Source organism: Ambystoma mexicanum, chromosome 8 (assembly GCF_040938575.1).
Source record: "Ambystoma mexicanum isolate Mex_15411 chromosome 8, UKY_AmexF1_1, whole genome shotgun sequence".
Lineage (NCBI taxonomy): Eukaryota > Metazoa > Chordata > Amphibia > Caudata > Ambystomatidae > Ambystoma > Ambystoma mexicanum.
Genome location: NC_090929.1, coordinates 156,859,333 through 156,931,421, shown reverse-complemented (window position 1 = coordinate 156,931,421; position 72,089 = coordinate 156,859,333). Strand labels below are relative to the sequence as shown.

The following is a 72,089-nucleotide window of genomic DNA, read 5'->3' as shown; positions in this document are numbered from 1 at the left end:
AGTGAAAGCACGTGGTAGGATTCAAGAACAGGGCAAAGTAGTCAGCACTTCTATATATTGAAAAAGTCACAGACGCAGCAAACTTTAAAAGGTTAGTACATTTTAAGCCTGTACTCTGTTCTGAAATGTTCATGAATGACCACGCTCAAAATGATTCGTGGGGTATTTAGCTCATGGAGTATTTAGAAAATAACTCAAATGCAATACATACCGTAGTATTAGGAGTATGACGACGGGGAGAGCGAATCCCCATAATAAGGGGAGCAAAAGTGTGCGTCTTTGATTTCATCGCCTTTGTGCATTGAGAAGCGCAATGTGCTTCTCAATGTGCAACTACTGACCCTTCTGTGCATTTTTTCTCTGCTTAGTTTAGTTTAGTTTATTTATTTGTATAGGGCAGCCTGGCCTTGTGGCATCTGGGCGCTTGTCGTGGTTACAAGGTTGCAGGCAGTACATTAACATTTACATGGTTATTAGAGGCATTGTGTGGCATTTACAGGGTTAATGTAATACACAGAATATACAGGCAATATATGAACATTTACATGGTTATTGTAGTATATACCCTGTGTGGCATTTACAGGGTTAATGTAGTATATACAATTACTTATATAAAATGAGGAATATGCAATCAGTTATATAGCTAGTTAGTTCAGATATCTTAGATATATGCAGAATAATTGAGCTGTAATGTTTTGCATGTAGTGGTGGCTAGATAGATATAAATATAAATATATGTACATGTGTCAGATGATAGCGAAGGTTGTGGGTTTAGGCTTATTTGGCAAGTAGCCATGTTTTGGCATTTTGTCTGAATTGGTGAAAGGATGGTTCGGTTCTGAGAGTAGTTGGTAGGGAATTCCAGAGTTTCGTGGCGAGCACTGGGAAGCTTGTGCCACCCGCTCTTTGGAGCTTGAATCTGGGGACATTTAAGCATTGGGTTTGAGCTGATCTGGTTAGACGAGATGGGATATTGTATGTGAAGTTGTCTGAGAGGTATCTGGGTGCTTGGTTGGACAAGCATTTGTGGGTGAGAGAGATTATTTTGTACTCAATTCTTTGAGGTACATATAGCCACTGGGTAGATCGTCTTGCGTCTGATATGTGCTCAGATTTAGGTATGTTCAATGCTGCTCTTAGAGCATTGTTTTGGACTTCTTGTAGCTTGTTGATGTTCTTTTGGCTAGTGCCCAAATAGAGTGCATTGCAGTAGTCGACATTTGAGAGTACTATTGCTCTGGCTAGTGTTGTACAGTCAGTGGTAGATAGGTAAGGTCTACAGGCGTTGACGAGCTTGCATGTGTAAGTGGTAGAGGAATAAATGGTATTGATTTGTCTAGTCAAGGTAAGGGAGGAGTCGAGGTATATCCCTAGAGTCTTGACGTGGTTAGAAACGGAGATGTTGTTGCCGTCAATGGTGAATGTTTGGTAGAGTTTGTCGAGGTTGTTGAGTCTGGATTGGGAGCCTAGGAGAAGGAGCTCTGTCTTGTCGTTGAGGCAAAGTCCGTGTTTGGCCATCCATTCTTGAATGATGGAGCAAATGTTGTTGAGGACTTTGTTGTCAGTGGAATAGTCGCCTGTTAGTGGAATGAGTATTTGAGTGTCATCTGCATAATTCATGAAGATGACACCCAAATGATCCAGAATGTCGAATAGGGGTTTAGTAAACACATTTTATAGTGTGGGCAAGTGTTAGATAAGTCAACTTCAATCTCTGATTCAATTGTCTCACTCTCTTCCTCACCTGAGGATATCGTTGAGGATGACTTCTTCTTTTTCCTTTCTCTTACCGCTGATTTCTTTTTATGCAGGTATGGCCGACCGCGGAACGATGCCAGAATGGTTACCGGAAAAGATCCGGAAACCAGAGGCCCCGGATCCGCAGCCGCCAGAAGGGGAAAAGCCACATAGGCAAAAAAACCCATACACACTTCAGGAATCAATGCAGTGATCTTCCGGACATACAGGAAAGCTGTCGATCCATGAAACAGGACTGCTCCACTCCGTATAGGTCGAGGAAGGAGTGGAAAAGAAGAGAAAAGGCAGTTAGCCCAGGTAAGTAAAGAGAGGCATGGGAATCGAGTCAGAACGGGAATCCAGGGAGAGTGGGCAATGTGAAAGTCAGCCAAGAGATAACGACAGACCCAGAGAAAGGGTGTAGCAAAAAGGAGAAACAGGGAAGGAAAGAGGGAAGTGGCGAAAACCGCTAGAAAGAAGGGCTCAGTAGAGCCAAGGGAAAAAATCACGGGAGCGCTGGCAACAAAGTAGAAAGAAACACAGTTGCAACGCGTCCGCTGCCGGCTGAGAGCTGCTGAAAAGCCGGCGGCGGCCATGACAGAAAGAAAAGACTAGACCGCTGCAAGCGCTGCAGTCCAACGTAGTGGAGCAATTCTATGGCGGCTGCGTCGCCATCGGTCCCATACCCTCACATAGAAGGGCGCATGACAGCAAGACACAGGAACCCTGTGGGATGCTGCAAGTGACAGGGGCTGGTACGGCGGCAGCGGTAGGTGCAGAGACCCTCATGGATCTATTGTTCAGGAAGGACTGAATGCAGGCATTAGCCTTGTCAGAAAAATTGGCTGCAGATGCAAGGTGTTTGCAGAGAATCTTGTGGTTTACCAAGTCGAAAGTGGCCGAGAGGTCAAGGAGGAGTAGAAGGGGCAGTTGACCATTTGCGTCTTGAGATCGATCAAGGCGGTCTCTGTGCCATGTTTGGGGCAGAAGCCCGATTGTCTTAGTCCTAGCAGGTTGTTCTCTAAGTTGCTCTGTATCTGCAGGTAGGCTGCTCTATCAAGGAATTTTAAAAGGAAGGGCACTGTTGTGATGGGTCTGAAATTAGTGGGGACGTTCGAGTCCAGAGTAGGTTTCTTGAGCAGGGGTAAGACCCAGGAATCCTTAAGGTTGTTGGGTACTATGCTAGATGTGAACGAAGAGTTTATGAGAGAGGTGATAAATGGGGCAAGATGTTTGGCCGCGTCTTTGATAACTGGGGCCGGGCAGGTGTGGCCTGGGCATTTAGATGGTTTCAGGGTGGTTATTATGTCTTCAACCTCTTTGTTGTTGATGGTTGAAAATTCGAATAAAGTATTGTTGTTCATTTGTTTGGTGTGAGGGGGTGAGGTAGGGTTGTCATCGATGGTGAGGCTTACTTTCTTGGACTTGATTTTGATTGAAGCATAGCAATTTTGCCAAGGAGGGCTTCTTGGATGTCTGTACACCAGGATGTATGTTTGGTACACGTGTCCGGTATGGGGGATTGGGATTGAAGGTCTCTCAGGATGTTAAATAGCTCTTTCGTGTTGGACTTAGCCTTGCTGATTCTCTCATTATACATGTTTTTTTTGGCTTGGATGATTGCTGACTTGTAGTTGTTGGAGGCTGAGGTGTAGGACATCTTGTTGATGATAGATGGTGAGTGTTTCCATACTGATTTGGCTTGTCTCTTATTTTTGCAAAGAGTTTTTAGTTCTGGTGTGAACCAATAGTTGAGGTGGTTTGGCTTTGGGTAGTTTAAGCGGCGCTACAGTATTGATGGCTTTGAGAATGGTGTGTTATAAAGGTCTACTAATTCTGTGGGGTTAGCAATGGTGGGTGTAAAGTCGATGATGGGTTGGAGTAGTGGGAGAAGTTTCTCAACTGTGATATTTTTGCTATTTCTTGTGAACGTGGGTGGAGAATTGGATGGTGGTGTTGATGCTTGTATATCTTTGTTGATGGTGAAGGTAATGAGGTGATGGTCAGTCCAGGGTAGGGTGTGTTGGATAGAATTGCAGTGTTGCAATTTAGGTCCGCTAACCAGACATGGGTTCTGCCTTTGTTGTGTGTTGGTTGTGATACTTGGTGGGTGACTCCTAGCTCTGAGATGGTATTTGCGACCGTGTTCGCTTTGTCGTCTTTAGTGTCATTGTAGCCGAGATTAAAGTCGCCTAGAATGAGTATCTGTGAGTTAGGTTTGGTGTTGTTGGAGAGCAGGAGAGTGATATCGTCGTTAAAGGAGGAGATGGGGCCAGGCGGTCTGTATATAAAATGGATGGTGATTGTGCTTGCGTTGGTTGTGGATAGTTTGATGGTGAGCAGTTCTGCAGATGGGAATGTTTGGTTCAGTATGTGTTTTATGTTAAGGGAGCTCTTCGCTATGAAGGCGACAACTCCGCCTTTAGCTGTTTGTCTGTCCAGGCGGTATATGCAATAACCGTTTGGGATGGCTAATGCTAGGGTGGGACCTGATGCTGCATGGAGCCAGATCTCAGTGATGGCCAGGAAGTCGAGATCGTTGAAGGTGATGATGTTGGCTATGTCAAGGGCATGTGCGACTAAGGATCTTGTGTTGATGAGCGCACCTTTGATCGTTTTGGTGGTGGACTGTGACTTTGTGTTGAATGTGGGAGGGGTGGAGGCATTGAGGGGGAGTGTACAGGTTATCAGGAGGTGCTGTGATGTGTATGATAGGAATAGCAGGTTTGGGTTGCGTTTTGAAGGTGGTGTGTGTAGGCAGTGTTCTGGAACCTAGTCTGAGGTTTCTGGTCGTGGTTGTGCAGGGTAGGAAAATGGGATGTTTGAAAGCGTATGGCTTGGGTGATGAGAGTGGGTGCAATGTTGTATGTGAGTTTAGGGAGGTGTGTTTGTTAGCCACATTGTAGTGAGCTGGAAGGCAAGGCGGTAGGAACCACGTAGGGGCTGTATTGTTAGAAAGTGTAGGGCTAGGCATCATGGTGCTAGTGGCGCGTTGGTCTGTACTGAGAGGTGTGTGAGTGGGTAGGGACCATGTTGGGGCTATGTTATCTGAGAGTGTAGTATTTGGGATCATGGTACTTGTGATGGTGGGTGGTCCATTACTGTGGTTGTGGGTGGGGATCATGTTGTGCATTGTGTGGTAACGTGTGAGTGGGTGAAGTGTGCTCAAGAGTGATGTGGAATGCCACAGGGCATTAAGTGTCATTCTTGTGCCTGTCTAGTTATGAGAGATTGTGGATGCGGTGGAGTATAGTCCGTAATGAGTCTCTATGGGGAGATCAATAGGAGAGGCATGGTAGTGTATGGCGGTGAGCCGGCTAGCTCTGTTGGTAAAGACTTAGGGGTGCACCGGTAATAATGCAGATGACAAAAAGAGGCATCAAATAATGAACAGCACTATAGTTTAGGCAATACAGGTAAAGAACAGCACTATAGTTTAGGCAATACAGGCAATCTAATGTAGCGTTCAACTGTCACGCTGCATGATATGTTTTGTAGGTAGGCATTTAGGCCAGGCAGCACTGTGAGATTAACATTGTATGCATGGTATAAGACCTAACAGATAGATAGGTAAACAAAGCAAATAGGCACAGTAGTAGATAATCAGCAGTAAGTACATAAACATGATACACAGACACAATGATAGAGGTGCAGCCGCGAATGTGCATGCACGTTACGAGTTATTAGGAGTGCAGAAGCAGGAATCCACGGTGCAATCAATAGTGTGCACGTGGCTGAACTGCGGCATTTACTCGTGCGGCGGACCACATTATGATAGGGCTAGGGTGAAATAATGTGCAATGAGTTTGATGATAGTAACGGTGTGAATCTAATACATGTAGGGGATACAGTACGTAGCTGAAGTACACGTTATGTTACATTCTAATCATTAAAGTAAGCGACGCAGAAGGCATGAAGGCGATGGCAGGATAGGGAATGGCAAAGGATACAAACGAGCAGCAAGCACTAGCGCTGTGATAACGAACAGTGAGTGGATTAGTATCAGCTCTAGCACGCATGGTCGACAAATCTGGCAGTAACAGGCATGGTAAATACGATGCAGATATAAATGATCAACATGGCGCTCAACCCACGGTGATGGGAACCAAGAGAGATGGAATGTTGAGAGAGAGTTGCAGGAGATAATGTCAAGATGCAGGTGATAGCATAGCCGCAGCGGCGTCTTACCTCCAGATGCCCCCTAGCAAGGGCAGTAGAGGAGCACAGCACTTGTGTGCCTGCGCGTGAACAGGGTGCAAACAGGGCCTTACTCCTGGCCTTCCTCCGCATTCGGCTTCCGCCTGCCGGAGATGCTGATTGGTTTATGGAGCGTGGTGGTTGCCTAGCAATCTGGGGCAGCCTCGCTTTGGGCCCGCACAGCGCCGGCCATTTTGGTCATTACCTGCTGCAACCCAGGTAAGGCTGCCCACAGCTCCCAGGCCCCCGGCACCCCAACAACAAAAAAAAAACACTTGCGACCAGGCCCGCTTCCCTCCGCAGCTCGCCACAACCCTCCCAGCTCCCCTTCCTGGATCCCAGCCCTCCCCTACTGCAACCCAGGTAAGGCTGTCCATAGCTCCCAGGCCCCCGGCACCCCAACAACAAAAAAACACCTGCGACTAGGCCCGCTTCTCTCCCCAGCTCGCCACAACCCTCCCAGCTCCCCTTCCTGGATCCCAGCCCTCCAACCTCCCATCCCGTCCCGAGCCCTGATTGGAGCTTTGCTCCGTGTGTTTCAGGTCCATCGACCTATGTGAGCCACACGGCTCATTCCCCTGCTGCAACCCAGGTAAGGCTGCCCACAGCTCCCAGGCCCCCGGCACACCAACAACAAAAAAACACCTGCGACCAGGCCCGCTTCCCTCCCCAGCTCGCCACAACCCTCCCAGCTCCCCTTGCTGGATCGCAGCCCTCCCACCTCCCATCCCGCCCCCGAGCCCTGATTGGAGCTTTGCTCCGTGTGTTTCAGGTCCATCGACCTACGTGAGCCACGCGGCACATTCCCCTGCTGCAACCTAGGTAAGGCTGCCTACAGCTCCCAGGCCCCCGGCACCCCAACAACAAAACAAACACCCACGACCAGGCCCGCTTCCCTCCCCAGCTCGCCACAACCCTCACAGCTCCCCTTGCTGGATTCCAGCCCTGCCGCCTCCCATCCCGCCCCGAGCCCTGATTGGAGCTTTGCTCCGTGTGTTTCAGGTCCATCGACCTACGTGAGCCACGCGGCTCATTCCGCTGCTGCAACTCAGGTAAGGCTGCCCACAGCTCCCAGGCCCCCGGCACCCCAACAACAACAAAAAAACACCCGCGACCAGGCCCGCTTCCCTCCTCAGCTCGCCACAACCCTCCCAGCTCCCCTTACTGGATCTCAGCCCTCCCGCCTCCCATCCCGCCCCCGAGCCCTGATTGGAGCTTTGCTCCATGTGTTTCAGTTCCATCGACCTACGTGAGCCACGCGGCTCATTCCCCTGCTGCAACCCAGGTAAGGCTGCCCACAGCTCCCAGGCCCCCGGCACCCCAACAACAAAAAAAACACCAGCGACCAGGTCCGCTTCCCTCCCCAGCTCGCCACAACCCTCCCAGCTCCCCTTCCTGGATCCCAGCCCTCTCGCCTCTCATCCCACCCCCGAGCCCTGATTGGAGCTTTGCTCTGTGGGACATCTTGATTTGACCCAGAAGCACGGTGAGTGTCGCGCTCTCATTCAACCGTCCCTCAGCAACATCTGTGTTGGCCCCAGGTCCCATCCTAACCCGCAGTAGTCCTTCCCCACCCGCACCCTCTTCCTGCTTTTCCCTTCCGTCTCGCCTCCCGACCCACCCCAGAGGCAGGTAAGTGCGGTCGCTTCCAGAGAGCCCCCTGGGCGCATAGCATTTACTTTCTGTGCCCATTCCAGCACCCAAGCGCCGTTGCTGCCCACAGTCCCTCTCCTCCGCCCCCTGCTTCCTTCACTAGGAAGCCTTCTTCACTGGTCTTCCAAGTGCAGCCCTCTGCCCAGCAGCCCCTGCTGCTAAAGGCCCCAAGGCCAAGGGCGGCCCCAACAGAGGAGGCTCCAGGAAGTGTCGGCAGGAGTCCACAGGGGAAGCCAGGTGCCAGTCGTCAACCATCAACTACAAGGACCAGTAAGGTAGGAGTTGCCTGGGTTAGGTGTAGATCAACCACTCTACCCTATAATCCTAGCCACTTAACAAACCAATATAAAACAGTTCCAAAATGTATCAAAGTTTCAGTTCCCAAATTGTATTATAAGATATTCAGATTGCATTGATAGGCCTCTTTCCCACTATACAGGTCTCCAAAATGTATCAGGGTTTCTGTTCCCAAATTGTATTGTATGATATTCAGATTGCATTGATAGGCCTCCCCCCCAATAAACAGGTCTCTGAAATTTAGGAGGGTTGCCGTTCTGAAATTGAATTGTATGATATTCCGATTGCATTGATAGGCTTCTCTCCCACTACACAGGTCTCCCAAATATATCAGAGGTTCTGTCCACAAACTGTATTGTATGATATTCCGATTGCATTGATAGGCCTCTCTCCCAATACACAGGTCTCCCAAATTTAGCAGGGTCTCTGTTCCCAGATTGTATGGTATGATATTCAGATTGCACTGATAGGTCTCTCCCCCACTATACAGGTCCCCCAAATTGACCAGAGGTTCTGTCCCCAAACTGCATAGTATGATATTCTGATTGCATTGATAGGCCTCTCTCCCACTATACAGGTCTCCCAAACTTATCAAGGGTTCCATTCCCAAACTGTATTATATGACATTCAGATTGCATTGATAGGCCTCTCTCCCACTATACAGGTCTCCCAAACGTATCAGGGTTTCTGTCCCCAAGTTGTATTGTATGATATTCAGATTTCATTAATAGGCCTCTCTCCCACTATACAAGTCTCCAAAATGTATCAGGGGTTCTACTCCAAAATTGTATTGTATGATATTCAGATTGCATTGATATGCCTCTCTCCCACTATACAGGTCTCCCAAATCTAGCAGGGGTTCTATTCCCAAATCGTATTATATGATATTCAGATTGCATTGATAGGCCTCTCACCCACTATACAGGCCTCCCAAATTTAACAGGAGTTCTGTTCCCAAATTGTATTGTATCATATTCAGATTGCATTGATAGGCCTCTCTCCCACTATACATGTCTCCCAAACATGGCGGGGGTTCTGTCCCCAAAATTGCATTGTGTGATGTTCGGACTGCATTGATGGGCTTCTCTCCCACTGTGCAGGTCTCCCAAATGTAGCAGGGGTTCTGTGTTACGCTCACCTGGTATCCACAGGGACGCCACCCAGCCCTGGTTGGATGATTTGCCCTCTCGAACCCTCTCCCGGTCCCTTTGTAATGCCTCTGGTTAATGATGGGTCTGCAATATACGAGAGCTGAATTCAATACCAGATTGTCTTTGTTTTCCCACCTCCCTTGGCCTCAACTCCTTCCTCCCCCTTGGGCCTTCTCCTCAGCTTAATATTGTAAAAGGTTTGATTCTCCGTCTTGTTCCTCGTGGCAGGGGCGCAGAGATGTGGGGGCGAGCAGCGACCAAGTTACTTCACTGGTGCAAGCCCCCCTGTGATAGTCCAGGCCTGCTGCGACTCCGCAGGTTTGCTGCTTTACAGTCTTTATATGCAGTTCTTATGTTCTGTTTAGTTTGAAAAATAATGTCTTGTTTCTTTCCTTTTAGGTATGGAAAGGTATTTTTGTGTTGTCATGCAGTTTGAAGATGAGCATGGGCCGGTAGGCGAAAGCGCGGTGTGCGCGATGCTGTCCGGTGAATAATGCGCGATGCGCGGTGCTGTTTCGTCTTTTATATTGCTAACCTGTGTCTTTTCGCTCCTTGCAGGTTGCGATGTTCCTCGCCGAGCGCCGTAATGTTCCAGCAATGATACTGACCAGGAGATGACTACCCAGGTAAGAATTGTGTGGCTTTCTTCATTCTGGAGGAAACGTGAGTAAACGCTTACTAATGCTGTCGTTCTTTCTCCTCTTTCCAGGTTATGGTATTCCAGGATGCATGCGGTGCCGGATGATGAAGTTCGTACCTTCAGGTGAGTGGAACTAAAGTCAGCGATAGATTGAAGACAGGATACTGTTCCAGGTAAGTTTCGTAGTGTTCTTTCTCTCTCTGCAGGTCCTTGGTTTCAGGTAAACTGGCATCAAAGAACTGGACATGGTGAGGGTTACGCTGCTCACAGCAGAATAACGCAAAGCATGTTCTGCTGTTTGGGTGTGGTTTAAATAGTATCAGGTAAAGTAGTTTAGGTAAAATAGTCCCAGGCCTGCCACACCCAAAGTAGTCCAGATAAAGTAGACCCAGGCCTGCCACACCCAAAAGACTAGACCGCATAGCTCAGTTCCTTGTAACTGAGCTATGTGTGTGCCTCCATGTTGGCTGAACCCTCCCAAGTTAAATAATCCAAGTAAATAGTCCCATTCTAATGTTGGTCTTCATGATGGGTATGAGCCTGGCTACAAAGGCGTCAGGACTGACTCCAAGAGAGTCTTGGATGAGGTTTTAAGGCCTTTGACCTGGCCCTAACTGGAAGGCTGACTGGCCAGTGAGGGCCAGGGGCAAGGGTCATGACATTCTGTCCCTAAAATTGCATTGTGTGATATTCAGATTGCATTGTTAGGCCTCTGTCCCACTACACAGGTCCCACAAATTCATCAGGGGTTCTGTCCCCAAGTTGTATTACATGATATTCAGATTGCATTGATAGGCCTCCCTCCCACTATACAGGTCTCCTAAAATTATTAGGGGTTCTATTACAAAATTGCATTGTATGACATTCAGATTGCATTGACAGGCCTCTCTCCCACTATACAGGTCTCCTAAAATTATTAGGGGTTCTATTACAAAATTGCATTGTATGACATTCAGATCGCTTTGATAGTTGTACTGTATGATATTCAGATTGCATTGATAGGCCTCTCTCCCACTATACAGGTCTCCCAAAATTATCAGGGGTTCTATTCCAAAATTGTATTGTATGACATTCAGATTGCATTGACAGGCCTCTCTCCCACTATACAGGTCTCCCAATTTTATCAGGGGCTCTGTTCCCAAACTGTATTGTATGATATTCAGATTGCATTGATAGGCCTCTCTCCCACTATACAGGTCTCCCAGATTCAGCACAGGTTCTATCCACAAAATTGCATTTTGTGCCCTTCAGATTACATTGATAGGCCTCTCTCCCACAATACAGGTCTCCCAAATTTAGCAAGGTCTTTGCTCCGAAATGTTTGAATCATAAGTATTACAATACTCCTTAGGGTCCCTCCTACCATATGAGACTCTAGAACATAGTCAGAATTAGTCTCAAGCACAAACTTAGCTTAACCACCTTAACATACTCCTAGTGAGGACCAGACTGTGATAGAATAGTTCTACCGCCCTCACCCTCCCCGAGAGACCTACATAGACAGCACTGTACTTTGACCTACACCCCTGACAACAGTACGCCCAGCACCAAAACCCCACCGGACAGCGCTCGGAGGATACACAAACCGACCCACCGGAAGAACAGACAGCACAAAAGCACCCAAGCCTACCAACACAAGAAGAAATACCAGCACTCCCATCACAAGACACAGCAGCCAACCACTCAACCGGCACCTCAGCACTGAGCACCAAAATACCCCGGACCAGAAAGGGATGCCGAGAAAGGGCACAAGACAAGGCCGTACTGGACACAGGCACACAAATCCATCCCACCACCGAAGCAACAACCTCAAATAGAGGAAACACAACGCCAAAAACCAAAACGACCAGAACAAAATTCCAAAGGGAAAATTCCTCATATCTCACACCATACCTCGCAACAACCCCAGAACCAGGATACCCCAACGACACAGAGACATCAAGACACACAAAGAACATCCCGAGACAACCAGGAAAAAGACAGGAACACCCAAGACAAATGTGGCTAGAGTCTGACCCCATCACCCCATACATCACAAGAACAGAAGACACCCTCAACACCCACGCCATACAGGACATAACGACGATGAAGATCTTATAATCAACAACCCAAACATGAACCTAACTGACTAATTCAATGAAGAAGAAGCCTTCACAGACCTTCACCTAACCAGCACAAACAGAGAAGAAACACCACTGAACAGCCAAGCTTTCAATCTAGCAGACCGCTTCAATTAAGATGCAGCTTCCGCTGATCCTCATACGCCCTCCTACAATGAAGATGCAGCCTTTGCTGATCCTCATGCACCCCTAATCAATGCCACCAACGATGCACCACAACCAAACAACCACAAACCAAAACAAGGAACAACCAACAAGCAAAACCACACCAAAAAGATCCACTGCAACCTCATCAATGCAAGATCAATGTCCAAACATGCCACCGAGATATACGATCTGCTCTGCAACAGAGGGATTGACATCCTATTTGTAACAGACACTTGGCTAGATGACAATTACAAGATCACCCTCAACAACTGCTTGCCTGAATACTTCAAATGCATCCAATCAAACAGAAAAACCAAAAGAGGGGGAGGGCTAGCAATCATTCACAAGGAACACCTGGATATCAAACTGGAAGACCCATTAATCATCGATAAATGCGAATCCCTAATCATACGTCTAGCAGTAACACCCAAAACAAACTTGAAATTCGTACTAATATATAGACCACCAACCTACGATGCAACCTTCGTAGACTCCTTCAAAGAAGCAATCACCGTCCTAGCCATCAAACACAATCACCTGATAGTCCTAGGAGACTTCAACATCTGGTTTGAAGGAAAAAGCACGACCATACAAAAATTGCTAACCAGCCAACTAGCAGCAATGAACCAACAACAACTAGTCACTTGACGCAATCTTCGCTAACAAACTACTCCTCACCACGGCACCTCCAATTCAAATACCCTGGAGCGACCACCTCATCATCCCCTTCGTAATCAAATTGACCATGCTAACAAACAATCAACCGGACAAAACAATGAAAACCATGAAAAGAAATTGAAGAACCATCAAAAACTCCAACCTGAATGAACTCCTGTAGCTAAACAAACCACACCCAACATTCATGGAAGAAGATGACCTGGACAAAAAGGTAACCCTGCTGCATTCTTGGATTATAACTACTATAGACAACATCACCAAAGAGAAACCCTTTGCTTCTTCTAATAAACGGTCAATGGCAAAATGGTTCTCCCTACTACTTAGCGCCATGAAAAGAAAAAAGCAAAGTCTAGAACTTGATTGGAGAAAAGAAAATGAGGCGGCGAACAAATCACCAACATCCAACAAAACATACAAAGCAGACCATCTGATCTGACCACAACCCCAACCTACACCCGGGAGGAGCACCCAAAAAAACTATGAAGCTTTTCACAAATATCAGTGGAGAAATTCGTCAAACTGCTGAATTAAAGCAATAACTCAGGGTCCCCCGAAGACCCCTGCCCACCAGACATATACAAATTGATTCTTAAACAAGGAACGCCCATGGAATATCACAGGAATGTCCTCAACCATTCCATCGCCACTGGGAAAGTGCCACAAGCCTTCAGAACTGCATACATCAGGCCACTACTCAAAGATACAGTGGGAAACGTAGAGGACCTCTCCAACTACAGACCCATCTCCATCATCCCGTATACAGCCAAGCTGCTCGAAATGTATATATAAAAAAGAACCCTATATGAGTTTACAGAAGAGCATGGCCTACTACACCAGGCACAAGTTGGCTTCAGACCATTGAGAGGAATGGAATCAGCTCTACTCTCAATATGGGACGATCTAAAAATCAACGCAGACTCGGACAACAGCACTGCCTTGATACTCCTAGACCTATCGGCAGTATTTGACACAGTTAACCATGACACTCACATAACGAGATTAAATGGACTTGGAATAACAGACACCGCCCTAGTATGGATCAAATCTTTCCTAACAAACAGAACGGAAACCGTATGGATGAAACCCTTCAAATCCAGCCCGAGAGATTCCACCTGTGGAGTACCACAAGGATCATCCTTCTCCACGCTACTATTCAACATCTACCTGTATCTACTTATCAGAATCATCAAAAGCCACGGCCTCACCTGCTACAACTACGCTGACGATACACAAATAATCTTCAAAATATAAGACAACCCGGAAAGAAACTCAATGCTAGAAAACTGCCTCTGCGATGCATTCTTCTGGATGAACTCCAATTCCCTCAAAATCAACCCAGCCAAAACTGAAATAATGATAGTCACAAAAAATGGTGGAGAAAACCAATTCATCCCTTGGCCAAGGGAACTCGGGACAACCCCAGCACCCTCACCGATTGTAAAAAACCTGGGGGTTCTGATAATGTCACGCTACAGCCACAAGTAAACGCTCTCCTCAAGAAATGCTTCTTCCTCCTGTGAGCGGCAAAGAGAATCGTACCGTTCCTATCGTTCACCAACAAAACAACCACCATCATCACCCTCGTCATGTCCAAAGTAGACTACGCCAACAGCCTATACCTAGGCATGCCTGAACGACTCCTAAAAAAACTACAACGCATTCAAATCGCGGCCGCCAGACTACTTCTGAAAGTACCCCAAAGAGAACACACCGCACCAGCACTTAAAACACTACATTGGCTACAAATAAAACAACAAATAAAATTCATAACAATGTGCATTACGCACAGAGCAGCACACAACGAAGGCGCTGAGTTCCTAAGAGACAAACTGCGCCTACATCATCCAACAAGAACGCTCAGATCAAGCATGGACATCCGCCTGGAACCGAAGCCCTACAACAAAAGAAAACTTGGAGGATCCTCCTTCTCTCACCAAGCCCTGAAAACCTAGAACGACCTTCCAAAGTACATACGTAACACAAGAAAGCAACTATTATTCAGGAAATTACTCAAAGCCTGGCTCTTCTCGTCATAACTAGAAAGACTGGCCACAAGGGCACCGACATAACTAAAAACATCAATGAACGTAGAGCGACCGCGATAAACACCGATCAATCAATGGGAAAAGCCAAGGTAAATATCCCACAACATACAAAAGGACCAAATGGGAGACAGCCGCAATACGATCAAAGACAGTAAACATAGCAAACTAAGACAGAAAGACCAGAACGAATCATCAAGAGGACCATGACCTTAACTATTACCTTCCCCACCAGCCCTAAGGACAAATAATAGAGAGGGAAAGGAAGCACTGCACCACAGGCCCCAATGCAATGGGTGAGAAACAGAATGTTTCATCACTACACACTGTCCACCAATACAAAGCAGGAATCACAATGCCCCACCACACAAAACTACAACTAAACAACAGTCCCAAGGATGTTCACCCCACGGAAACCAAAGAACCAGTCAGGACAGAAGGTTACGAACGTCTGAATACACAAGCTCACCAAGACGGATCCACTAGGACAACACATCAACACGACGCAGACCCTGAACCATTCAAAGCCTTAACTGACCAGGGTCACACTAGATCACCTGAGAATCGATATCACCCACCCAGTCCCACACCTGAAGATTAGGTTCAGACGCATCTACCAATCCAAACCATACTCAATAGGATACAGTTGGATCAGCGCAACACCACCAAAGCGAGTCGGCCCACTCTCCTTCTCCCACTCTCCTTTTCCCCTCTTCCCGACTAACCCTACCCACCCTTCCTGTTTACAGATCCACCAGAGCACCTGGGGACCAATTCGGTTGGTGACGGTGCACCATATAAGTACTGCTAACATAACATAACATAACATAATAAAATATATCAGAATGAATGTCAGGTGGGTTACTTCATAAATTGGCTTCAGAAAATGCAATACACACGCTTCATTAGGTAAATTAGGCCATAGGAGTTGATTCGTCTGGCTTGGTACCTTTAGTTTGGGGAATGTAGCAGTCGGGCATTTGAGAGCAGGCCATCTGCCTGAATCCGGTGGGCTGGTCGTCAGGAGAGGGAGAAGGGCTCCGGCCCACTCGACCTCACGGAGGATGATGAATGAATGAGGGCAGGAAGCAGGGTGCAAACATGGCCTTACTCCTGGCCTTCCTCCACAGCCGGCTTGCACCTGCGGGGATGCTGATTGGCTTATGGAGCGTGTTGGTTTCCTAGCAATCTGGGGCAGCCTCGCTTTGGGCCCGTACAACGCCAGCCATTTTGGTTAAGGCGATGCTGATAATAAAATATATCGGAATGAATGTCGGGTGGGTTACTTTATAACCTGGCTTCAGAAAATGCTGGTTATGCTGGTCCCACATGGATTTCCATCTGTTTCACAGAGATGGAAATTCATTTTAAAAATGTCTGTAACTCATTTACTGCATAAAGTATTTCATAAAATACAGATTGTCCAATTGACTTTACCGCCCAGTGGCAATTAAGTCATAGGGCCTCATTACGAAGCAGGCGGAATGGGTTTAACGGCACCGGTAATGGTGCCGGTGCCGTTAAACCCATTCCGCCCTATTACGAGGCTCCCTCGCGGGACCCAGAAAGGACGTCTGGTAAGGGATTATTAACAGGGCCCATTGTTAGCTCCCACCCCATTCCCATTGACCCCTATGGGGCTCAAATGGGAATGGGGATTCATTTTTACCGGGTCCATTGAATAGGCAATTATTGGGTCCGCCAAGGTCGGCATGACCCGGTAATTGCCCATTCCATGGACCCGGTAAAATTTCATTACCGGCGGCAGCCATGCCCTTAATAAGGGCACGGCTATTGCCAGCCTCGTAATGAGGCCCATGCGGCCTCATTATAAGTTTGTATAAGTTTGACGGTGCTGGAAAAGTGGTGGTAAAAGTGGTGGTAAATCTGTAACCAGCACTTTTCCCGCACCGCCAGACTTCAAGTTTGTCGGTGGGGGTTCACTGATTTACCTCCAGGCGAGAGCTGGAGGTAAATCAAACCCCCACCGGCAAAAAAAAACAGTATTAACGGCAATTCCCTCCATGGGACTCCATGTAATGGGGAATTACCACTGTAGCCTGTAATATCCCGGTAATTGTTGGATATCGGGCACTGGTACCAGTAGGCCCGTTTAAAAATGCCTCCTGACCATTAGTACTAGGGTCGCCCCAGGGTCACTGCATCAGTGGGATTCCAAAATCTCCACGCTCAGTATCAAGTTTTCTCCCAAAGTCCACACACAGACCTGTGTCTAACCAATGCAAGCCATTTGATGAGCAGGAGGCGGTCCTGATACTAAATCTTCTGCACTTGGGTGTCAATGAGCCAGTACATGGTTGCGCTTTCCAGTTAAATCTGTGGCTTTAGATGGCCCTGCCTCCAGAGAGCCAGTACTTGCCCATCGTGAAGAACTGGGACTCGTAGTCAAAGCATTTGAAAGGGAAGTTGAGTTTGGGTGAAAGGCAGTCTGGATTCTTCAGTTGGGTGCTGTTGGACCCGAGCTGTCAAGTTCTTGGCTACTTTCTTTACAGACAGCCACCGTCCCATTAGTTGGGTGCCTGTAACTGTGGTGCCATACGGCCTTGTCACAGTCAGGGAGCTTCGGTGTCGGTCCTGGTATGGAGTCCTTGTGAGGGCCTGTGTGTAGGGCCAAGGGCGTGCTGTTCAATTATGTTAACAGTTGCTGTCTAGATGGGATACAGTTCATGTGACAGCCGACTGGGAAGGGACTGGTGTTTTCCACTGATGAAGCACAAGTACAGGGGTACTCTGAAGAAATGTGGGAACCACAGTGAGATGCCTTGTGTAACAGTGATGGACCTGGCTATATGGAGTGAAGGACCAAGTTGGTGCTTTGTAAGACGAAAACAAATTAAAAAATAATAAAATAAGTGCACAGCCATAATAAAATGCATCCATCTACTGGTGTACAAGTAAAAACAATACAACAGATAGTGGGAATCCAAGGTGACCATATAGTAATTACTAGACATCCAGGATTTCAAAGCAGCAATGGTCATGGGTGTGTATTTCCCACTCAAGATACTTAGCCAAACATTGGGCAGGAGAGAGTGTCACTATTATGCAGAAAGCAGGAAAAGAAAAGGAGTCTTAAAGGCCCCACCTTTGAGCATCAGTTGGATATATGTCTAAGGGTTTCAATGTTACCATTTTCGTTTCAAGATCTACATATTCGAAGACACCTTGGAATCTTCTCCTTGCACAGGTTACCTCCAGGGCAGGATGGGGGTTCAGGCGCAAACTCATAAAGTCATGCCCCCCCACTTCTCTCAGGGAACTTAGTTAAGTATGGAAAAATGTGACCCAAGGGTTTTTCGATAGAGGCATTTCTGATTCTGTGTGTATCATTTGCAAACTCTTGCGCGTTCTGAAGTGGTAATCCAATCCCACGATTGCAGTTTATTTACAGCCAAAGAATTAGAAGTTAATTGGTCAGTCGACATGTCAGGTTTATTAAAGGTTAATACACAGTTAGCAGTCTAATCTTTTGGAATCGGACATGATTGGTTTATTAGAATCTCATTAAGCCTGCCATATAGGGAACACGAGGGGGCCCATCATTTTAGAAAATAACAACAGATCTTGCCAGTTTATAATGGCTTGGGAGTTTATGATGGGTTGGGTGGAAATAGGCCCAATTCAAAGTGGATTGTGGAGATGGGAACCCCAGAAGGAAGACTGAGTGCTCTTCTCCACATCTTACCCTCTATTTGAGACCACTCAATGTTTAGGTTTAGTGTGTCTGCTCCAAAAATTAGGTGATGGACAATTTTGCATTTATATACTTTTAACATGGGTAAGATTTAGAATTTCCCTAACTTATAGTCTATTTTCTTAAGTTGGGAAGAAAATGATATTAAGGAGGGACGAAGCATTTTTGTGAATTTAGTCTGCTGCGTAGATCCCATGACCAAACTTAGGTACGCCGGACTGTTCCCTATAAGCAGCTTTTGGTTGGGAATGTACCAACTAAAGTCAAGGGATTTCTTTTTTTCATTGGGCAAATATCAAAACTTTGGTCTCAGCAGATTGTACTCCAAATCATGTTCCTGGAGGGATCTTATGAAGGAATGTATAAGTCTCTGAAGGCCCATAGGAATGGTGTCCATTAGCACAATGTCATCAGCATATTCCAGCTGGTTTATATGGCGATGACTTAGTTTATGCAGAAATAAAGAGCCGTTTCTGGGGTTTTTGCCCATATTTGTAATATAAAAATTTAAGAGGGCCAGCGCCAGTACGCCGCCCTGATAGAGCCCTTGGAATCCAAGGGAACGTGTACAACAGTTTCAGAGTCTATATGTCTCAAGATGTTAATCAGTGGATGGGGGCTACCCACCTCTTTCAATTTGTCACAAAGTTAAAATCTATTGACTCTGTAGAAGGCCTGGGAAAGGTCAACAAAGGCCAAATAGACTGGAGAACGCCACAAAAGGGCTTGTTGTAAGTATGAAGCAGTTTAGTGAGAACTTAACCCTTCCGAAAACATTAATGGTTTGTATCACAATGGTTGGAGTTGACTAACCAATCTTCAAAATTTCTCAAAACTATTGCACAGAAAATTTCACTTGAAGTCTAACAACACGATTGGTCTATAATTAGATGGATCTTCTCTGTCCCAGGTGCTTCAGTGAGAGACATGCCGATAGGGACCTGAAAACCCAGCAGGTCAGGCCTGGCCGGTGTCCGTGGCCCCTACCGCCATTCTCGTAGTATGGCCGTCCAGAAAAGGGTGCCAGTACTTTGCTATCGACACCCTTATTTACAGACCACCATACTTGGAATTAGGGCCCTAGTATCCCTCTGAAAGGTAGAAAGTCTTGTTCCCCAAAAGGTAGTGGGGACGAGTTTTGTACCAGGAGGGTTTGGAGAGTTTGGCAGTTTCTTTAACAGAATTTTGCAGGATTGTATTTCATTGTACTGGATAGCCAGTTTGTGCAGCACACTTTCCCCCACAAAGGCATCTCGGTGCTGTAATGACAGGAAGCTAGAAAGACCCACTTTACACGTCCAGCAACTAGTGCATTGATTGAGGTGAGTTTCCCAGCTAGTATTTTACCATTATTCTACTGCCCTGAGCATCGAAAGTTGCAGAAAACCATAGCGACCAACCAGGCCCTGTAATCTGGACTTGAGAGTCAGCAATGTCGGGTCTGCAGACCTAGATGCCAGGCGTTCTAGAGTTTAGTTTATTTCGTTTATTTGCTTGTATAGCGCACCTAACCCAAGGGTATCTGGGCGCTTTTACTTGAATATACAATAGGTTGTTACATAATAATAATGAAGGTACCATGAATTACCATGAAGGTATTATACTCTGAGCCCCACACATAGGCGTCATTATGATAGATAGCCCTTCCACGGGGACTAAGGAAAAACATCCTTCACAATGAGGCTGCATTGTATGCCTGGAGTCCTACCTGGAGCCCGAGTGGCAGAGCTACCAGTGAGAGGCACAGAAGAACTTTCTCTGCTGAGGCTGGGCAAAGCCTGCAATGGGGAAAGGACGCCCCATTTAGCACCTGTGGGGCAGTGCCCCCTGTCTCCACTGGAGAGAAAAGCAAGGAGGTCATGGACCAATCTGCAGAACTCTGAAGCATTGCCTGATGTTGGGGGTAGGTCCTTTCAGCAGGTAGACCGTGGGTGTGGCAGGGTGCAGCTAAATCCACTGACCACCTGACACTTCCAGATGTGGCATGTCCACTGGACACATCTATTCCCAGTCGAAATACATCCACATATATCCATTAGCGCTGTGATACCGCCGGGTCTGGCACTACCAACAAATGTACTAAATAAATAAATAAATAAATAAATACATACATACATACATACATACATACATACATACATACATACATAAATCCAGGCAGCTGGCAATTAGATTATCCTAATAGCCTGGTTAACACACCATTGGAGTGACACTGGGCCGAATCACAGAACTTTCCATGGAATTTCCTAAATGGTCAATGTGGCTGTTCTCCATTTACCTAAAGCTTTCACCCACCCAGACTGCTTGTGTGACGCAACACGTCTATTACAGTAAATTGGGTGATATGAAAAAGTAGAACGGTTTCTACAGAAGCACAATTCTAAGGCAGGATGGAGCCATGGGTCGGGGAGGCGGGAGTCACGGTGTTTCAACCAAACAAAGGCGATTCATTGGCATCCATTATTCAGAGGCTGCTGGTTCACCTGGCTCAGAGCTGAAATGCAGTCTGTGTAAACATTAGCAATAAGCCAACCAATCGAAGCTAGAGTTTCATCCCAGGGCTGCTAACTACGAGTATGCTTACCTAAGTACTATGAGAAAGGGAGCACCTGCACTTTACTCCTCAGCCAACTGCATGCACTGTGATCGCCTGCATTTTACTCCTCAGCACAGCGCATACACTGTAGAACAGACAATGCCGACACGTTACTCTTCAGCACACTAAACGCATTGAACGACAGAGACTGCTGTCACTTTCCTCCAGGGAAACTGCACATGTACTCTAGAAGAGACACAACACAGTTTACTCCTCAGCACAGTGTATCTACTGTTGAACAGACCATTCCGGCACTTTACTCTTCAGCACACTAAACACATTGTACAACGGACCATGCCGGCACTTTGCTCTTCAGCACACTAAATGCATTGAACAAGAGAGACTGCTGGCACTTTACTCCAGAGAAAACTGCACAAGTACTCTAGAAGAGACACAACACAGTTTACTCCTCAGCACAGTGCATGTACTGTAGAACAGACAATGCCGACACGTTACTCTTCAGCACACTAAACGCATTGAACGACAGAGACTGCTGTCACTTTCCTCCAGGGAAACTGCACATGTACTCTAGAAGAGACACAACACAGTTTACTCCTCATCACAGTGCATCTACTGTTGAACAGACCATTCCGGCACTTTACTCTTCAGCACACTAAACACATTGTAGAACAGACCATGCCGGCACTTTGCTCTTCAGCACACTAAATGCATTGAACAAGAGAGACTGCTGGCACTTTACTCCAGAGAAAACTGCACATGTACTCTAGAAGAGACACAACACAGTTTACTCCTCAGCACAGTGCATGTACTGTAGAACAGACAATGCCGACACGTTACTCTTCAGCACACTAAACGCATTGAACAACAGAGACTGCTGTCACTGTCCTCCAGGGAAACTACACATGTACTCTAGAAGAGACACAACACAGTTTACTCCTCAGCACAGTGCATCTACTGCAGAACAGACCAGGCCCGCACTTTACTCTTCAGCACACTAAACACATTGTAGAACAGACCATGCCGGCACTTTGCTCTTCAGCACACTAAATGCATTGAACAAGAGAGACTGCTGGCACTTTACTCCAGAGAAAACTGCACATGTACTCTAGAAGAGACACAACACAGTTTACTCCTCAGCACAGTGCATGTACTGTAGAACAGACAATGCCAGCACTTTACTCTTCAGCACACAAATGCATTGAACAACAGAAACTGCTGGCACTTTACTCCAGAGAAAACTGCACATGTACTCTAGAACAGACAACCCAGGCACACTAAATGCACTCTAGAACAGAGTCAGCTGGCATTTTAATACAGAGAAAACTGCACCTGTACTCTAGAAGAGACACAACACAGTTTACTCATCAGCACAGTGCATGTAATGTAGGACACTCAATGTCATGTACATGTACTGTAGGACTTTACTCCCCAGCACGGATCTTGTTCTGCAGAACAGACAATACCTGCACTTTACTCTTCAGCACACTAAATGAGTGCAGAGAAAGCTACACCTGTACTTTAAAACAGACCCTACAGACTTTACTCCTCAGAACAGTGCATGTGCCATAGAACAGACAATATCTGCACTGTACTCTTCAGCACACTAAAGACACTGTGTAAAAGAGACTGCTGACACTTTATTCCAGAGGAAACTGCACATATACTCTAGAACAGCACTACACATTTTACTCCTCAGCACAGATATTGTTCTGCAGAACAGACAATACCTGCACTTTACTCTTCAGCACACTAAATGCATTGAACAACAGAGACTGCCGGCACTTTACTCTAGAGAAAACTGCACATGTACTCTAGAACAAACAATACAGGCACACTAAATGTACTGTACAACAGAGACTGCTGGCACTTTACTCCAGAGAAAACTGCATCTGTACTTTAGGACAGACACTACACGGTTCACTCCTCAGCACAGTGCACCTACTGTAGAACAGACCATGCCGGCACTTTACTCTTCAGCACACTAAATGCATTGAACAAGAGAGACTGCTGGCCCTTTACTCCAGAGAAAACGACACATGTACTCTAGAACAGACAACCCAGGCACACTAAATGCACTGTAGAACAGAGTCAGCTGGCACTTTAATACAGAGAAAACTGCACCTGTACTCTAGAAGAGACAAAACACAGTTTACTCATCAGCACAGTGCATATACTGTAGGACAGACAATGTCAGCACTTCACTCTTCAGCACACTAAATACATTGAACAACAGAGACTGCCGGCACTTTACTCCAGAGAAAACTGCACATGTACTCTAGAACAGAGAACCCAGGCACACTAAATGCACTGTACAACAGAGTCAGCTGGCACTTTACTCCAGCAAAACCTGCACATGCATTCTAGAAGAGACATGACACAGTTTTCTCCTGAGCGCAGTGCATGTACTGTAGAACAGACAATGCCGGCACTTTACTCTTCAGCACACAAATGCATTGAACAACAGAGACTGCCGGAACTTTACTCCAGAGAAAACTGCACATGTACTCTAGAACAGACATTACAGGCACACTAAATGCACTGTACAACAGAGTCTGCTGGCACTTTACTCCAGAGAAAGCTACACCTGTACTTTAAAACAGACCCTACACACTTTACTCCTCAGAACAGTGCATGTTCCATAGAACAGACAATATCTGCACTTTACTCTTCAGCACACTAAAGGCACTGTGCAAAAGAGACTGCTGACACTTTATTCCAGAGGAAACTGCACATGTACTCTAGAACAGTACTACACACTTTACTCCTCAGCACAGATCTTGTTCTGCAGAACAGACAATGCCTGCACTTTACTCTTCAGGACACTAAATGCATTGGACAAAAGAGACTGCTAGCACTTTACTCCAGAGAAAACTGCACATGTACTCTAGAACAGACAACCCAGGCACACTAAATGCACTGTACAACAGAGTCAGCTGGCACTTTACTCCAGCAAAACCTGCACATGCATTCTAGAAGAGACACGACACAGTTTTCTCCTCAGCGCAGTGCGTGTACTGTAGAACAGACAATGCCGGCACTTTACTCTTCAGCACACAAATGCATTGAACAACAGAGATGATTACAACATACACAGCATTCAAACTAGCTAAACTGTTTTCCTTTCTTCTTTTTTCTTTTTCTTGTGCTTTGCTATAACGGTGACTCAATGACATACCGACTCATCTGCATATCTTTCATTGTTTGGCACGTATGTATCCATGTTTCAATTTCACACATGTTGGGATTCATTTAACATCACATTTGACATTTTGATGTGTATTTGTATCTATCTACATATAATAAATTACTTATTGTCTCATTGATTTTCGGTATTTATATCTGAACATGGGGGACAAACACTCGGTATATTCAATATGGAAATCTGGAATTATGATAACGCACTGTGTTGATGGTACTCTACTGCTTTTTACCATTTTTTGAATTAACTCGATGAATGATGCATTCACACCTTTTGCACAAAACTTCTGCTGTCAATATATAATTAATATGTTGTAAATTGTGGGTCACAGATCCGTTTATCTATTCCTGATTTTCGGATCCCATGAGCATAAAAATGAGCTGGCCCTGACGAAGGACTTTTGATTTTGAAATGCACAGGCCATTATGAGCTCACCCAATGCATCTGCTCTGACCAAGATGTATAGTTGCCAAGTATTAAAATATGAATAAACAGCAACATTTATTTCAATAAGCATTAATTGAGTATCAGAAGCTTTATTACTTTTAACTAACTAACATTGAATAACTACACCACCACGTGGTGAAGTGCAGCCTGCACCGCTGGCTTTACGGCCTTGGTCTTCACCTTTGTAATGCCGGCACTTTACTCTTCAGCACACAAATGCATTGAACAACGGAGACTGCCGGCACTTTACTCCAGAGAAAACTGCACATGTACTCTAGAACAGACAATACAGGCACACTAAATGCACTGTACAACAGAGTCTGCTGGCACTTTACTCCAGAGAAAGCTACACCTGTACTTTAAAACAGACCCTACACACTTTACTCCTCAGAACAGTGCATGTTCCATAGAACAGACAATATCTGCACTTTACTCTTCAGCACATTAAAGGCACTGTGCAAAAGAGACTGCTGACACTTTATTCCAGAGGAAACTGCACATGTACTCTAGAACAGTACTACACACTTTACTCCTCAGCACAGATCTTGTTCTGCAGAACAGACAATGCCTGCACTTTACTCTTCAGCACACTAAATGCATTGGACAACAGAGACTGCTAGCACTTTACTCCAGAGAAAACTGCACATATACTCTAGAACAGACAATACAGGCACACTAAATGCACTGTACAACAGAGACGGCTGGCACTTTACTCCAAAGAAAACTGCACCTGTACTTTAGAACAGACACCACACAGTTCACTCCTCATCACAGTGCATCTACTGTAGAACAATGCCAGCACTTTACTTTTCAACACACTAAATGCATTGAACAACAGAGACTGCTAGCACTTTACTCCAGACAATACAGACACTCTAAATACACTGTACAACAGAGACTGCTGGCCCTTTACTCCAGAGAAAACTGCACATGCCCCTAGAAGAGACAAGGCACAGTTTACTCCTCAGCACAGTGCATGTACTGTAGAACAGACAAAGCTGGCACTTTACTCTTCATCACACTAAATGCATTGAACAACAGAGACTGATGGGACTTTACTCCAGAGAAAACTGCACATGTACTCTACAACAGACATGACACCTTTTTCTCCTCGGCACAGTGCATGTTCCATAGAAGAGCCATTACCTGCACTTTACTCTTCAGCACACTAAAGGTATTGTGCAACAGAGACTGCTGACACATTACTCCAGAGAAAACTGCACATGTACTCTAGAACAGTAGTACACACTTTATACCTCAGCACAGTGCATGCTCCGAAGAACAGACAATACCTGCACATTACTCTTCAGCACACTAAATACACTATGCAATAGTGTCGGCTGGCACTTTACTCTAGAGAAATCTACACATGTACCCCTGAACATTGACTATACACTTTACTCCTCAGCACAGTGCATGTTCTGTAGAACAGGCAATTCCTGCACTTTCTTCTTCGGCACACTAGATGCACGGTGCAACAGCGTCAGCTGGCACTTTACTCCAGAGAAAACTGCACATGTACCCAAGAACAGTGACTATACACTTTACTCCTCAGTACAGTGCATGTTCTGTAGAACAGACAATTCCTGCACTTTATTCTTCAGCACACTAAATGCACTGTAGGACAGAGACTAGTGGCTCTTTGTTCCACAGCCAACTTTACGTAGTGTAGGGCAGAGGAGGCCAGTACTTTGCTCCTCTTCAACATGTATAAACATTAGAAGAATCTACCTGCATTTTACTCTTCTACACGCTGCACATTCTGTGATGTGGAGACTACCAACACTGTACTCCTCAACACACTGCATGAACTGTAGAACAGTGACTAGCAGCACTTCACTGCACAGCAAACTGAATGCAGTGTAGAACAGAGCTTACTGGCACTTAGTTCAGAGCAAACTATGTACTGTATAACCAAGACTACCTGCACATTATTCCTCATTAACTTGTATGTATTCTAGGACAGTCTACCTGCACTTTAGATGTGAGCACACTGCATGTCAGATAAAGCCTACCTACACTAGCCTACCTCATCATCCTGCATGAACTCTACAACAGAGTCTACCTACACGTTACTCCTCACCAACCTGTATGTACTCTAGAATCGAGTCTACCTACACACTACTCCTGACCATCCTGTATGTACTCCAGAATAGAGTCTACCTGCACTTTACTCATCTCCAACCTGTATGTACTCCAGAATAGAGTCTACCTGCACTTTACTCATCTCCAACCTGTATGTACTCCAGAATAGAGTCTACCTGCACTTTACTCATCTCCAAGCTGTATGTACTCTAGAATAGCGTCTACCTGCACTTTACTCCTCAGCACATTACATGTACTGCCAGATAGAGGCTGCCTGCATTTACTCCTCAGCACACTGCATGCACTGTGAGGCAGGAATTAGTCATAGAAAACACCTTCATTTACTGTGAGAAAGAGAGTACCCGCCCTTTATTCCTCAAATGGGAACAAATACAGTGAACTAGGATTACCTGTGTGTTACTACTTAGTACACTAGAAGGACAGTGAAGCAGGGAATACCTGCCCTCGACTCATCAGATGACTATGGGTCGGCAGCACTGTCAGAAAGGTGTACCTACCTCTACCTAGCGTTTCAATATAGAAAATGTATCCAGAGGCAGGTGTTACCCACACTTTACTCCTGAGTAGGGCACATGTACTGTCAGAGACAGGGTGTACCTGCCCTTTGCTCCTCAATGCAGTGCAGGTACTGAGAGGCAGGTGTTACCAACTCTTTACTCCTGAGTAGGGCACATGTACTGTGAGAGAGAGGGTGTAGCTGCCTTTTATGGCAAAGCGTGTTGCCTGCACTTACTCCTGAGTAGTGCACATGCACTGTGAGAGACAGGGTGTACCTGCTTTTCATGATACTGTATGTTGCATGTACTGAGAGAAAGAGTGTACCTGCCCTTTGCTCCTCAGTGCAGTCTATGTACTGACAGCAGGTGTTACCCACACTTTTCTTCTGAGTAGGGCACATGTACTGTGAGTGGCAGGGTGTAGCTGCCTTTTATGGTTGCGTGTTGCCTATACTTACTCCCGGGTAGGGCACATGTACTGTGAGAGACAGGGTGTACCTGCCCTTTTCTCCTCAGTGCAGTGCAAGTACAGAGAGGCAGGTGTTACCCACACTTTACTTCTGAGTAGGGCACATGTACTGTGAGAGACAGGGTGTGCCGGCCCTTTGCTCCTCAGTGCAGTCCATGTACTGAGAGGCAGGTGTTACCGACACTTTGCTCCTGAGTAGGGCACATGCACTGTGAGAGGCAGGGTGTTGCTGCTTTTTTTGACAAAGGGTTTTGCATGTACTGAGCGACAGGGTGTGCCTGCCCTTTGCTGCTCAGTGCACTCCCTGTACTGTGAAGCAGATTGCACGTGTAATTGATGCAGCATGTTTCATGTACTGAGAGAAAAGGGTATCTATGCCACTTCACAGCATGGGACATACACTAGTGTATCTGCACTTTATGGCTTGGCGTGTATCATGCACGCTGAAACAAATAGTATGTGCACTTTGCTCTTTTGCCTTCTGTGCAGTACAGGAACTGTGAGACATGGAGTACCTGCACTTCTTACTTAAGCAGGGCACATGGAATATGAGAGAGAGTGTGCCTGCCCCTCAGTTGAGTACATGCACTGGGAAACAAAGCGTGTCTTCACTTTATGACTCAGCCAAGTTGCATTTACTGTGAGACCGAAAGTACCCGCACTGTCCTCCTCAGTCGAGTACAGTTACTGTGAAACAGAGTCCGCCTGCACTTTATTGCTCAGTCGATTGCACCTGCCGTGAGAGAGTGTGCCTGCACTTTAATGTGCAATGCGTTTCACATGCTGAGAGATGCTCCACTTTACACCTTAGTGGCTGGAATATACTGAGGCACAGGGTGCAGCTGTGGTTTCATCTTCGGCACTTTGCATGTCTTTTGAGGCAGTCATTGCTTGCATTGTACTCCTCTATATACTGCAGGTACTTTGAGCCAGACATTGCCTGCACTTTATTCCTGAAAGGCTTGTAGATCCTTCTTGAAAGACATGGAGTGCCTGCACTTTAATGTGCAATGCGTTTCACATGCTGAGAGATGCTCTAATGTACACCTTAGTGGCTGGAATATACTGAGGCACAGGGTGCAGCTGTGGTTTAATCAGGCATTGCTTGCATTGCACTCCTCAATATACTTCATGTACTTTGAACCAGACATTGCCTGCACTTTATTCCTGAAAGGCTTGTAGATCCTTCTTGATAGACATGGAGTGCCTGCACTTTATCCCTTAGAGGGTGCAACCACTCTCAGCCAGAGAGGACTTGCCACCACACCTCGGCGTAATATGGCAATTTCCTGTACTGGACTGGTCAGTACTTTGTAAGCACCAACTGGTTTTTACTATTTCTTGCCATACATGTATTTTATTTTTTAGGTGTTGTTATTTTCACGATAAATAAAGCACTGTTGTGTGCGGCACAGAGGGCAGCGGCCTCATTTTATGCTTATCAAGAGTTATCACTTACAACAAATGGAAAAATATATATTTCCTGTGATTATATAATACTATCGGTATTACTCATGGGGATCAGATGTTTTTCTTAAAGAAAAGAAAATTGAAGAACTATGAGGTTATTCCGCGAAAGAAAGTTTTATCCATGATGCGATCCTGGATACATACACCTTGAGGCCTTATTCTATGACGCGGCGGCAGGGTTAAGGGCATGCCATGTTGGTTTATATTGCCATAGAAATATCCGCAGTGCATAGTACTGTCAAGTTTTTCGGAACCCTTAATACCTATATTGAACTTGTTTTGCAGAACTCACCGTTTTTGGCCAGGAAAAACAACCGAACACGCAGACAGGATTAATCTTTTGACAAAGATCACACCGTTTGGAAAAATGAAGGGAAGAACTCAGGTCTCCTGGTTCAACAGCTGACAACCTAATCATTAGGCAAGGGCTACTTATTATGTGGGCCTTTAAATGTCTTTGGACTACAGCTCCCATGATCCTTCACAACTGATTTGGCTGGCTGGGGCTAAGGGGAGTTGATTCCAACACATCCCCTGAGTCACATATTGATATCTAGATGATATCTCCCGTGCAGGAAGTTATTTCAGTAGCCAGTGGTCTTAGAGTTGACAAAAACATGGCGTTCCAAGTGTTGGTAAGACCTCCACCCAATTGGCAACCACAAGAAATCGAATATACTGCAAACAGAGCCAATGGCACGGTGTCCTTTTGCGAAGTGAACCATTTTTCTGATGTTTCTGCTTTCTTTTTAATTTTTTGGTGGGGAATATTTTATTTTCCAGGTAATTATCATCCTCATCGGTGCTGCTTTCCCCGTTCAGGCTGTCGCAAGACATGCAAAAGGCAAACTGGGACAATGCTAATCAAATGGAATTGTATCCCCCGAAACACAATGACTCTCCCTATCGAGTTTCCCTCTCTGCGCTCAGGTGAGCAGCGGCGCGGCAGGATCAGGTTCAATGGAAGGAGACCTCATCTTTAAAGATCCCGGCGCCGCAGCCGATGCGCCGTCGTCCGCCTCTCCATTGTCTGAACATTGCCTCATCTGGTCGTGAACGCTGTATGCCGTTTCTGATATTAGAGGAGTGGCTCCAGGGGTCCTGAACGCGCATTAGTTTCACCATGCAGGTAAGGGCTCCGTAGGTTATTACATTATGCAAAGAGTTTGCTGTACCGCGCCTTATAAATGAGGAACTTGCTGCTGCGCTGGGGCCAGAGGCACCGGGGAATGGTTGAAAGGGTAATCACGAGCACCGTTCTACACCTGGCAAAGTACTGCTTGGGCATTTTTAGAGAGGATACACCTGACATTTTGGCATAAAAATGCTTGGAAAGGACCGGTCTTTAGCACGGTCAAAATACTGTCTTGGTATTTGCCAAAACACTTGTGGGATCATTTTCGTTGGCGAGTAAACACTGCACAGAGGAATAAAATATATATATAAATGGTTTTACGCGTGTTGTTTACTACCTGTGTGATTTTGGTGTAATTGTGAGATGGAGTGGGGACATGGATTGAAATGTACTATCCCCCAGCCCCGTCCACTCCACCTGACAAATACGCCAGCATATCTGCTCTGATGCGATTTTGATATAGATGTCGATCGCATGGATTCCTACGAAATCGCATGTTTTTGCACCTGCAAAAAGCAGGCGGTTTCCATGGAAGTCCATGCGATCAACATCTATATCAAAATAAATACAAGAATACAAGAAGGTATTTACAATCTCTGTTCAATCGCGGAGACCCAGCTCTGCCCGGATTTCCATGTCTGAAAAACAGATAAACATGCAATGTAGGGATCTGCATGCACATGAATATAGCATGCAGTCTTGTGTGTGCATTGTCTGGTGCAATCCTAAAGACCATTATGAGTGCACTTTGAGCTGCATGTATACTGTGCATTTATGCTGATGTCAAAAATGTTATGTCAGGAGACCACCATGGGGGATGTTATGGGGCTCCGTGTGGCCTACACGCATGGCCCAGCGGGACGCGCAATGATGCAATGACGCATGGTGGTGGTTGCATAGCTCTCAACCATTTCTGTTGCAAAGGCGGGTGAAATCACCCGATTTTGTTTTTGGCGGGTGAGACGCCCATTGGAATTAATGGGCGTGCAGGAGGCTTGGCGGGTGAGTCAGCCCTTTACAGGGCGGGTGACACCCGCCAAAAGCGTGTGAGTTGAGAGCTATGTGGTTGACAAGCCCCGTTCCGATCTGCCGCACGGGTGTGAAATGGGCTTCTTTATTCTCGGCTCTGCGTCGTGGCACGGAACGTCATGACACCGGTCACATGACACCACAGGGGACAGGCAATATGGCCGCCTAATCTCCACGCTCGTACTCCGTGCCCCGGGAAATGGACCTCAGGGAAGGACACTGAAAATCAGCCTGAGCGATTGCTTGGTCCGAAGCGTGCCCATGGCCGCTGGATTGTGCAGCACCCACCTGGGGATTCAGAGTGGACGGAAGCAGTAAGGCTAAGCTTGAGAGTGAGTGGACTCCCGGAGCGAAAAAGGAGGCCCCAGAAAGTGGAAGGAAAGCTGGCCTGTGGGTAGAGGAAATGCAGAGAAAGAGTGTCGCGGAGGAGCAGCCGCTTCCCATCCCAGTTCATGAGGAGGCTGAAACGGTTTATAGTGACTTTTTCGAATGCCATATTTTCAAAATGCCATTTTGTCGGCACAAAATTGCTGCAAAAAAAATTTCGCATTTTTTTTTCCAAAACTTTTTTTTTACTGGGGGGGTTCACGCCCCAATCCCCCGTTTTTTTTTTTAAATTAACACTTTTTTTTCTTTACAAAACAAAAAAAAAAACAAAATAAAAAATAATACATTTGAAAAAAATGTTTTCGGCAAAATGGTATTTCGAAAGTATGTTTTCGAAAATATAACCGGATAACGGCTGAAACAGAACATCAGCGGACAGCAGAGATCATACCTTCCTACATTTGAAAACCAGAAACCTGGAGAATGAAGTCAAATACGCACCGCTCCCTTTTCGGCAAGACGGCCGGATGGACCCAAGATGGTTAAACAGGCAGTGGGACAATGAAGCCGGCACACATTGTGCACACAGCAGTGTCAACAATATGCTTCCCAGACACATCGCACTCAGAGCATCCCCAGCCGAGCTCAGGCTAGAACCATCTGGCTAGCATATGGCAGAAATCACGGTGACTCCACGTTCTTCCCCGGAGACCCAGAGAAGAGCTTAACCTGAGTCTCCGGGATAAACCCGTAGACTAGGCAGGTATGGCAGAGATGCGAGGAGAGTGAGGCTTGCTTACCCGATACTTTCTGTTGGGGGGAACCAGTGCAGCTGGAGCAGAGCTGGGCGTGGCCCGAACACAGTGGCATGGTAACGGTGCTAGGGAGAACTTCTCCAGAAAAGAGGCCCCAGAAGGCAGAAGACGAAGCCTGTCGGCCACCAAAGGAAGCACAGAGGAGGAGTGCCGTTGAAGAAGCAGCAAAGTCACATTCCCCAGTTTGTGGATGCTAAAATCGCACATCACAGGATGCAAAAAGGTGAGGAGAGGAAGGCTCGACTGCTCAGTACTCGCCGGTGGATGGGGACAGTGCTGACAGAGTTTAGGTAGGCGAGGCCCAAGAACAGTCAGATGGTCACGGCAGCAAGGAGAAGTCGGTTGGAGAACAACAAGGGAGCAGAGTGTGGAGGAGTGAGGCTGGATGGGCCTTGCTCTGAGGCCACACAGTACCTCCGGGATCAGCTCCTGATGAGCGGATGGAGTAGTGGTGTGACACCCACTGGAAGGATAGAGCCTAAAGGAGGAAAGGGTCAAGGCCCCCAGAAGAGAGCAAAGTAAGGTCTTACATCTTGGAGGGAGATGCGGCTGTTGATTAGATATAGCAGGCTGTATATGGTGGTTGACTGAGGAAGGGTCACTGAACACGCACAGCCTTCTGAAATAGGGGAGAGGTGCACAGCAGAGTGGAAAATAGATGTGGCTCACTCACCACCAGAGGAGTGGATCAGGAGTTTACGGGAGTCCCTGCAGGCAGGGAAGTCTCACGGCTGTACATCCACATGATACTGAGATCAGGAATATGTGTGCGAATGAAGGGGGAGTGGCTTCCCCACAAGGTCTACAGTTGTAAACCGTGAGGGTTAATGAGCTATGGTGGTGTCTGTAGTGACTTGGGAAGGAGTGAAAATAGTTCTCCACCTCAGTGTCAGGAGCAGTGAAGAGGGACAGACACAGTCAGATGCTGAGGCAGAGTTTGTTGGCATGACTACAGTGATTCCGAAGGGAGGTGGAACAGGTGGAAGCCATGGAAGCAGCCACTGGGGAAGCCCGCCAACAACAAGCAGGAGAGGCGATAGCGATGAAGGCAGACATTGACATATTATTGGAAGAGCTCAAAGTCTTTGCGAAATGACAGTGGTGCATCGATGGGGGATTTGAAAGGAAGGGTAGAAAAAGTGGATTCAGAGATTGAAACCTTTGAAAACAACTAGTTGTCCACAGAGTGGTGGAGATGAGGTTAGATGCAAGAATAAAAGAGCTGGCGGAAAAGGATTATGACATGTCTTTGAAGATTGATGATCTGGACAACAGAGAAAGGAGGGCCAACATGTGCATAATGGGAGTGAGAGGGGGGAACCGTGAAAGCCCTAAAAGTTTGTTAAAGGAAGGCAAATTGATATTGAAGTCCTTCACTGAGGACAGGGAGACCACTCGAAATTCATCTTCAACAGACTTCATAGAGACAAGGTGGAGATAATAGATAAAGCCAGAAACATCAAGGATTTGAATTTTGAAGGTTCAAGGGCCAGCATATATCAAGAGTTGTCCTCTTTCACCCTGGCAAAATGTAGAGAAGGCAGAGTACTTACTCTTTGACTGAGAGACCATGAAGTCCTCTATTGATGGGGGTTCCCTTTTGCTTTGTCTTTTGAGGTTGGGGCAGATGAATTCTGAATTCCAACCCCAGAGGTGGCAGAAGGGGTGCTGGCCCACCTCAGCGAAAGTGTACATGAGACGATCCCCTACAAGGGAAACATGACAGGGGCCCATAGGCTCTTGGGGCCAAGAGGTTTTGGGGCAACAGGGAAAGGAGAGAGTGAGAGAGAGAACATTGGGGAGGCTTAACACCCCGTTGCCAAAAATATGAGGGAATGGCTAGTGGACTAATGTCTGCGGGGTAGAGAGAAGTTAAAATGATGTACCTGTAATGGGTTAATGGCTTGTGGGGAATGCTACAGTGGGGCAGGGTGTGGGATGATTAAATGGGGAAAGAGTATCTATGGTTATGCAAAACTAGAAGGGGCTGGCCATGAACAGCTTGCTTTGTACAAGGATGGAAGTAGAGAGAGAGGCAAGGAGAGAAGGAGGGGGAGAATGTTTCCCAACTGGTTCTGATCTTGGGTGAGGGAGTTTTGAAAAGGGGGGAAGGCAAACTGGATGAGTTGTCAGGGTAGAGGGACCGGACAAGAGGGAGGAATGGGGGATGGAATGGGGAGGTATTTCTGACATGTCCAAGGCTAATTTTTGTGCCAATTAAATTGTTAACCATGCTCACTGTGAAATTGTATGGAGGATTTTACAGGAGTTGGTGAAGGGTGAGGAAATAAGAATTGGCACGCTGAATGTGAAAGGGCTGAACTCACCGGGAAAGAGGGCCAGTTTGGTGAGGCTGTTCCAGCAGGAGGAGTTGGATGTGCTCATTGTGTAGGGAAGAAGATATAAAAGAGGGACGGAGTTTTTCGGTTAAATGTCGCCAATTAGGGTGAGCAATATGGGTCTTGGGGCCTAGTAAGAAGGGTGGCGTGGGTGCATTATGTAGAATATCCTTGGGGCTAGAGGTGCATCACATGAAGAAGGATTTGGAGTGTAGATGGGAAGTGGTGAAATGTAAAAGGAGGGATTGGGATTTGATGCTGTGCAGACTGTACGCTCCAAACACAGGGCAGATGGGATTTTGTTTGGATGCACTACTGATGCTGGTGAAGTGGAGGGTGGGGATGCTGGCGTGTGGTAGAGATTTTTTAACAAACATGGTGATGGATCCAGAGGTGGACTGGTGTTTGTTAGAGAAGGGCCTTGAGCGGAGGTTAGAATGAGGCCTTCACTTCAGCAGCTAGTAGGGGACCATTTCCTCTTTGACACATGGAGTATGGCAAACCCGGTGAAAAGGGAATACACGTTTTAGTCCATTCCCCATAACACATTTATGGGCATTGATCATATCTTGATGGAACTAGGTCAGGCGCATATGGTGAGGGGAGCGTCTATTTGTACGATGGGTTGGTCCGACCATGGTGGTCATAATGGGGGACAGTATAAAGAGGGAAGAAGAGATGGATATGCAATGATACACTGTTCAAGGATAGGTTCTTCGAAGGCGAGATGAAGGCACGCAATACAATTACTTTCAGGAGAATGACACAGGGGCAGTAGGATTGAATATGGTGGGGGAAGTAGGGGAAGCCACCTTTAGAGGATTGGTAATGGCTGAAGGGGTGACTAAAAAAGGGAGTAGGCACTGATGGAGGAGAGGCTGAAAGGGGAGATGCAGGAGCTTGAGAGGTGTATAAAGGGTCACAGAGTGTATAAAGAACCCTTGATCCAAGATACATTGGCAAAGGGGAAGGCTCTGAATACTCTATGGAGAGACAAGGATTTTTGCAAAGCTTTGACTTTTTAATCAGGATTTCTATGAAAAGGAAGATAAGGCGAACGCAATTCTGGTTACCAGATTAGCGGTGCAACAGGCTAGAGAAGGGTGAATGGGATAAAAGATGAAAAAGGGGGAATGTTGACAGATCGAGAGGAAATAGCACGTAGATTCTGCACCTATTACCAGTAACTTTATAGAGCGTATGAGGGAGTATTTGAGGGGGAGGTGAAGGCCTTCTTAGATAAATATGAGTTACCAGCATTGAGCGGGAGAAGCAGGCAGCACTAGAAGACCCCATAACGTTGATGGAGGAGTTGAATGCAATATCCTGCATGAAAGCTGGGAGGTCCCCAGGCAGTGATGAGTTTACCTCCAATTTCTATAAATGATATGCAGATGTTTTGGCACCATTTTTACCGAAGCTGTTCAACTTTATATAAGAGAGGTAGGTAGCTCCCGAGTCGTTTTTGGATGCTAGGTTCATTGTGCTTCATAAGAAAGTGTGAATCAGAGATGAGTGTGGTTCTTATAGATATATCACCTTGTTGAATTGTGATGTCAAGATATTCACGAGTGAACTGGCGAGGAGATTGAGCTACTTTCTCCCCAACGTTATTCATGCAGATCAGGTGGGATTTATAGGTGACCAGCAAGGAGTGGACAATATCAGGAACACCCTTAACTTGATGGCAACCCAGAGGGATTGTAATTGGTTATTTATAACACGCTTAATACCCAGAGGTTTCTAAGTGCGGACCCGGGGATCGAACATGTGTTGCTCCGTGCCACCTTACTTCCAAGCTGAGCGCGTTGCCCCTGAGCTATCCTACCGGCCCTATGGAGTGGAAGACCGCATACTCCTGTCACTCGACCTGGAAAAGGCATGCTACCATGAGCAAAATGGCCTTTGGACCGAACTGTATGATGGGGATGGAGGCTCTATATGGGAGACCCACGGCAGTGGGTTCAGTGAATGGGGTAGTGTCAGAAAGTTTCCCTCTGGGGATAGGGATGAGACAGGGGGCCTCATTACACGGATGGCGCTAAGGGATTACCGGCACTGCTAAGGGATTACCGGCACCGGTAAGGGCACCGGTGCCATGAATCCCTTAGCGCCATACTACGAGGTCCCTCAGCGGGTCCCGTCCTGTCAGACCACACGTTAAGGAAGGGACCCGCTGAGGGACTTCAGGGCAAATAACGGTACCGCTAATAGCAGTACCGTTATTTGCTCCTTCCCCATTCCAATTGAGTCCTATGGGGGCTCAAATGGGAACGGGGAAGGGCAATGGTGAATTGGGAATTACCGCCCCACCAACCTTGGAATGGGGCGGTAATTCCCCCATTCACCAAGGCGGAACCGTTAAAATACCGGCAGCAACCATGGCGATATTAGCGCCATGGTTACAGCCGCACGTGTAATGAGGCCCAGGGTGTCTGCTTTTACCCCTATTGCTCGCCCTCTCGATAGAGCCACTAGTGATAGCAATTAGAGAAGAGAGAGGCATGAAAGGATTCAAGGTAGGGGGGAAATGTATTCCTTGGCCTTATTTGCTGACAACATATTGACGTACTTGGTAAAACCTGGAGAATCCCTGCTGAGGGTGATTAGGCTGTTGGAGTCATATGGAGCAATCACAGGTTTCAGAAAGAATCTAAGTATATCATTTTTTAAATTCTTTTTTTGTTTTTTTAAAATTTATCAGTGGCCTTACCACTTGAAGAATGCGCCGGGGAAGTTCACCAGACACTAGCGGGGTTGCAGATCACAATTGACAACATGAGTAATACGTATTTGAGGCTTCGTATTACAAAGGAGTTTAATAATTGATGTGAAGCTAATTTCCCCTCCCTGTGGACGTGTTTTAATGAAGACTGGAGGCGAAAGGGGAAATTGACCATGTCCTGGGTGTGGGGAGGCTGACCACGATCAAGATGGCTGGGGGGAGACTGACCACGATCAAGATGGCTGGGGAAGACTGACCACAATCAAGATGGCTGGGGGGAGACTGACCACGATCAAGATGACTGGGGGGAGACTGACCATGATCAAGATGGCTGGGGGGAGGCTGACCACGATCAAGATGAACCTACTTCCCAGGCTGTTATTTTTGTTTCAGATGCTGCCTGTGAAGGTCCTGCACACCTTTTTTATGGAAGTTAAGATGGCATTAACAAAGTTTTTATGGCAGGGTAAGAAGGTGAGAGTTTCCTATGTCAACCTGACTCTCAGTATAGAGGGGGGAGGGGGGACCTATCGCACTTTGAAAACTATTATAGAGCAGCACAGATCAGAATCCTGGTGGACAACATTTGGAATTCCACAAGGAAGCAATGGGTGCTTTTGGAGAGTGTAGAATTGGCGCTGGTAAATCTGGGGGAATGGTTAAGTGACCGCAGGACTGAATCGCGCTGGGAACCCGTCGCCACCCTGTATTAAAAGTGCTTTGGGGAATGTGGAGAAAGCAAAGGGGTATGCAGGAGGTAACAACTTGGCCATAACCCCTCCACTGTATATGGGCGCCTCCACTGACAGACTTTATTCACAAGCCCCTACACTTCCAACAATGGGAGAGCTGGTGGTAGCAGGACAATTATGGAAAGATAAGAAGTTTCCTGAAGTTTATCAGTTGTAGGAGATATTGAACCTGAACCCTCTTTCCCCATTTATATATGTGCAGTTTAAAAGGGTGCTGATGGATTCGAGGCGGAAGGGAAATCGGATAGACCACTAATGGGCTTCGAACAAGTGTTGGAAAGGCAGGCATCCACAAAGGGCTTGATTCCCAACCTATATCGGACACTGAAAGCGTCATGGGAAGGGGAGACGAGTACCCCAAGGAAACAATCGGAGCAAGACTTGGATAGAGTTAGGGGAGGGTAAGTGGAGACAGATGGGTCATGGGATTTTGAAAGCCTCTGTCAAGGCAGTGCAAGATGCATAATTACAGGCTGCCCAACAGGTGGCAATATCCCCCCAGAAAATTGCTAAAATGTATATAGGGATTCGTTTTTTGTGTTATTTTATTTATTTTATTACATGCTTTTGGTTAATACAAACCTTTGCACAACAATTTAAAAGAATGACATCTTATAAAAACATACAGTGAATAATATTAATATTTCCTAAAACAAATTCCAAAAATTCAATAGTCAAATTTGAATCTATATTATCAGTGCGCCGCCCGTAACAGCGCCGACAAAAATGCTGATGCCAATTATGGCGCAGCGCAGTGATCAGATAGATCCATTTTCTCCCTGCAATACTCGAACCCCCATCCACTATCCCACTTATCTTTACTGTTGCGCACTTCTGTGTCGACCGCTGACTCCCTTGTATCCCTGCAGCATCAGTTCCCCCCACTTATATGGGGCGGTGCTGACGCCACATGGTCCTTTTTTAAAAAAAAGAAAAACATATTTTTCCTGTCCCCTGCTTGCTTAATGGTAAGCGGGGGACCCTCCCGCAACCCCCGACTCGCATTACTGCGACCAAGGAAAGTGGGGGACACCCGCACAACCCACGCTCCACTTGGGTGTAGTAATGGGACTCTAAAATGCAGACAGCACAATAACAGCTCAATCGGCATTTTAGAGTCACAGTTTTTGTATTTTTCCATCAAATTTACTTCATGAAAACCAAGAAAGCAATTTATAATGTAATGTGTGTAAAATCACTAAATACATTTTAAATCATAGAGAATTAATCAAATTCAAAGCTATTTTCCATATGTGGTAAGAGGCCGCTGTAATTACCAAAGAACTTGATGACTAAGTATTGGTCCAAAATTGATCAGTGGCTATAAACCGAATAGATGATGTCAAATCAGCATAACATACACTTTACATTTGTTTATTCTCCATAGTGCAGACAATGAAACAAGAACAAGTTTGAGTCTTCGAGCCTCAACTGGACCCCTCTAGGGACTCCCAGCAAAGAATGCAAAGGTTTCCCCTCAAAAACATCTAACCAAGCAACACAACAAGCAGGAAGGGTTTCCAATGCATATAAAATTCCAGCAGAAACACACAATTTGTAAACCTCTTAAAGACCCTTGAGGGAGTTCCTTCCTCTTCTAACCATGACATTTTTAATAAGGTGCCATTTGGCCAGTACCTTCCCAGTAATCCCAGCACTGTAATAGGAAGCCGCTGGACGAAAGTTTCTATACTTTTTCCCCAAGATCATAATTTTCATCTCCTTCAAATTAATACTTAAATTGTTTTTTGCAGAATAATTATATAAAGCCTGCAAAGAACTGTTTAGGCCTGTTGGAGTCCTGTGAAACAGGACACTATTGTCTGCATAAGAGATACAAATTATTGGTGTATTACCCAGTTTTGGGGGATCATTTTGCCAATCAACAAATGCTTCATTCAAGTCAGCCACATATACGTTGTAAAGCAGCTGTGCTAACACGCACCCCTGCTTTACCCCACAATTTGTGTCAAATGGCCTACTTAAATACCTTCTTGATCTAATCTCACATTAACAGAAGTATCTGTATGTACACATTTGATAAAATGCAAAAAAGTAGGGCCTACGTTCCACCTTTTGAGTTTCTTCCACAATAAATGAAGCGATACATGCTCAAAAGCAGCAGAATAATCAATATAACAAAAATATAAGGAGCTCTCTGGATTACAGGATGTATTAGAAATTAAATATTGCAGGACTCAAATATTATGGACAGTGCTGCAACCCCTTCTCAACCCAGACTGCTGAACTTTTAATGTGTTCGATGTCGCAGCCCACCTAGATATTTGCCTAACAGAATAGTAGAAAAGATTTTAGAAGCCGAATCAATCATTGCTAACAATCTATGGTGCACAGGATTGGAGAAAATGCCTCTCTTAAAAACTGGAATTAGGACGGAAGCATGCCAATTTGCAGGGATTGCCCCTTGATGGATGATACAAGTGAATATCTGAAACACAAATTGAGACCAAAAGTCCAAATTACCTTTGAAGACGATGATTGGAATACCATCTGGGCCTGGCACACATGAGGCTTTAGAGTGAATAATAGCGATTCTCACATCGTCAACGTTAAGATCATTCAAAACAAAAGAAGGGTCATGGATATCTTGTTCATGACCAGAAGGTGTTGGAGTGGTATCATAACATAATTTGGAGATATGAACGCCCCAAGACTCTTCTGATACAAGTTTAATATCTTTTGCTGCATTCTCGGCTTGGTAAGTCCGATACAAGGGCCAGAGTTTACTGATATCTTTGGTGCAAAGTGTTGTATAAATGTGTAGCTATTTCATGGTTTGCTTAACCATGCTTATTCTAGAATAGCCATGTGAGGGAATGTTCTATTGGAATGTGGAATGTTTTAGCAGTGTTGTTGTTTCTTAAGTAAATTCAGTTAAGGCTGATATCCTGAATGTGTTGGGGGTCTTTATATGCTGTGCTTAACCTTGCACAATAAAAGCACTGAAAAGACATTACTGGCGTGTTGGCTTTTAAAAGACAATGTATAGTAAAAATCTGGTGCCAATTGACGTTACTGATGTTATGTTTATGTATAGACAGACAATTTTTGTATCGAGTTCTAAGGGTCCCCATCTGGCAAATTTTCTCAGCTTGTGTCAGTAACAGAGAACGTGTTATGTGTCGTATGGCTATATGCAATCCTTTCTTTTCCCCACAGATAGCTCTATCGAAGGGTACAGAGGTGTGTGTACGACTATGTAGTACTGTTTTCTTACATCCAGACGTGTACCAAAGAGAATGAATCATTAATTTGATATCTCCTTTGTACAAAGACAATAACTCCTCAACTGTATAATTAAAATTATTAAGTAATTAGTTTATCTTGTGCACATGTCCCTCTGACCAGATGATTGTATTACCCTGCGAGTTAGGAACAAGTCCTAGAACAGTTTGAGGAGCAGATTGAGGCTTTTTAATGTTATTCCTTAGACTCAATATCACATGATCACTCAATGAGTTATAGCAAATAGAAAGACCCCTTGTTTTTTAATCTTATTTTGTGATTTGCAAAACAATGATCCAATCTGTAGAAGATTTTCCCATTCGCCCAGGTAAAATTGTGTGATGGACTCTCTCCCCAGAACGGAATTGATTAGGGTCAGGTCTCTTGCTAATAAGAGTTCTGACCAATTACAACCTCTCTCTACCTTGCTGGCTTGATTTACCTCATTACCCATGATTGCTAATGATGACTACTGTAATTCATCATCATCCAAATTCTCTGAATCATTAGGTGGTTCACAACTTTCATTAAAATCACTGGCAACAATAATGTCGGAACAAGAGTGAACTGAGACCCAGTTATTGAGTATGTCCTCAGTATAATACTGAATCTCTGCTGTGAATATACCATCGGGGCATCATATAGATTCATAATCAATAATTGACTCATAATCGTAAACAACCCTTCTATTATGGCACATAAAGCATTTGGATGAAAATAATTAGTATCCAGTGAGTACATTGTTTAAACAATGATACGACTAGTTAACTTTTTAAATATTTTCCAATAGTCTAGTTTTAATACATTGTGATGCTGGTGGAAGCTAAAATCAGTATGCAAAATTAAAGTCAGCTCACACTTGTTATTACACTGTTAATGTTACTGGAATTCTTTTTTCAAGGCCTAAATTAGTAGCACAACAACGCTTCATAAAACCTTTTTAAAAAGTACACCTTTCATCCAGCGAGGCCTTTGTGGATTCCAACTTCTGGAAAGGTCTTCTTCTATTAAGGGTACGACAGCAAAGATTTAGATTGCTTGGGTGCCTGCGCCTGAGTCACAAGTGTAGGTGTAAGTGTAGAATGCAACTCTGGACTACAAGGGGTGCATCAGCTGATCTCAATGGATACATCTCGATATGAGGTGGCAGTTCTTCCGTCTTTCATAGCTAGATGGTATGGATTGCCGCAGCCTCCAAGCACTGTTCTTCAAGCCTTCGAGGCATTAGTTTCCAGCAGATGGTCAGTCTCACGACCCCATTAATGTTATGGTACGTTGATTTATACAGCGCACCACTACCATCCAAGAGCAGTCTCTAGGCGCTCACGTGGTTCTGCAAGAAAGAGTACAGGATTGGTTAGTGAGGGAAGAGTGCTCGGATAGGTCCAGAACCAGAAGAAACTGGTGTCTGCGTGTGTTGGCTTGCAGATGGTTGGTTGCGTGCACTGGCTTGTCATATCCATAGGGGTAAGGTCCAGTGCCTGGGTTGTTTTCTATGTGACTGTTATTCTGGAGTCTGTATCTGTATGGAGTGTGTTTCTGTGGTTTGTGTGTAGATTGGCTGGTATTTAAGGTTGTGCACACTGGCCTGTATCTGTATAGGTGCGTCCAGTGTCCAGGTTTGTTTGTTGTAAGCATGTGTTACTTGTGTTGGGTGTGTGTTAGTGTATCTGTTGGCTAGCCTAGTGGGCGTGTATAGTATTTGGGTGGTGTGTTGCAGGAAGCAGGAGTGGGGTGGTTAGTACGGTGGTCAGTCAAAATGTCGAAAATAAAATGTAGAATGACAATAATGTAGAAAAATAAATGTAGAAAAAAAAATGTTGAATTCCCTCTTATTTAATTATATATTTATTTTGGGGTCCGGAAATAAAAATAAATGGGTAAAACAAAACAAAAAGAAAAAAGGGGGGGTTGCGGGGGGAACCCCCCCATTTCGAATAAAAAACATCATAAAATAAAATTCGACATTTTTTTTTCAACATTTATTTTTCGACATTTTGACTTTCTACATTTTGACTTTCTACATTATGACTATAACCCGGTTAGTACATTGGCTACTCTCTAAATTCTCCATGTAGCAGAATACCCCAGTAGCCCCAGGGACAGAGTCATGGCAGGGGACAATTAGACTGTGAAAACAATATTCGGTCCGTAATCAGATCTCAGAATGGGCACAGGGCTTGTTACCAAAAGAGTGGTCAAAGTTAGGGACATGTTGAAGGGAGAACCCTAATCAGTGGGATTTTAATAGACATTCAGAATGTACCCAAATGTATTAGATCAAACTTCTAGTAATACATTTAGACTTAAGAAACATTCTATCAGAGTTACTTCAGTGATGGTCAAAATCTTTGCTGTTTAACACCGATGGCACCCTGCAGTGTGTACGCCGAAATGTTTGCTTCAATGTTCGCCTCCCTGATAGTGCTTCAAAGGGACGCGTATCGCCCCTGCTGGCTCACCCATTTAAATGGCTCCAGCTGTTTGTCTGGCACTCAGGAGACATGTCTGATTTCAAATGGTTTCTGTCTATAATAGAGACTTCCATAATGCTCCTCTGTTATCACCAAGTCGCCTATTCTACACCATATCACAGAAATGTGTAACTTTGTTGGAGGAAGTTCTTTCAGATTAAAGAATTTGCCAGAGGCCCAGTTTGCTAGGGCTTAATTTTAGATATGGATAATTTCAATTAAACTCAATAATGCACCCATGTTTGGTTTAGTAGAATAATCCAAATTGTCACCATCTAGATATATTTAATTAAGACAGCTTGGAAATTGTTTTTACATCATCCACATAATTCTGCATGTTCCTGGCTGCAACCGGCAATCAGTAAAAGGGACTAGACATTCCATTAGTGAAGATGAACTACTGGATAGTTTCCTTGATTCCACACTAGCTGCTGATTTGAATTGGCAAATGTCCTGTTTTTTTACCAGAGACTGTGATGGGCCAGAGTTGGCTGTAATCTCCAGCACCGCAACCACTCAGAGTGCCCAATAAATTCTGGCTACGTAATTGGCTTACACAAAGAACATTTCAGCATGTGAACATTACAATCCTCTGATGGTCTGATATTTGGTACGATAGATTGATTGGCAATTCGGCCGCTGTAAATGGAAAGAATTCAACCAAGTCAGAGAGGCTGGAGCTTAAACCAACCAGAATTCTGCATCTTTGAGTGGAATTGAATCAGGGGTGAATTGGGCACTCGATTCCACTCCACTGTTTGAAGGCTGGCATCTTCACTGATCCTTCATCAGGGATATGCTGCATCTCTCAGCTTATATCAGAAATTATTTTCATGTTTATGCTAAACTTAGGTCTGGCAAAAGAAGCTTCAACCATGTTACAAATATTGGGGTACATGCATCTGTTGATTCGACCTCGCGGACATCAGGATTCTGGCTGGAATGCATAGTCCAAAACGGTACTGATGGTAAAGGAAATGAGAAAGTGGTAAAGGAAATGAGAAAGAAAAATGTTTGGAAGAATAGTAGATCTTTGGAGGATCTCCAATCACATTCCTCAAGAAAAAACAAAACATACAAATCTGAAAAAAGAAACATGTGACCGAGAGCCACAAGTTAATGGCCTATATGGACAGCTCACCCATATCAGATACACACAACATGTGACCCCCTCAGAGGGTTTATCATCACACGCAAACCTACCAATTTAGCGAGATTGCACTGTCGATCCGAGTGCTTTTCCCTACTTCTCGCAGCACCTGCTCTTACTTCGCCGTAAGCCCCCACTGGGCTGATCTGAGTATGTGTAACTTTCTTCTGGCATTGGTTACAACCTGCTTATACTTGAGGGAACTTTGCTCTAGTGATCTCTCTCCGATAGGACCCACCAGTCGTTCCATCACAAGGATCTGATGGATACTTTGACTGAGTATCATTAGCTACCTGGAGTTTATTTATAGAAATAGAATATCAATATCAATATCAATATCTCTTCACTCGAACACTTCTTCACAGAGGGCTCTCCAAAAGGTGATTCCTGTCAATTGACCCCTTCAGGATGTCTGTGATGTTTCAAGGTAGGGTTGTTGCAGTCCTGGAGACCAATTTGTCTTCTGAAGTCAACGAGGATGAGAATGTAGGAATGTGTGGCTCTTTAGATAATGACGTGGTGTCTTGAGGACACTGCATCAGTTTGAGCAATTAAACAAATATTTCTTCAGCCCCTTTAAGACGTGAAGTCAGCAGGTTGAAGTGCTGGCAGTAATTTAAGTGTACCAACTTTATTTGCTGAACGCCAACTCAGTTTCCGATTTTCCTGTTTTAGCAGCAGAGACCAACCTCTAGCCACTGGTGGAGTGCTTTGCCAAAACTCCAGAATGGAGAACACACAGAGAGATGTAGGGGCTGATCTCTGTCCAGTGTCTTGATGAAGTCTAAGAAGAAACTGCTCCGTACAACGTAGAATGCATTGTAAGGAGAAAAAAAGAAATTCTCTAAATGTGAGAACCAGTCACTGTGAGCTTGTAACTTCAACATCAGAGTATTTGTTTTTTTACATTTCTATTTGGGTTTGTAAAGTGCAAACCCAGCTAGGAAGCAACAGAGCACTGTACAAGTAATTTGGGGATAACAGAGGTCAACAGAAGGGGAGGTCAGAGGTTGTAGTAGCTTGGAGATCCCATAAAACAGGGGTGGTATATGTCTACCAGTATCAGGTCCTTAGTGACCCCTAAGTATTCCTGGTACAGCAGGCTCTTAAGTTCCTTCCTGAACTGCAGGAACATTGCAGCGGTCTTGATGCGACCGGGGTGGGGCACAGCAAGAGATTGCCTGTTTCCTGCTTTTCTCTTTCCGTGCAAGTCTAGACTCAAGCGTAGCAGTGGTCTGGCTCCTAGAGAAGCGCATACCACCTAACCCCAAGAGTTTTATAGCTAGAGTGGTTGGTGTTCAGATAGAAGTTGCCTTACAAATGATACAAGGAGTTTTGAGATGTGGCCAAAGACCTCAGTTCCCATTATGAGGCATGCAACAGCATGGTTAACAGCCCTCAGGAGGGGGATCCAGGTGTGTGGCGGGGATGCTGGTAAGGAGGGCATTCCCTTCAATCAAGGCCTGATATTACCAGAGCTTGGACTGTGGTTCTGAAATCCTCAGGTGGGAGGATGCTTTGTGTCTCCCGGAGGTGTGCTAGCAGATACCAAGCCGTGTGGGCGTTTGTGCTGCTATGTTGATGAAAGCAGAGACTGTTGTCAATAATGAACCTGAGCGATTTGTCGGATGGGGCCAGCTGAGGTGTGAATCCATCAAGGTGCATGTCATTTAGCTAGCCTTAAATTGCCTCCTGTTTAGATGAATGGCCTACTTGGAAACATTCCGATTTGGTGGAGTTAAGTGTATGAAGAATGCATAGAGCAGCTGACAGATGTCCCTCGAGCAGCCCAGCTTTCCAAAGAGAAACAAGGAGTTGAAGCAGTGTCCTGTTAGTCATGCTATTTTACACTATATTGTTTTACAGGAACCCTTTCCCTCTGTGTATTGGGCTGTTGAACAGTCACAAAAACCAAAGCAGTGTGCAGCTCTTATTCCCCGTATTTTCCTTGAGGATTGTGAAATTTGGGATGCTGATGTTGGTATTGTTGATGGTTGTTATGGTGCTTGTGAGTATAGTGGTTTTGATGGGAATGATATTACAGTAGAGAGATGGTGAAGGTGACACCAATGGAAAGTAAACTGTTGGTGGAAATGTTGGGAGTGGCTATGAGGATGATGATTGTGGTTGTTGTGATGATTGCGCAAAATCTTCAAACCATTCAGTTATTTCACTCAGCTGAAGAGTTAAGCAGGTTATCATGCCATGTTCTTTCTGGAGAGGAGCGCCTGCTACCTTTTTTGAAATATTTGAAAGGAACTTGGGGTTGGTCACCCTGAGTTACCTGGGGGCAACCAGACATGGACTCCCTGCTCACTGTACTCAGAGAGACAAAGCTTCACCTCACTGATGAGGCCCAAGAAGGCTGAAACACGTGTAAGGGGTTGCTTTTGGTACTCTTGTTCAGAGAGGAATCGCCATGGCATTTCCGTGCTGGACTGCCCATGTGGGTGGGACAAAGACTGATATGCAAATGGATATTTCCCATCTGTGAAAGGTACAGTGAGCAAAAAGCGTGTGCTGCAAACTCTCATCTCAGAACAGGTTATCATGCCATGTTCTTTCTGGAGAGGAGCAGCTTCTACCTTTTTTGAAATATTTGAAAGGAACTTGGGGTTGGTCACCCTGAGTTACATGCGGGCAACCAGACGTGGACTCACTGCTCACTGTACTCAGAGAGACAAAGCTTCACCTCACTGATGAGGCCCAACAAGGCTGAAACACGTGTATGGGGTTGCCTTTGGTACTCTTGTTCAGAGAGGAATTGCCATAGCATTTTGGTGCTGGACTGCCCATGTGGGTGGGACAAAGACTGATATGCAAATGGATATTTCCCATCTGTGAAAGGTACAGTGAGCAAAAAGCGTGTGCTGCAAACTCTCAGAACAGGTTATCATGTCATGTTCTTTCTGGAGAGGAGCGCCTGCTACCTTTTTTGAAGAATACCTTTGCCACCTGTTTGTCGCTTGACAATCAAACAATGTTGCTGAAAGATTAGATCAGGAATGTTGAAGAACCAACAACTGAGGCATTCTGGTCATCAGTATATTGATGGCTGGGACCATTATGAGCCAATCCAACAACAAAATCATTGGGGCGTTCAATGATGCCTCCAAACATCTAAAGATACACAAAGCAAGAGTTGGTTCTGTGTTCCCAACGGGTATTCTCCCACCCCACAGAAATTTGCCAAACCCCAAGAACTCAGGCCTCTGGCCTGATGGCCGCTTCTAGGTCATACAGCATTTTATCATAGAACAAATGATCACTCTGTCAATTGGGGCAGCAAGTTCCTGCTCATGTAGACCCTCCTATCCACATAGGATCATCCCTTACTCCTGGCATGTAGGAGATGATCCTATGTGAAATTGCCCCAGATTCTGGTGATTCTGGCATGCCGGATCCTAATGCCTTGAAGCTTTGACTGCATGCCACAACCTCAAGCACAAAGAGTCCAATGCCCACCCCCACCAATGTCTGTGTTTCTGAAGACCTTGTATTATTTGATAGGTCACAGTTGCTAAATGGGTCCACCCTGTAGAATTCAGACACAGGGCTCATTTGCTTACTCAGACACAACCAGTACATATTGAGCTGTGAGCTCTAGCCTTCCCTCGAACACCCAGCAGCACCCGCTACGCAGCCATGCAGTGTCCAACAGAGTACATACACGTCACCAACCACACCCTTGAAGACCAAAGCGCACCTAAACACTAGAGATGTCAAAATGCGCCTGATAAATTAGCCAATTAGGCACTATTTATGAGATTCATGGAAAATAGGGAATGTGTTGCTCACAGGTTGATGGTGGTTTTGGATTAGGGATGCATTCATGAGGGCAGGTATGTGATTGTGCTGCTCGGTATGGCCTGCTATTGGGATTTTTGATGTCCTCACAAACATTGGGGGCTGTGCTCATGCTTACGGAGGGGGATTCAGATAATTTCAGAGTTCGGCTTCAACAATTTTAGAAATGACAGAATGTGGCCGATAATTGAAGAAATTGAGTTGATGCTCTCGGAAATTTAGAAATCATTTCATTCACTTCTGCTGTACATTTTAGGAATACTTTCAGACCGTTTCCACCTTGAGATCTTGCACCGACGTCCATGGCGATAGTAAATACTTGGTTGTGCAGCACGGATGTCCTGAAATTGCACATTTGCCCCAGCCAAGGGAACTCTAAGACAACCTCAGACATCCTTAGAATTAGGCCCTGGTCTTCTGATCACACTAATGCAATGACCAAGCATGATCAACCTAGAAGCAACGCCACATTCATGGTCTTTTGGAGGTATTTCTTCGCCACCGCTTCACATAGACTTTTCAACATGCTCTTCCAGGATCTCCCAACCTCACAGGGCTGCAGAGCTGTCCATCAAAGACAAAAACATACCCATAGCTGGCTATGTAGCAGTTATTTGCGTGCATGACCTAATCTGGTCATAAAGTACAGACATCCCATGTACATCTTTCTAATACTCACATGTAATGTAATGTGCATTTGTGTAGTGCCTTTTCACCATTGGTATGGTCCCAACGCACTGTAGGTTGAACGCCCACTGTGGACCGAAGTCCAGGTGTGGGAAAATGTGTTAGAGTTGTAGAATGAGGTTTCATGTCTTTATATCGAGGGAATGTATAACAAATGCCCATATATCGAATCTTTTATCTTGAAAAACGTTGTAGTCAATGGATTTTTTTGGGGGAGGGGGTACCGCAACCTCTGTTTCCCACCCCTAAAAACACATCCCGACCATTTTCCCAAAAAATGTAACCCTTTACCCCACCCTAAATACATTCACTATACATGTTTTCAAGATAAAATATTTGATGATTCGATTTAAACTCTGTATACCGTAGAATGCGTGTAAGCATTTTAGCCAATAGGAGGTAAGTAGGGGGGGGCAAGTCCCTGCTAGTCACCCATGTCGAGGAGGCCATGGATAGGTGCTGAGAGGAAGTCTGGAGAGAATGCGAGGGCAGGAAAGACATTATGTGTGCAGCCAGACCAGATTTTGTTGTGCGGATAGCTGCATTCTAATGGTTGAGGTGTTGTGCACTGTGCCTTTGAGTGGTGCATGTAGTGGATGTCTTCTGAGCAGTAGTCTGTAGAGTGTGAGAGAGTAAGAGACACATTATGTGAGCAGCTAGGCCAAATTGTTATTGTGGGGGATAGCTGCATTCTACTGGTAGAGGTGTTGTGCACTGTGTTATTGAGAGATGCATGCAGTGGAGCGGTGCTGAGAGTTGGTATAGAGTGTGGTTGTGCATAGAGATACATTGCTTGAGCAGCTAGACCGAATTTGTTTTCAGTAGTGTAGCTCCATTCTAATGGCAGAGGTGTTCTGCAGTGTGTCTTTGAATAGTGCATTGTATGGGTGGGTTGCCGTGCCTTCCGCTAGAATCCCTAAGCATGCAGTGTGATAAGCGCTGGTGTGTCCAGGCTGGTTCTTGATTGCGTATATTCAGCTGGATTTATGTCTCCAACATCCTGTTACTGATCAATAAAAAACTAGGATACAATTCTTGATTCTTGTGTCTGGTTTCAACAAGCATTGGCAAAGTCACCAGTTGTGCTTTTTGTGTAGGCATGGGATAGGGATTTGCCAGGCACTGCCATAATGGTGCTACCTGGGCATAAAATGGCAGCAACTGGTAAATGACATGGGCACCTGGGCATATGATGCCAGTGACTTGCAAATGCCTATCTAATACCCATATAGGAACCAAAACTGCTGGCTTTGCCAATGCTTATTTTTAACACAACTTCAGCGCAAGGAACAGATGTGAGGACACACGAATTGCTTATGAATAAATAGCTGAAGGTACACTTAGCTAAGGCATTTCTTTTTAAACCAGGAGGTCATTTAGAGCTGCAGTTCAACCACTGACTCTCAGAAGACTGTTTAGAAATAACACTGGCAGGAACCATGGAGCACAAAGTCTGGTGTTACTGCGTTATACAGCTAGCTCAAAGAGATTCCAGGGTGTGTGTTTTGGATGGTGAGAAGCAAGAATTGGGAGGCAGTGACACCCAGATCCATGTGTTTCTTGGGAACAGATCTAAGCACTATAGCAGTACCTCCCAACACTTGATTTGGTTATTCCTAACCAGATATTTATTCTGGGCAACAGACATGGGAATCAAATACTCTTCAACATGTCCCAGGATGTGAGAACAGCACTATCTTCAGCACAGTAACTGATGACTGCATGGATGACTGCCTGTGTCTTATGCAACATCAATTTCCCCTTCACCACACCAACAATGCTGTCATCGATAACAGGAACTCCCAACTCGTGATGTGCATAAAAGCCATGCTCCTTCTCCAGGACAAGCACTGACTGGCTCACATGTGGAAACGGCTCCTGCCCTCTGGTGATTGCTATTGCACCGTCATTGACATGGATACCACTGAGAAATAAGCACGAGTGAGATCCAGGAAGCTGGTTTCTGGCTGAACTTGAGTTACTATGAAGACAGCACTTGATCTGACCCCTTTCCACTGATTCCCAATGTATCAGTGGTAATGTTGGATGTGATGCTGGCAGTAGTGGTGTCGGCGAGGATGATGATGATGATTTTGATACCAGGTGACAGTGGTGAACATAATGCACGTAAAGATAAAGATAGTGACAGCAGCAATGGCCTGAGAGGATGCACCCCAGGGCTGCTCTGCTGCAACCCAGTTACATCCCAGGGCACCCCCCAAGCACAGTAACGCCTGCCCTTGCAGCTCCTTCCCACAAGGGGGCAGAAGAACTTCCAGCCTTGGCAAAGTGCTCTGTTTACATGAAATGTGTCTTCTTTCCAGGTGTTGTGTAGTGTGCTCCCCAGCACATGGAGGTAGGCGTGGAGAGGCAAGGAAGCAGGGATGCTGAGAACATGGGCCCCTTGCACAGCCCGAGAGGGATGAGAGCCCCCCTGGGGCACCCCTGAGTTGTGGGACACGGCTTCGTTTTATATGTGGTATATTCATCACTGGAGAAGGGTTGTGGGGGCGGGGAGAGGGGCAGAATGCTCTGAAGAGGTCATGAGAGAGACTGAACAGCCAGGGTTATGCACACCCTCAATACAGCAAACAGATGACATGCCCAGCAATGCCCTATGTGAGGGGCTATACATGTGACCCTCCTGCCCTGCCACCTGCCATCTGTGGTGTAGTAGGGTGGAGATCCATGCCAGGACAGTAATTTCCATGGGACCAACACATATACATTTTGAGTCAAGGGTCACACAGAGGCAAGGAACACACCAGCACGAATACGACTAACGAGGCAGACCTTCGGTGAAGGACATGAGGGCCGGTAGACAGGTACGATTCAATGGGGCCCCATTAATTCCTTTTGGTTGAAAGGAAACCCTGGCAGACTAGCGTTCTCCAGGGTCTACCGTTTACGTATAACTTATGATGTAATAGTTTCTGCACTAATCCAAACTGTTCTGATGCCCCCTATGAGGGGGGAACTATGTGATATCGATGATAGGGTAAGCAGGTGACGTTTGTGAAATCACACCAAGTAGGCACTTGGGATTATTATACCATGTGGGTGTATCTAAAAGGTGTCCATAATTTTTGAAGATGACACCATTTGAGTTGTTTTGGTAGTGAAATAGAAAATCCGTAACCAGGAGTTAAAATGGCACTTCCATGTTGAGTGTCTTCTGCTGTGTATGTGTGCATTGAGTGAGTGAGTGACTGACTGGTGGGTTTGCCATTGGAGGGTTCATTCTGTCATCGTTTCCAGGTCCTGTCTGGAGAGGAGGATCAGTGCTTAACATTATTCTCCTCATACGAACTCATGACCCCTGCCCTGGTGAGAGAGGTAACCGATCCCCTGGTTCTTGCGGTCACGCTGGCATATATATTGGATTATGGTTGCAGTTTATCTGGGGCAGAGGTATGTAGATAGTCATCAGGGTTTGGATTGCATCGCGCAGTGTTTGGCCTTCTACTCTGAGGAAAAGTGGTCGGTCACAAGGGTAACGATTAAAACCCAGGACTACTCTAGTATTGTGAATCTAAGCATTATATCCCTAATTTAATTCAGATAATGCCAGATGTTCTGGATTTTGCATTTAAAATCTTCAAACTTTAGCCGGATCACCCCATGATCCAAAACTTCCAGCAATTTTAAAGACAGTTCAGGCATAGCTCCCTATACTTCGAGGAAAGTGGTCATTAGACCACTCTTAAAAAACCTTCATTAGACGGGGTTAAAATAGGAATTGTTAGACTAACATCACAAAGATTTTTTTTTTAAAACAATTTTTCTTTATTTGTAAACATAAGCAAAACACTTCACACGTTATTAATACACAGGCCACGTATATTTTACACCATAACAACTCCTATTCCCTCCCCCCAACTCCCTCTCGGTATGGGCCTACACTGCACCCTTGTTCCTTTTACTATACTTCGCCTGCAATTTGCATATCTACGGTAACTTCCTGCACAGGGATCTCTAACAATTCTTGTGTCTTGCATTCGGAGGTGGTCAAGCCGGCTATTAGCAATCTCCATTCCTCCACCCCACTCCCCCCTTGCTCCCTCTCTTTGCTAGATGCTTCTTGTCACACAGTAGTCTCTGCATTAGCCCATTTCAACAAGTCCTTCCACCACACTTGTGCCGTAGGTTTTGCTTGTGCCTTCCAACCCATCGCTATTCTTCATTTGCCTAGTATGTACGCTAAGTCTTTAAGTTTGTTTAAATGTGGAGCCCATTTGGGTCTCGGGAACCCCCTTCTAGACAAGCCTTGGGAGACTCCACATCCAAAGTGATTTCCCTTTTTTCCAACAACTGTGTCACCTCCCTCCAGAACTTTCTAATCTCCACACACGCCCAAAACTTATGTACAAGATCTGCATCCACCTCCCCACATTTCGGGCACGACTGAGCACCTGTTTGGCTAAAGTTAGCTATCTTGTACAGAGTCAGGTATGCTCTATCTGTCCCATACAACTAAATTTGACACCTTTTTGTGGTACAATGTCACTCTACTCCATCCTTTGTCAGACAATGATTCTCCCAGGTCCACTTCCCATTGCCGTCTCATCTGATCTATCTCTCCGCCCACCATGGACATCAATAACTCATATATACGTGATACTTTGTGTCCTCCCTCAGACACATCATAGAATGTTTTGGTTGTTTCGTCCGGCAGCAAGGGCATGACGGAGTCTGTTCACCTCTGTTTAAGGATTCTCAAATGTCTGGCATGTGTAATCTATTGCCCTTTATGTATTCCAGTGTCTCTTATCCACTCATCGAACTTCTGGGGTAGTCTTTCCTTGAGTACATCACCTACTGTAGCTGCCTTCACGGGTTCCGACCAATATCACAAAGTTACCGTCCAAACAGCTTGGACGAGTGGTTAAGCACTAACTACAGAATCTTGTGGAGTAGAACGGTCTGCATGATTCAGCATAGTGAGGATTTAGACCATGTATGAGTATCAGAGCAACAAGTTAGTGACTACTGACATCTTTGATCAGCCCCGGGAGGAGGTGAGTAGTAGCAGTGCTGGAGCATTGATTCTACTCAATCTCTCAGTGACCACCCACTCCTCCTGAGATGGTTGATACCCTATGGCATCAATGCCAGGCCACTCATTTGGATTGAATCTTACATCTCAGAAAGAAACCAGTCAGTGAAAGTTACTCTATTTACACCTTCTCCCAAGGCATGGGACTGAGGTGTCCCACAGGGCTCAGCATTATCCCCGATTGTTTTCAATCTGTATATTCAGCCCCTGGCTAAACTGACCTTGTCTAGTGACTTTTGTTTTAAAAGCTATGGAAAGTATATCTATATTTATGTGACATTATCTGGGAACTATCCCTTGTGTGCAGCTACAGAGATAGTGACATCCCACAAAAAGGCCTGATGAGTGGAGAATACTTTTAGGAAACAGATGTGTTATTCATTAATGATTCTATCAGTCCTTGGAATTCTACTACCTGGACATACTGTTTTAGCCCCTGTAGTTCTTAGAGTCAGGATCATTAGGTGCACTGTGGTTTCCTTGGCCCTCTGGTGTTGCAGCGCGGAGCGAGTATATGCTGGCGAGCATCAAGACTCATGTAGGAGCGTCAGGAGATAGCTCCAATGAACAGCCACGCTGCAGATGCATGCACAGTGGGGAAAGAGAGAAAGAGTGTTCAGTCATTCCTTCTAATGTGAGCCAGAGCTGGGGTGCACAGTGTAAGAAGGAGTGAAGGATTCCGCAGGCTGCCGACGCAGGTGGGATTTGAGTCCTGACCCAGCAATATGCCAACTGGAGCTGTTCTGCACTGAGTCTCATCCCACATTGAGACTCATGAGTGATTTTGCGCCAAGAAGGTGAGAGCAGCGTGTTGGCAGTTCAGAATCTGAAAAAATGTCAGATCACAAAAATGCAGGGGATGAAGGGACAACGGCCAAGGGCAGCCGCATTTCGACGATTCATTCCATCAACATGATGGACCGGCAAACTCTGGTCCCCTGATGGGAAAGGTGGCCGAGGCACTATGAAAATGACTTGGCGGCGTACAGTGAAAAGGCCTCTGACAGTTTGCCAGAGGACTACTTGTCAATTTAGTAGGAGACAAAGTGGAGGATCTTATACCTACGTCTCTGCCGGACCAAACGGAGACATACAAAGTTCTCAAGGAACCTCTAAATACCTATTTTGACACGCAATGGAATATCGACACATTCAATACTTCCTGTCATCTGACGGGAGAATTGATAGATACCTTTGTGACCCATCTTCGCAAGCTAGTGGCCCTCTTTGACTTTCACAAGTTCACAAATGAAGAAGCCACCCAACTCAGGATCATAGGGGGATGCCTATCGTCTGCATTCCGAAAGAAACTGCTAAGAGAGCCTCTCCCTCTGCTCACCACTTTGCTGATGGCAAGAAGAGAAGCGCGGGCTAAAGCTCAAGCCAGTCAGATAGAATCACGCGAAGGGGGAAAAGGTGAGCACGCTTATGACATATCCCAGGAGTTGAGAAGCAGATATCCAAACAACACGGACCAAAAAAGATATGGCTCGAGAGGACGATGCTACCGATGTGGCCTACCATTCCTACACGAAGAAGGGGTGAAATGCCCCACGCTACGGCAAAAATGCAGCAATGGCGAAAGACAAAAACACATGGCAAGCATCTGCAGTTTATTACCAAAGAGGACATGCAGCAATTTTATGCCTGCCAAATATGAGGTAAGCAACTACAGACCTGTCTCAGCAAGAAAGGACATAAATGCAAAGAGGGATCTGGTGAGCCACGTGCGACAAGTCACCTACATGTCTCTATCTGAGGTTAGACATGGTTACGCATACTTGATGTTGGACCTCGCGGGTACACCACAATGGATGTTGATCTACTAATAGGTGACCATCTACCAAAATTTGTCATTTACCCAGGTGCAACGATCAAAATTATATGCAATCTGAGTTCAAGAAAATTAATCCTTCACCAGATTTGATGACATCGGAGCTACAAGTGTTTCAATGGGCTGCCAAGAGACCAGTAATCAATCACGGAAAATGTTCCACTGCCCTTCAGTACAAAGACAAGAAAATAAGGGCAGAAATTCACACTCTCCAAGGTGAAGTCCAGGCAAGCAATCTACTGGTGTGGATAAAGGTGATAGCGATGAAAACTGTAGCCATGATGTACAATATGCAGTGTATGCACCCCATAACACAACCGTTTCCTGCCCTTTTTCGACGACTAAGACGGATTAAAGGCAATCTTTAAGCCGTTACACATTGATGAGTCTTTAACTGCTGTAGCACAACACCCGAAAGAGGATACCGATTCATCTAAAACCGCAAGTAGAAAAAGAACTGCATGGTTTGATAGTTAACAACATAAGTGAAGCAGCATCTGGTCCAAACTCATAGGTGTCTCACATAGTAGCAGTACCGAAGAAAGGCACGGGGAGCGAGATTAGGTTGTGTGTGGACATGAGACAGGCCAATAAAGCCATTGGACCTGAGAGGCAACCAAGAATGCACCTCGATGAAATGATCAGTCTACTCAACGCAGCAAAGATATTCTCTAAGCTCGATCTAAATAAGGGATATCACCAAAGTGAGTTGGATGAGCATTCACGATAGATCACCACTTTCGCCATGCACCTAGGACTATTCGATACAAACAGCTAAGTTGTGGCATCTTGTCAGCCTCTGATATTTCAGGAGAGCATACGCCGAGTAATCAGACAGGTGACACTCTGCTTCAACCGTAGTATGACATCCTGGTGTTCGGGTCCACCATTGAACAGCACATCCAGGCGCTTGAACAGGTGTATGTGGCACTGCAGGAGGCAGGCATGACACTCAATCGAGAGAGGTGTGCATTCCATAAGGCACATTTGAGGTTTGTTGGCCATATTTTCTCTGAAAAGTAGATGAGCCCAGATCCAGGAAAAGTGAAAGCCATCTGTGAAGTCTCACTTCATGAGGGTTTGCTCATTCCTAGAGATAGCCAGTTATTGCAGTAGGTATGTACATTCAACACTTTGCCACCATGAGCACACCATTGAGAGACCTCACGAAACAAGGAATCCCATTTCACTGCTCAAGAGAGTGCAAAGAGACCTTTCATCAGATTAAAATTGACATTGCATTCCCAGTTCACATGGCATATTTTGATCTGTCACCAGAGACGGAACTGACAGTAGACGCCAGCCCCATGGGACTAGTGGTCATTGTCGTGCAACATTGATCTAGGAGAGAGTCACTGAGAGTGGCCAATGCATATGCCAGTAAGAGCCTGTCGGATACAGAAAGACGCTATTCACAACCAAAGAAAGAGTGACTGGGTGTGGCTGGGTATGAGAACATGTTCACATATTTCTTCTCGGCAAACCATTCACAATAGTGACTGACCATCAGGCACTAGTCACCATATACGGAACCCTCAAATGCAAAATGCCCCCCAGAATTGATAGATGGGGTCTTCGATTACAATAATATGATTTCAACATCATACACAAGCCTGGTAAGAAGTACAATCAAGCTGATTCATGTTGTGACACCCACATCCCGGCCAGACGAGATACCCATCTTTAGCGGAAGAATACATCAGTTTCATCACACAGAAACTCCCACTGGGGCCAGTCACAGTGAGTCTCATATGTGAACACACAGCATATTATGGCACATTAGAAAATATATGCTTGATTGAATTCAGGAGATGGAGTTCCATTGTGCTGGGAATGCCGGGTAAGGGCCTGTAGCGCATGTCATGGGTGTTAGTCCTTGCAGTGCACACTGGTGGCGCAAGTTATGGTTGCTTAGTTTACCATAACTGGCGAATTTCAGAGGGTTTTCAGTTTTACCTGTAACCACAACATCCCTGTAACAACGTTTTTCCATTGAATTTTATAGGTTTTTGCTAGTGCAACTTAACCATAACGACCCTTTAACAATGTTTTTGTTAGTGAATATATATTTATATATATATGCGTGTGTGACAAAGTCTCTACAATGACCTACAGAGAATTTCATCCTGATAAAGTTAGATTTTTGTATGTATCAGCTGTTCGTGTTGTCCCTTATCATTAAGAACAATGAGAGGTACTGCACAGGGCTGTGATGGACTGCAGCAGTCCCGCCCCTGTATATTTTGTATACAATTGTAAAGATGTATTTATTAACAAGAATATAAGTAGGTGCTTATCTATGTATGATTGGTTTTATATATAGTTATTTGTATATTTTATTTGATAGCAGGTGAGGAAAGTATAGGCATATCCTGGCTTGAGGTAGGAAGCAGAAGTGGCGGCCCGCTAAAGACTGCCCATGGATTGGACCGCCCATTGGGGCCATTTCTTGGCCACTTCTTAACAGTGGGTGGTGCTGAGTAAGGAGTAGGGGTCTGTCCCATCAGTCCAACCCTAAAGGTCTATCGTAGACCCCTCTCAGGGGGGTGACGTGGCGGGGCAGAACCCTCAAAGGGCATCAAGAGTTTTAAGTGGTTCAGGGTCAATAATGTTCAGTTGTTGGCTGTGTTGTGTTTCAAATAGAAAGGGGCCCCAAATGGGATCCCTTAAAAAACTCCACCTTGGTGTCTGTGATGCAGTGGATGGGGTCATGAGTAAGGTGGGAACTCATGGGTAGCACATCCCCTGTTGCAGAGAAGATTTACCACCTGTAATAAATGTGCAGGCTGCCTAGCGCCTCTCTACTTACAACTGGTCTTTGGGGAGGGAATGGGGAGTGGTCCCTCCCTGGCCTGGGGGTAAATTAATGTGCATGTTCTCAGGCCAGGGCAAGACACATCAGGGCTATATGCATGATGCATATAACCGAACATCATTAATGGAAATGCTCATGCTTTGCATGAACATTTCTACTTTGGGAAGTGCCAGGCAGGTATCTCAAAAGGCACATGACTCTACTAAGCTTTCCTCTGCATCTGGTAAGTACCAGGGCATGGCAAAGATAGGATAAACAACCGCAGACAAAGCACATCCATTTTTGAATGAGGGTTGTCCTCTTTAGTGCATTTTTGATACCTGTCACACCGACTAAATACAGATTTTACACATGGGCCGAAATGTATCCATAAAGGCATTTGTGAATGCCCTTTTTCACAAACTGCATGTGTTTGTCCTACCTTCTTGTGCAAGTCATTCAAGCAAGTCAGAAAAACTTTTGTGAATAGGACCCAAAAAGGTTTAATCCACATTTGTGTTTATAATCCTGTATTTTCAAAATGTCAGCATCAAAGTCAAAGTAAAGAAACATATAACAGGGACGTCACCAAATGCATAAAATAAAGAGGGGTTGTGATGGGTAAGCAAGTGTTAAGGTCCTATAGTGGCGTTGAAGGCTTCCTGTGACACACTAATCAAAATGGTGGAAGGCTGAGTGCACTGCGTCCCCAGAAGCAGAAATGGCATTATAGAAATTAAAAAGATAGGTTTTGCATCATGTATTTTTTTACATTGCATGATATGATTGTGTGTGTCTGGGTGGTAGGTTCGCAGTTGGTCAAATTTTGAAAAATTATGTAAAACAGGCACAGCATAGACATATTTTATTATCAATTAGTACCCGGAGAGGGTCAACCAGAATGTAACAAATATTCTGATTGGCCCTCGCCCGGTCCATACCTCGCAGAGAATCCCTCAAAGCTTTAGCTTTTGTTGACGTCTCTGGCGGGGGAGTGTGGCAGCCCCTCAGCCAATGAGGAGGCTCGGAACAGGGTAATCCCCGCTCTGAGCCTGCGCAGGGCTGGAGGCTGCTGTCCTCCCCCGCCAGGGTTTCAGGTGAGTGTATTGGCAACCCCCGCACCCCACCCACCCAACAATCCCCTCCCCGCCCACCCAACAATCCCCTCCCCGCCCTCCCTCCCAACCCAATTTACCTTGTTTTTTCGATAGCGGACACGCAGGGGACTCTGTCCCCAGCGCGTCCGCTCCCGATGGCCGCCATGGAAAGGGAAAATGGACTCTGTTTTCCCTTTCCCGGCGGGCATTTTGTTTTTGTCATTTCTTTTTTTTCCTGTTCCGAAACGCTGCAGCAGCGGTCTTCCAGGCCGGGGTACTAATAGCAATGTACCCCTCACTGTAACTATGGTCCCCGGGGCATTACCTGACTCGGTAATGGCCCCGTGGCTCAGGGCATATTGCTTAAATAAAAGTCCAAGGAAGCAAGGCTTCTTAAACAATTACTTTATATCTAATAGATTTAAAAGCACATGGAGTAGCCAGTCGTTTGTAGTCACTACTATTAAAGAATATATAGACAAGTCGTGTCAATAGGAACTGTACGTTCTAACAATAACTTCTTCAAATGCAAATGTTACATAATCTTTGAATATTATGAAGAAGCACATTTGTACCAGACTAACATTTAATTATTTTTTGTTTTTGTTTTTTGCAGATGGTGTTCTGCAGACTGCGCACCCATCAGTGGTGCTTCATTTTCTTTAATATTGTACTGTTTCATGCCTTACTTTTTGGAGCCGATTTCATCGAGGAATACTTCCTCCAGTCTCTGCCAGCCACCTACACGGATGTAAACGTCCAGGAAATGAGGGAGAAAGCCCGGAAACTAGACATGACTTCAATGAAAGACAACATCTCCAGGTCCTATAAGATCAGCGGTTCAAGCGGGTGCCCTCCACAAGACATTCTGCTGCTGTCCATCGTCTTCAGTAACCCGGAGAACACGACAAGACGCGACCTGATCAGACGGACATGGGCTAATGTTTCCCAAGTCAAGGGGCATACGGTCTTAACTCTGTTTGCTTTGGGGCAGCCCAGTTCGGAAACCACCCAGTTAGAAGTCGTAGAAGAATCTCAACGGCATGGAGATATCATTGAAGGAAGCTTTGAGGACTCCGACCAGAACAAAACCCTCAAGATGGTCATGCTGATGCAATGGACAGTGACCTTCTGCCCCAACGCCAGGTTTATTCTTAAAGCCGAGGAGGACGTGTTTGTCAATGTCATGACCCTGGTGGACTATTTGCTGCACCTGAGGAAGCACCCTGAGGACCTCTACATTGGAAGAGTCATTCACCAAAAGGAACCCATTAGAGATCCTGACAAACAAGGATTCGTCCCCTTCAACCATTTCCAAGAGAGGTACTACCCCGATTACTGCAGCGGGGCAGCCTTCATCGTCTCCCAGGATGTGGCTCGCAAAGTCTATGTTGCGTCTGAAGGTGTGCCCACTCAAGTGCCCGCCGATGTGTTTGTAGGCGTCTGCGCTGAAAGCGCAGGCATCGTGCCAACCCACAGCTCCAGGTTCTCCGGAAGCCGGCACATCCAGTACAACCGCTGCTGCTACAGGTTTATCTTCACTTCAGCCATGATGGATGAACAAGAAATGGCTGCAGACTGGCAAGACGTAAACAGAGGCCAAGACTGCTCGCTGCTGGAGACCTACTACGGCCTAGTGTCTTGCAAAGTCTGGACCTACCTGGATAAGTTTAAACACATGAATATGGAAACACTCCGAAAGGAGCTCTTATCATTTTCCAAGTGAGATCTCCTTTCTTGGGAGCGGGCGATGAGCCCTGATAAAGGTTATACCTTCCTGCTCTTAGAAACCTCTACGTGTAACTCCTTCCACTGCAGTTTAACTAGTTCTCCTTGGAGACAGCAGCCTTTTATTGAAGAGCTAAAAGAGGATAAAAGAATGATCCAAAATTCTCAGAGAAGTATATACTGCAATCGATGATGCATAAAAGCAGGACAGGCTTGGAGGCGTTGCATCTCTTGCCAAGCAGAGACTTCTGTTTTGAGGTCTCTGTCTTGGCATAGGTAGCATGAAGACATCATGCTTGGGTACCAGTGAGGGGTGTCTACTGTCCTAACCTGGGTTAGAATATGTTTGCAAGAAAGATTGCCCAACATATCATCTTAGTCCTTCATAGCGTTATCTCAATAGGACCGGGTAGCTCAGTGGGTAAGTGTACATTCCGTGAGATGTTTGACTAATAATTAAAATAACAATCAATGTCTTGATCGTTGCAAATAAACACCACTCAGTTTACTAACATCAATGCATGCTATCGGCCCTAAAATGAAGTTCAGATTTTAGCGTGTGCTAAATATTAGCATTTTAATTATGTTTGTGATGTATCCATTTTCGAGCTTGAGCCTGGTGTGGAGGTGGCAAAGGAAAGAGGCAGCAACAGCAGAATCAGCTGGTATGAGCAGGTGATGGAATGTATGCTGAATCAGGGTACAGATCACAAGATGAATTAGCGACTACGAGCCAATCAAGGAGTCTCTTCTGAGATCAGGGGCCAGGAAAATAATCCTGTGAAAACGCCTTTCTCAATCACATCAACATCAAGAAAAAAGTGGAACAACTGGGATGAAAAAAAACCCTGCAAGAGGTTTTTACGGGAGATTTTCTTTTACGTAGGTCTACGGTAAGCCAGAGTCAAAGAGGGGTGGCTTTCACTGTGAGGCAGGTATGGACTTGGCTGGAAATGCGGGTTGTGAGGATTGTTGGGCACCCCTCACGACCAACACAAAAGACAAGGCTAAGGAAGAAACTAAAGACAAAAAGTCTATACATATTAATGTACTAACGTGAGAGGCAAATTTTCTCTATGTGTAATCGATGCAATGTTTTTCTGATGTGAAAATAAAAATAAAGTGTCACCAACCTTTCTGTATTCATGCTTTGAAAAGGGTGTGTTGCATTTTAAATAAATTCCCTGTAGCACTTTGAACTTTGCAACGGTGAGTATTAAACAGCATACAAGAAACACATGTATATGTATCTTATATATAGTACAGGATGGCGATCGCCACTTTATAATTAAGATAAGATTAATTTGCATTGACTTTACCCCAAATTCTATTGTTTACATATTTTGACTCGCTGAATGGATTTGGATGAAATTTGCCAAAGAAAATGTCTGTCGCCAGCCCCTCCAAACTGACAGTTTTTAGGAAAATGTTTTTAATGCTTAAAAGATTATTAAGAAAAAAGTTTGTTTTTGGCCTACTTCCATTCATTTTTCCATAAAGAATAAGGTGCTTCCATTGAACAACTATAGCATGAAAATTGCTGGACGGATTTGCACAAAATAAGAAACATGTTGGGCACAAAGCGTTGCAGATCTTCTTTGTTTTAGTTTGGTGTAAATCCATCGAGTCATTTTTATAAATTCAATGGATTACGAGGTGGTGCCACTAATACATGCAAACATGCATTATATCTCCAATGGTGCAATGCAGCACTAAGGATTTTCAAAAATGAAAAGTCACCATTTTTCTTTGCTCAATGCTAAGGATTCCTAAGTTATTCCCAGGGGAAAAGAATAAAAGAAAAAGGCTCAAAACGATATCCGGAGAAGGTCAAGGGGTAGTTTGACATTAGGGGTGTGTGGGGAGGCATGAAGCAGACCACATGGGTAGTTGGAGAATTTGGGAAGGGCTGGAGAATCCATTTTGAGGCAGAACATTTTCATTTTACCAAGGGAGATGCGGCAAGATGCGTTCAGAAATAAATAAAATGCTAATTAATATAAGCTAACATGTCTCATGATTTTCTTAAAGTAAACATTGTCATGTGATCAGGCCTGGAAAACTGGTTCGGACAAGATTTTGCTCAGAATGTGATTCTTACAGTGTTAAAAAAAAAAGTCTTAACTCCTGATCTGGGTCTAATGACACATTGTTTAGGTGAGAGCTACTTGTGCCAAGCTAAATCCAGTTTAAAGATTCAGGCATGCACTATTTTCAGACTAATAAAACACAATTTACTGGAAAAGTAATGCAACTTTTCTCCATTTCAACGTTGTATTATTTTAATTAAATGAAATATATTGCAATATACAATTGTCCAAAATTAATTCTTTTATGTTGTAATTCACAAGTGCATCTTCTGCACACGACATTAAAAATATAGCACTGTAGCGAAATCCTTGTATTGGTCATTTATGTTCCAAAGCTCTGAATACATGTCCTAGGGCCTGCTGAGTTAATTTGCTGGTAAACACACTCGAAATGTCTGGGCCTTACCATTATATATATGACAAAGTTCCAATTTCAACACTAGTAACCTTCCCGGAGCAGAAGCAGGAGCTGCGCTCCACTGCAGGATCAGCTGGCCACGACATCCGCCGGTCGATGCAATGCCCACGCAAAGGTATGCTGGCAGCTGGCTGTATTTAAACACAGCTTTCGTCTATATGGCTATTATTAGCGCGGCAAGCGCGGTAGCTTAGGAAATATTGCAAGAATGCAAGCTTTTCATTTCTAAGCATCCGTGATGCACATGAGTTGTGCTGCCTGAAGTAAATATCACCATTACCCTGTGCCACCATTACAACACACAAGGTGTTTTCATTCTCCAAGATGGCCACCGGTGTCTCATTCATTGCTCAGCAACTTCAGCCCCTCCACCACAGTGATGCCTGCTGGTGATTGGGCCCCGCAGCAGCATCAGGAGCCTATCGGAAGCCGGCAGGCGTGAGCCGGCCCTTCCTGGAAAGGCCCTGAGGGTAAGGCCAGCAACTGTCCTGAGACTGTCCCGAGCTGAACAGACCCCAGGGCCAGACCCTCTGCCCTTGCATACTGAGACTGTGAGTAACCTATGAAACCATGAACTTACCCACTTACCTACCATTTATTTTGTATTTACCCTGCCACCTTTCTGCATTAATGCCTGCTTGTTGACTGTGCACTATTTGCCTACTACTACCCCAAGCGTACAAGGCACACCATCGCACTATCCTCACTGCAAAATTGAATCTAGGTGACCCTCTGTCTGTGCTTCTGAACTGCTGTATTTTTAGGCACTCACTGCAAAATTGAATCTAGGTGACCCTCTGTCGGTACTTCTGAACTGCTGTATTTTTAGGCACTCATTGCAAAATTGAATCTAGGTGACCCTCTGTCTGTGCTTCTGAACTGCTGTATTTTTAGGCACTCACTGCAAAATTGAATCTAGGTGACCCTCTGTCGGTGCTTCTAAACTGCTGTTTTTTTTAGGCACTCACTGCAAAATTGAATCTAGGTGACCCTCTGTCGGTGCTTCTGAACTGCTGTATTTTTAGGCACTCATTGCAAAATTGAATCTAGGTGACCCTCCTGCTGCATTTTTAGGCACTCACTTTCTTTGAATTGCTGTAGCTGTATCTGTATCTACATTGTATTGCCTTTTACCTAGCCAATGCTGCGTCCTTACACATACTGCATTTAGACTACTGCCGTATTTGAATTTTGAACCCTGTACATAGCCACACGGCCTAGACCCGACCTAGTTAGCAGCACACCAATACTAAATGTGATACAAGCACCCCCACTTACAGCACCCATACCAACAATGCACACATCCATGCACATCCTGCTACCCACCTCCTACACAACTATCATACACATCCTGCTCCCAGTACTAGCAACGTACCAATACTACACCATTTACAACATCATGTCACCACCTCTCAACCACGTTAACAAACCCAGGCCAATCGACTGCCCCCTGCAACACCAGACACAAAACACACTACCTTGTAATACCCTGGAGAGGAACGGCAGACTCCGCTTAAGACTTGCAAAACTCTATGAACCATTAGCTAGAACCCTGGCATCCTCTAACAAACGAACAACTAAACACTGGCCCACTCCAACCACCACCCAAGACCCAAATTACAGCTAGTCCCACCACACCCGAGCTAAACAAACCTAGCCTCAAGTGTGGCCTAATAAACACTAGATCACTAGTTGCACACGCTACAGAGATAGCACACATCATCCACTCTGAACAGTTAGACATCCTTGCAGTCACCGAATCTTGGCTACACGCTGCAGCAGGACCCGCCCTCTCACTGGCTATACCTAATGGAGATACCATATTGCGATCAGATAGAACCGATATTCGGGGTGCAGGCATTGCACTCATAACAAGAAACAATCTACCTTGCAGACTAGTGCCATCCCCAGTCATCAACTCATGTGAGCTCATGACAGCCAAAATAAACATAAGCAACTCCCAGACCCTCACAATATACCTGGTCTACAGACCTTCAGGCCCCATTGGGACCTTTGAAGATGACATATCAAATATCATCTCAAATAACATAAAAAATTCCTCTCAAGTCCTACTACTAGGAGACCTGAATTTAGGCTACAACGACTCCAAAGACATACACGCTTCCAATGTGGCTAGTATACTAGCAGAACAAGGATTAACCCAAAGAGTGCTCTCCCCCTCACACAACAGAGGCAGAACCCTGGACTGGGCGGCAGACCACAACTGCAATGCAACGATAGCCACCATATCCCCCCAGATTTGAACAGATCACCACCACATAACCTTTACCCTAACCACAGCCAAACCCACCCTGGCACCCGCTCCTCTAGCGCCGTCCACCCCTACCTGGAACAAAAAAAACATTACCTGTGACAAACTGCTACCCCTCATCCTCCCCACACTCAATGCCATCCCTGAAAGCCTGGACCCCGAAGCTATGGTTAAGGAATTCAACAACATCATGACCACATCTCTAGACTCCATCGCACCACTCAAACTTAGACAAAGCAAACCCAAAGCCCATCTCAATTCATGGTATACCCCATACCTAAAATCATGGCGCAAACAAAAAAGGCATTGCGAGACATCCTGGCGAGCACAACCCTCTGACGAAAACAAAGCCAACCTCAGTTCTATCACAGCCCTATACAAAAAAGAAATCATTCTAGCTCAACGGGAAACCTACAACGCCAGAATTGCCCAAGCCAACTCTAGCACGAAGGAACTCTTTGTCATCCTCAAAGAGCTAGAAGCGCCCATCCCGGTGCCAGACAACTGCATCAAAGACCAACTCTGGTGCTCCAACATACAACAAGCTCTAGTCAACAAAGTCACTACCCTTCAAACAAAAATTGCCAAGAAAAAAGCCACACTCTCTGGCAACAAACCCACTAGCATCAACCTAGAGCAACCAAGTAACCCTACCAATAACCCCAGAGTTAAGTTCTCCAAAGTCACCATAAAAGAAACAGAAAACACTATACTATCTCTCAAGCCCACCAGCTGTCAAGGCGACCTATGCCCCGCTCAACTTCTAAAGGATGCAGCCAGAGATCTAGCCCCCTTTATCACGAAACTCATCAACTCATCCTTCTCCCCCAATACCATCCCATCCAACCTCAAAGAATCATGGGTGCTTCCTCTACTGAAGAAGCAGACCCTAGACCCGCTAATACCCACCAATTACCGCCCGATTACCACAGTGCCTTTTCTCCTAAAGATCTTAGACAAAATGGCATACTCCCAGATACAAAAATACTTAGAAACCAACTCTCTACTAGGAACCAGGCAATCTGGCTTCCGACCCCAACATGGGACAGAAACAGCCCTCCTAGACCTTAAGTCACAGATTGATGAACTCCGGGATGAAAGGAAACCAGCCCTCCTTCTACTCCTGGATTTATCAGCTGCCTTCGACCAGGTCGACCACAGAGTCCTATGCAGCCACCTGGACTCGGCAGCTCACTTCTCCAAAGAAGCCATAGCATGGATACAATCTTTCCTTACCAACAGGACTATGAGAGTCTTCTCTCCTACGGCAGCAGCCAACCCCATCCCCATCACGTGCGGAGTGCCCCAGGGATCGTGCGTCTCACCCACCCTCTATAATATCTTTACCAAGCCCCTTTTCAACCATCTGGACCTTCTGGGTGTCAGCTACACTAACTATACAGATGACACACAGATTCTCCTACCGCTTACCGGTGATTACGACAAGGATTTGGCCTTGGCGAACAGGATATATCACATCATCCAGGCATGGATGGCCACCCACAGTCTATGGGCCTCATTACGACCCTGGCGCTAATGGGTTAACGGCGCCGTAAAAGGCTGCGGCGCCGTTAACCCATTGGCGCCTTACTGCGAGGTACCTTTGCGGGACCCGGCCTGAATGGCTGGTCTAGACCAGCCGTTAAAGTAGGGATCCGCAAAGGGACCTTGGTGCTAAGTACAGTACCGCAATTTGCGGTACCGTACTTAGCACCTTCCCCAGTCCCATTGAGCTCTATGTGGAAAAAATGGAAATGAGCAAGGGCCAATGTTCAATGGGGAATTACCGCCCCGCCAAACTTGGAATGGGGTGGTAATTCCCCATTGAACATTGGCGGACTCATTACGATAGCGGCACCAACCATGGTGCTAATAGCGCCATGGTTTAGCGCCAGTATCGTAATGAGGGCCTATGCCTGAATGATGACAAAACAGAGATCATCATCCTAGGCACTCCCTTGACCCTCAAAAAACTCAGCCCCAAATACTCAGCATTTAACATAGACAATAATATTATTACTCTCGCCAAAGAGGTTAAAACTCTGGGTTTCTATTTGGACCCCACTCTCTCCTTCAACAAGCAGGTCAATGCCTTGGCCTCGGCCACAGCATATACAGGCAAGTTGATTAGAGCTGGGAAGGCCTTCCTGTCACAGGACAGCTGCATCACCCTAGCCAGAGCCCTCATCCTATCCAGGCTGGACTACTGCAACGCTCTGTACATAGGAGCCAATAAACAAACCATCAAAAAAATCCAACTCCTACAAAATAACGCGCTGAGAGCAGCCTTAGATATCCCTAAGAGAGAACATATCTCTAATACCAGAAGAGCCAACATCTGGCTCTCCACCCACGATAAAATAAAACTAAAAACGGCATCCCTCACCCACAAATGCTTGAAAAATGCAGCACCCCACTACCTTTGAGACAGATTCACCTTGAAGCCTACCACAAGAATCACCAGACTCGCCAACACCAACTACCTCTGGGTCCCCAGATACAAACGTGCCAAAATTGGAGGCAGCAGCTTCCAGGTCAAGGCAGCACTCCTATGGAATTCGCGACCATCCCCTCTAAGAATCGATCAAATCTATCACAAGTTCCACCATAGCATCACTAGTTGGCTCAAAGAGGCCGACATCTAGGCACAGACTCTGCCCGCTACCCTCTCCACATTGCAGGCACCAGCAGCACCATCTAACTACCTTGTAAATCTATTCATGCCTCAATGTACCTGCCTATACCTATCGCAACCTGATTGTGCCAACATGTAACCAATCGGCACTTGCACACATGTTTTTTTTTCTTCATGTTGTAACCAAGCTTTGATAACAAATAATAAACTAAACTAAACTAAACTTCTCTGCATGTCCTTGGATTTGACAACCCAGTCTATGGAATCAATATTTTTAAAAGGGCCTTAGAAATGGTTACAGTTCGTGAAATTCTTTTTTCACTTTGTTAAAAAATCACTCATGGTAGTAAGAGGTGGAAATCTGTGTCAAAACAAACACTTTTGGGCAATGCTTCTTTCACTCTATACTGAAGTAGTCTCCATGTTCTCTGTTTACTTTAGAAAAATGATCTTTGGACCCATATTTTCTGACAGTTACCACTCCCAGAACCCACTCCTCCAGGAAAAGGGCAAACAGGTTCAGGGACTATTTCTTTTTGAAAAAGCATATTTTTGTATTTTTGAGCATGGGGTCCTCATTACCCCCACTAAGAGGATCATTCAACAGGCCTTGGATCGCATCTTTCTTTCTTTGGGTATGGATGCTCGATTCACCACCTTTTTCCTTTGATGGGGCCGTGCAATTGACACTGTTTCCATTTCCAGGCCCTTTTCCCATCTTTAGTGCAGACGGCTAGAAATAATGTTCTGTTAATCATGACAGAGAGGTGCAGAAAGGCTAATTTAATATAACATAATAACAGAGTTTTATTATACAGATTTCTTAATTCCCTATCCTACACTATTCTCTACACATGACATCTAAATGTATTTAAATTACTTTATAAACATTATACAGATATATTCAGCCTTTCAGTCAAAGCATTCATACTCACCTCTTTATGCAAATTCCTTTCCTTGGTCAGCATTCAACTGATCAGAAGGAGGAACTGATTCCTCTATCCAATGAAGGGCATTCTGAGGGTGACAGCCTTTAAGCTGTTTCACAGGCATCCAAGTTTTCTTCTGTCTGCTCCCCTTTTGGAATGTGTACTTTATAGGCAATGGTAGAGCTTCAGTTTATCAATAATCTCATAATATACTTTCCAGCTGGAAAGGAACTTATGTTCCTTGGACTGGTTCCTTTGTAAATTATAGCCATAAATTTGGACACCTGCATCATACTCCTTCTTGGAAGTTCACAGATCAAATTAGGTTTTTGTATTTACTACACATTTCTCCAGGTTCCTCTGGGCCTAGACAAAAGTATGTTGGAGATGCTTCTGCACATTTTCACAGATTCATGAGTGGTAGAGAGGTTGATCAATGTCTTTTCCTGTGTTAGATATAACAGATGTGGAGGCAAGACCATTTTCTTACCAGTCATGAGTTCAAGAGAGGACATCTTAGTTTCAGATGTAGAGGTAGGCTTCAGAGCCATCAGGGCTAGTGGTAATTGTAAATCCCAACTGGGTTCAGAATTAACTATGAACGTCTTTAATATTCCAAACATGGTTTTATTATATCGCTCTACCCCTCCAGCCCCTCTTCCCCCTCTGGGTGCCTGATGTTAGGCCATATATAATTTTTTCTTAACTCAAAGAATTTCCCACATGTTAGTCCTTACCTTACAAGTGAAATGATTACCTCTGTCAGACTCCATCTTTTTGAGGAAGGCCAAAATGAGAAAATGTGTGGGATATTAATAACATACCTGCTGTTGCCACGTTGCAATGTTTGGTGGGAAGGCGTTCAACCCACTTGATGAAAAGACATGCAACAGTCAACATATATCTGTTGCCGGGTGTGGAATAAGTAACTGGACCAATAAAATGTATCTGAAGATCAGACCATGAAAAGGTAATTTCTCTGTTTTGTAGAGGAGCCCGGCCAGTTGGAGAACTTGGTTGGAACTGAGCACACAGTAGACAACCCTTTAATAAATATTTAGGTTCTGATCCATGTGTGGCCAATAAGCGACCAGCTGTTACTATGTCATGGGCATGATTTACTATAATGCTTCAAAATGAGGTAGGTACCAACCACTGATCATAGCCAGATTCGGGTTTCCTAACCAAAATTGAATCTTGAATTGAGAACATCTTCTGGCATTTCATTAAAACGCTAAGATCTTCCTTTTCCTGCCAATCTGGTTCAGATAAGGGAACATTTTCTGGATCTTCCAAATATTTATAGAATTGTGCTATGATTAGATCTTATTTCTGTGCTGTAATCCATTCTTGAAAAATGATTAGTCTGACCATTGTGCATGACCTATGTTTTCAATCCAAATATTTAATCCACTTTGGTAATGTTCTTGGCCATGTCAACACGTGTTTCGACCTTATGGCGCACAGGTCTTCTTCACTGCTGACACACCACCATCATCGATACAAATTTGCGCATTACAAGCCACATGTTACACCAAATCAAATATTATACCAAACATTACATTGCAGATAAACAGTAGATAATGACACTTATTCAATACCAACCAGATAATGTACAAGTGATGTTA

General features: G+C 45.2%; 1 protein-coding gene across 1 annotated transcript; it reads left to right on the top strand.

Moving 5' to 3' along the window:
- The first annotated feature begins 30,129 nt into the window (after positions 1–30,129).
- On the top strand, positions 30,130–63,212 carry B3GALT9 (beta-1,3-galactosyltransferase 9). Its single transcript, XM_069612149.1, has 2 exons — positions 30,130–30,251; positions 61,006–63,212. Exons 1-2 carry the CDS (start codon positions 30,246–30,248, stop codon positions 62,113–62,115), a joined length of 1,116 nt encoding a protein of 371 aa, XP_069468250.1. The 5' UTR covers positions 30,130–30,245; the 3' UTR covers positions 62,116–63,212.
- Positions 63,213–72,089: the final 8,877 nt, after the last annotated feature.